The sequence below is a fragment of the Chinchilla lanigera genome, unplaced genomic scaffold (genome assembly GCF_000276665.1).
Source record: "Chinchilla lanigera isolate Chin_1 unplaced genomic scaffold, ChiLan1.0 scaffold00055, whole genome shotgun sequence".
Classification (NCBI taxonomy): domain Eukaryota; kingdom Metazoa; phylum Chordata; class Mammalia; order Rodentia; family Chinchillidae; genus Chinchilla; species Chinchilla lanigera.
In genome coordinates, this window is record NW_004955456.1 from 5,359,055 (window position 1) to 5,428,796 (window position 69,742).

The window sequence follows — 69,742 nt, forward strand, 5'->3', positions numbered from 1 at the left end:
CTGACTTCAACTCTGCGTGTGTCTGGAGACGAACTGGGCAGGTCTGGGGCTCAGCAAGGGACGGTGGCTTCAGGGTCCCTCTGCGAGCCACATTTCTGATTTTGCGAAGCCTCTCTCTGCAAGACAGGAGCGGGTGATGTTCATTCCTTGAAGAATGAGTCCTGGCGCGCTTGCCCTCTAGGGGCAGCCCTGCCGATCTGAGGATATGATCCTCAATTTGCTCCTCACTGATGTCAGGGAGCAGATCTCCAACAAAGAGAACTCTTCCAGCTCCCATCTCCTTGACGGAGGGGCCATTGGCTCCATCTTGGCTGAGCCTGGCCCTGTTTGCATGTGCTGAGGTGTGCAGAGCCGGCTGGGACTTTTCCTTATCCCCCAGCTGGCTTTGAGCAGTGCCAGTCAGTCGGGCCAAGGTGCCGATGTGCAGTCTTTGAAGCAAAGACAACAGGGCAGTGTTTCCCTGGGGCCCCCCAGCTCCCAGATAAACACGTGTGAGCCGGGTGGGATGCAGAGCCACGCTCCACGCTGTCAGCTGGGATTGAGCGTCGAGATAAGAGGCTATGACTTCCCAGTATAAAAGAGCAGAAGCACCGACCCCAAAACATTAGACACTATCTCAGTTGTGTCATGCAGATTACCCTCTCTGCAGATCCTTCTCTCTGCATTTGCAGAGGTGATCTCAGGCCTCCTACCTAGCCCAGCTCACAGCACTCACCTACGTCCCACAGTTCTCAGGTCACTCATCCTCGAGCCACTCCCTTCTCCATGAACGAATAAAGCCTGGATTTGGCCCTGGGTCAAGGCCTTTGTTCTGGACAGCCATCACCATAGCTGGACTCAGGACACCCTTGATTCGCCACCATTTGGACGTATTATTGTGTATTTATGCCATAGGTCGCACTGGGAGTGGTGCATTGGAACTAACTCGATAAATTCCAGTAACTTTTCCATGGGATCACAAATGTAAACCTCCTGGGCCGCAAAGAGGACTGAGAAGGGCTCTCTCTACTCCCTGTGTTCTACATGCAGAAATGTGTGTCTCTGGAACGTCTAGTAGATTGTCCCGCCAAGCCTTCCGCGTGCTTGCTCCTTCTGCCACGTCCTCCGCGACTTCAGGTCCACTGAGTGACCCAGTGTCGCTGTCTGGAGCATCCGCTCAGATGGCGCTGCAGCCCAGCCACAGTGACAGGGACCCCCGTCACCAGGGCACAGGTGCTTTGCATATGCGCCAGCCTGGCTCTGGGTGGCCTCGGGCACCACAGTTCACTGGCGTGTACTCACCTATAATACCTCAACAGCGAGGGCTTCTCCGCTTGGCCCCTGCGAGGGTGCAAGGAGTGAGCAGGGAAGGAGCCTTCTACAGTGGTCCCGTGTAGAAGGGACTTGGCATGCCACCAGCTTCTATTCCACTCCGGACCACTGAAAAGCATTTCTGCACATGTACACGAGAGGATGGAGGGCTCCTGTTCTCCGGGAGCCTGTCAGTCCTCAGAGATGGGCGGGTGAGTGGACTTTCCCAGGCTGCATGTCCTGCTCCCTGGGCCCTTAGCTCAGATCTGGGCTCTGCCTTTGGGCCCTGAGGCAGTGCAGGGGGCAGCCCTCCCCTCTGCGGCATCCGCAGCCCAGGCGGGGTCAGGAGGTGCATGAGGACACTGATTCCCTTCCAGGTTTTACGGGCTTCCCAGCCTGGGCCCAGAGATGTCACCTGGCTCATTTTAAACCACGTGGTTTGGCAAACAGGAGGCCCTGAGCTCTATACCTGGTACAAAAAAAAGAAAATAGTAAAAAAACAAAACAAAACAAAAAAAAAAACCACAATGGCGCAGGCCTGTAATCCCAGCGCTTGGGAGGCTGAGGCAGGTGGATCACCAGGAGCTGGAGGCCAGCCTGGGTTACATAGCAAGACCTTGTCACAGACAAACAAACACCACAATGTAAAACAGTGCAGCCACTGTGGAAAACAGTGCAGCAGTTGCTGGAGAACGTCTACATGGCATTACCGCGGAGGCTGGGAGCCAGGAATGTGCACGAAATCACGGACAGCAGCGCGGGAGCCAGGTCAGTGCGCCCCTGCGTCCCCAGCAGCCTCACCCCCACGGCCCGCAGGGGTACTGACCAAGCAAGGCCAACGGCCAGCGGGGGACACAGACCAGCTCTGCTCCCCTGCTGACCCGACGCGCTTTGTGCTGCACGAAGCCGCGGCCCCGCGCTGACTAAGGGACTCAGAGCAGCACCCAGCCCCAGGGCCGGAGTCAGCCAGCCGGGGCCAGGGCGCGGGCCCTCCCTTGGCCGCGGGAGGCCTGAGGCAGCTGCCCAGCGTCCCCCGGAGTCCTTTCCCAGCCGCTCTCTGGGTCGCGCGGGCGGGAGGGGCTTCTCCTGCTTCCCACAGCTGCGTCACTGCTCCCAGAAAACGGCGGGGACACCGCCCCAAGGCGGTGGGGGTTGGGAAGGAACCCGGGCCCCTACTGACAGCCAGGGCAACCCCGTGATCAAGCTGAGCACATCCAGCCCCGGGAGCCCCGGGCGTCGGCCCCTGCGTTTTCATTTCTTAGTTTATTTAAATTTACTGGTACAACCATGTATTACAGCAGCCATTGATATTTTCCTACTAATCTATCCATAACTGTGTAAAGTTTGTAATGTTCCTATCCTATTTCATAAATGGGTGTATGTTTATTATTATGTGTTTCCTACAACAACCACTGAGAATAGTTAATGATTTTTCAATAGGTCACTCATGTATAGCTCTATTTATTTTCTTTAGAAGCCACTTTGAAGATACCAAAGTATAGCACAACTCTTGATAATCTCCTACCTCTTTTGTCTGTAACTCACTATTATTTGTCTATTTGTTTTCCTGAGAAACTATTTTGTAGATAACAATATGTAAAACGATAACCATTGATAATTTCCTACCACTTTGTCTGTAATTTGCTAAGTCCCCCCATTATTATGTTATCCTTCTTTTACTCTTTAAAATAAAAAAATAAAATAAAATAAAATAAATTTACTGGTACAGTTTAGGTACACACAGTGACCACACTCTCTGTAGGGAACTTGTGTGTGTGCGTGGTCTCCGATTCCTCTTCTTTTCCCCATTCGCGTCCTCTCCTTTCAAACCCCCTTCCCCTCCCTGTTCACAAAGTTTTGTTTCCATTTTACCCTTCTTTCATTTTCCTCCTGCCCCGTCCCCTGCCCTGGTTCCCTTTCCCTCTGAACAATATGTATTGTACTTTTCTTCCTATTTCACAGTATGTATTGTACATTTGTTTTTATCTTTCTGAGACAGGGTCTCACTGCAGTTCAGGCTGGCCTTGAACTCCCTTTGTAGCCCAGGCTGGCCTTGGACTCATGGCAGTCCTCCTGCCTCTGCCTCCTAAGTGCTGGGACCGAAGGCATGCACCAGCAAGCATGGATGAGCTCAGGGCTGGCTGCACTGTGGGAGGTGGGGTCTGCTTGGGGCGGGCACGGGGCTGTGACCTGGAAGGGTGCCTCTCCCTCCCCGACTCCTCCCTTCTCTGTGCTTCCTGCTGCCTTGAGGACAGTAGCTTTGCTTCACCACACCCGCCCTTCCACCATGGCACCTCTGCCTCTGAGCCGGCCAGCCGTGGGCTGATCCCCTGAACCGTGGGCCAAACGAACGCTCTCCTTGAAGTTGTGAGGGTCGGGTGTTTTGTCCCAGCAACAGGAAAGCTAGTGCACTGCACGTCTGCCTGGCGGTCGCAGTTTTACCTCTTTCAGAAGTAGCGACGAATCGCTCTGCAGAAGAGGCTGGAGGGCGAGCTGGTCCCCAGCCCTGACTGTGGCAGAAGGACACAAAGGAGTGGAATTTGGAACAAACGCCTCCTTCCCCTGTGAAGTAGAGAGAGAGCTGAGTGCCAGCCTTCTGTTGGATGAGCTCGTGTATCTGTGTTTCCATGCTTGTGCCTATACATGCGTGGGTGTGGGTGTGTACATGTGTGGTATATGCATGCATATGTGCACACACGTCATGGGTGCACATATGTGTCTGCACACCTATGTACATACGCGCAGGTCTCACAGGTGTGTGTGCGTGTACATGTGCCCATACACACGTGTGTGTGCAAAGGGCACACAGGTGGTTGCCTGCGTGCACTCGCGTGTACAAAGAGCGCTCCACCTGGCTCAGCCTGCCCCGTGTGCAGCCCCGCAGCAAGCCTGGGCCAGTCCTTAGCTTCAGTGCCTGCCAGAAGCTGGGGAGAGGGTGAGGCAGGGTCACTAGGGAAGCTCCACACGGCAGCTGCTTGACAAGTGCTGGCTGTTAGTCATAAAGAGCTCACACCGCAGAGCCGGGCCTCCTGCGGGAGAGCTGGTCGGCTGGCTCCCCCTTTCCTGCGTTTGGCTCCTGACACAGCGTCTCTCAAGCAACGCCTTCTGAAACCGGCGCGGCTTCTTTACCCACCACGCACAGCCCACAGCCCCCCGTCGTGGTCCGTTAGCTGTTTCCTTCACACACTCACACTGAGGAGAACTGAAGTAGGACCGGCGCAAAGGAAACAAAAGTATGAAGTTGAATGAGGGAAAGAACACAGCCTTGCCGCCCCTTGCTGCTCCCGAAGCCGCCCCACCTCGGAGCACTTGCCCTGGTGTGGGTTTCCTCCTTGTCTAACCCTGGCAGGAGCATTCCTAAGCGAGACTGTTCCCGGTGCGGGCCTTTTCCGAACTGTGTGTCAGTGGGAAGGGACAGGGACGGGCGCGCCACGCTGCGGTTCGCATTTTCACCTACGGTCATATCTGCGAGATTGTTCTGCGCTGCCGGGAAAGCTGTCTGCCTCTGCTGTCACCACACGGCCCCCTCTGGGGACCCCAGCTGTGTGCACCCCTTGTCTGGCGCATGCCCTGGCACACGGATATTGTGGATCCCGGCTTGGGCAGCTGAGGGCTTTCCCGCTGCGGACATCCTCGCTGGCACCTCCTGAGTGGCAGGAGTGCTCTGGCAGCTGAGCGGCCAGCAGACCGGGGAGCAGGCAGGCACTGCAGGCTCTGAATCTGGGGTGGAGAAACGGGCTAGTGCTAGGACTTATGACAGAGGAGCGGGGACACACATTTAATCTCCTAAAATGTCTCGCTGTCTCTGTCGTTACTTACAAAAACAAGCCATGTGCCGTCCCTTTCGGGTGGGGTGGCATCGTTGCCCTGTGACAACCCTGGACAGGTGGAAGGGTCATCGGGGAACCGGGGCCAGGCAGGCATGAGGGGCTGACCTCTACAGCTCTCCATTAAATGGGGGTGCGCGGGTTTGGTGGGTAAACCCTGGCACAGCTCGCTAGAACCTCCCCGTCTGCTAGTTGGTGCCGTGCTCCGCAGGCAGTGGTGCGGCTTTCTGAGCTCTTTGCCAGGGGATGGCCCTGGAGCCAAACTGGTGTCCTTGTCCTGCAGGAAGGGGTCCTCATGCTAAGGTGAAGGAAGGCAGAGGGGGGCGTCTGTCCAGGTGTGGACGGACCTGGACGTGAGCTCAGCCCTTACCAAGTCTTTGGTGACCTCTGGAGGGATTCAGATGCCTTGTTTGTGGCTCTGCACCACAGACAGAGCAGTGACCAAAGGAAACCTTAGCCACGCACCTCTGAGGCGGAACTTCACCTTGGGACCCGAGGCGGGTGACATGCACTACCAGACATGACCAGCAGAGGGCAGGGCGGGGCCAGGCAAGCTAAGGAGGGCCCTTACCCTGTGCGGGCAGCGTCCTTTCTAGCGAGGGAAACCTGCTGTCAAAGTCACTCTGTCGCGCACCACCCGAGAGAGGAGGTGACTCGTCCTCCGTGACTCCTCAGCCCTCTAGTCCCAGCTAGTCCCCGCCCCCTCCTGCGTCTTCTGTCCTGTCCTCAGGACCTGTCCTCACCTCTGCTCCGGAAGGCGGTGGCAGGAGGGGCGGGGCGGACGTGGTCTCCACCTGCAGGGGCTGAGGCAGGATGAGGACTCGCCGTGAGGCCCCTGTGCCCCGTCTGCCCCCACAGCCCAGCCTGCCAAACACCCAGAGGACACGCAGCCGTCCCGGGGACGCGGACCCCAGCCCGGACGCGGCTGTGTGGGCGCTCCACCTGGAACCCGCGGGTCTGTGACCACAGGGCCATGGCGACGCCCAGCTGGATTCTGGGGCATCGAGGAATTTGAAGACGGCGCAGGAAAGGGTCCCTTGGGGACAGAGGGACAAATGTCCAGCTCCCGCCACGCGTCCTGGGGGCAGAGGCTGAGAGCCCCAAGCTGCAGCTGGACACACAAAGTCCAGGGCCCTGAGCCTCGGCCCCACAGAGCTGGTCCCCGTGGCAGCCCTGGGACTGGAGAAGTGGAAGAAAGCACTTGTTCGGGGCGAGGGACTCTCGCCATTAGTGTCTTACAGGTGCTGAATGGCCCTCGCTGGGACAGATCTCAGAATCTCAAGAGGAGCCTCTTCAGAGAGGGCACAGCCCACACCCACTCCCCGGTCCCCATGCCCTGCGTGTGCCCGCCAAACTGCTAGGCAGACCCTCTGAGTTGGACACGGACCTTGGTGCCCATCAGGACGCAAACCAGACTCAAGCTCGGAATGGGCCACCCGGGAGCCAGACGTGTCCCAACGCAAACTTCCCTGAGCTGGGGACCAGCCTGCTGCCTCCCTGAAGACAGAGAGCGTCCACCTCGGTCCCCGTCCATCTACCCTGAACCCCCCACACTGAAGCTGGAAGGAAGACCCTAAGGGCCAGCAGGAGGCCAGGAGCCCTGGACAGTACACTGGACACCCTGTCCTGACCCCAGCGGACTGTCTTGACCCCAGGGGCAGGGTCTCAATCCCCCTAAGGACCCCAAGCTGGAGAGCGGGAGGGGAATTTTAAAAGCCATTCAGGAAACAAGCTTGCTACCATGGTTATCAAATTACGTGTTTATTCACATGAATTGTATAGAACTTTAAAATCCTTAATTTTTCACTTACGTGTTTATTCACATGAATTGTATAGAACTTTAAAATCCTTAATTTTTCACTAACAAGAGTTCAAATATTCTACCGAAAGTTCTGGGGGAAAAAAAAACCTCCAAACCAAGATAAAGTCGTTGAAATGCACTTAGGAAGCTTTTACAGAGACGGCCCCCTTCTGGGTAACCTGATGCAGCCTCCCCTCCTCTGAACAGCAACCTGCTCCCCAGTTCCTCCCGAGCAGTGTGCTCCAGGGACACGAAGGGGACTCGGACAGCAGTTTCCCCGGCGGGGGCTCCGGTGGCCTGCCCCGGGATGTAGCGCCTCAGGCCCGCCCCAGGCTCTTCTTGATGAAGTGGCCCACCAGGCGCTGCGGCCGCTGCTGGTACTCAGCTAACACCTCGTGCGGGCTGCTGATCTGGTCCCCGCACAGCCGGTCCAGGAGGGTGACACACACCACGGCCGCTGCAGAGAGCAGAGCCACCACGTCACGCACGCACACACGTCCGGCTGGGTTCCGGGGGGGGCAGGGCGGGCTGGGGGCTGAGGGGTGCCCTGCCCTTCCCCTCCAGGCCCCAGGGCCTTCTGACACATGGGCGACAGGCTGGCGAGGGGGCGGGGACGGGAAGGGCGCTGGGCCCGAGAGTTGGGGAAGCTCCCGCCGCCCTGAAACTGGACCTCTGCCTCCTCCACCCAGTGTCTTGTTTGGTGACGTGAAATCTGACCACCACAGAATCTAAGTCTCAGAGTGCTCCAGGAGCTGCCCTGTCTCTTTTGCGCCTCTTTCCTGCTTCCAGAGTCCCCAGGCCACCGCGGGACCAAAGGTTCACTCAGAAATAGACTCTGGAGGGCCAGGGATGCGGCTCAGCAGTGTAAGCGCTTGCCTGGCAAGACTGAGGCCATGGGTGTGATTCCCGATACCAAAAAGAAAAAGGAAAAGAAATAGACCCTGGGACAAGGAGGAAGTGCAGGAGACACGGGCCCGACACGCCGCCCACCTCGGAGGCCGCAGGCACTGCACATGGCGGCGAAGACCGACGACTCCATCTCGATGTTGCGGATGCCCGCGGCGTGCGCCGCCCGCAGGTAGTCCTGCTTGTCCTTCTCCGTGTAGGAGCAGAGGGCGCCGTCCAGACGGCCCTGGCCTGCAGCACAGGGGCCGCGCGCACGCTGACCGGTGCATCCGGCCCCCTCCCCCCGCCCCCAACCGGCCACTGTCACCGCGGGAGCACCGCCGCGGCTGGGGCCGCGGGACAGACGGGCCCCGCCCCCTCACCCTCGTAGAAGTCCAGGGTGCACATGGTGTTGCCCACCACCGTGGCGAACTCGCTGAGGTCCCCCGCGCAGCGCAGCAGCTCCTGCACCAGCCCCTCGTCCAGGTCGGTGCTGCGGACCACCCGCTTGCCCAGGACGATCTGCTCGAACTCCGGCTTGAAGCAGGCGTCCACGGCCTGCCGCGTGATGACCACGGAGCCGGGCTCCAGACCTGGGGCGGGAGGAGCGGACGTCAGAGCTCCGCAGGGCGGACGGGGCAGCGTGGAGAGAAACCGGTGTAACCCACCACACCTTCCGGTGCCACAGCGGCTGCTGCCATGGGAAACCGCACCCGGGTCTGAGTCACCCAGATGGAACCGCGGGGCAGTGCGGGGGAGACACGCAGACAGTGCCGGGACCCCCACGCCCGGGGTGCAGTGACCTGCGGCTCCCAGATGCCCGTCTTTGTCACCCTCCCCTCTGCCACATAGGGGGCCCGGGTGTGCTGAGGTGATCCCACCTGCTCTGCTCGAGAGCACGTACCAAAAAGTAGGAAGTAACACAGAAACTCGACCTCCCAAAAACAGCCTGGGTGACCGCCGAGCCCGCCGCTGTCCTCACTGACATATCCCGGGACAGTTGTTAACCCGGCTCGTTTGGGCTACGCCTTAAGGAGTGTTTTCACTCAGTTGCACTCCTTACCCTTGTTTTATGACATTTACACGGCTGGACCTTTGCGATGGACTCAGGGTCTAGGTTCCACAGAGGCTGTATATATCAAAACCAAGGCTCGCGGGCCACACCTGTCACACCTCTGGGAGGCTGAGTCAGGAGGATCAAAGGTGCAAGCCCCACCTGGGCAACTGAGCAATTTAATCAGACCCTATCTCTAAATAAAAAAACGGCTGGGAATGCAACTCTGCAAAGGCGCTGGGTTCTTCCCCAGCACTTACAAAAAAAGAAAGAAAAGAAGTCATATGTCAAAACCCTAAATGTATGGCACTGATGGTAGCAGAAGGCAGGGCTTTTGCAAGATGCTCAGGTGCTGAGTACAGAGTCCTTGTGAACGGGACCAGTGCTCTCAGAGACTTCAGAGAGATGCCACGTCCCTCCCACCGCGTGATGACACAGCAGTGTGGGGACCAGGAAGCAGGACCCCCAACGAGAGCCTTGCTGGACCCTCGCCTTGACCTTCTGGCTCCGGGTCTGAGCAGCCTAGGAGGCCTCAGACTTCCGGCTTTGGCTCCCACAGCCCCAGGGGCTGAGCGCACCACACCCCTGGGGTGATGCACATTGCGACAGTGTCCCGTTGTAACAATGTCAAATTGCAACATTGTAGCATTGTAACATCCGCCAAGAAAGCACAAATGCACCAGGAAACCTTCCTACAGCCCTCACTTAGCTGTCTCCATGAAAGACCAAAAACATGACTGAAGCCAGGTGTGGTGGCCCACGCCTGTGATCTCAGTACTCTGGGAGGCTGAGCCAGGAAGATCACAGATTCCAGCCCGGCCCAGAGAACTCAGCGAGGCCCTGAGCAATGGAACTGAGGGAGAGCTGAGCAAGACCCTGTCTCAAAAAATGAAAATAAAGGGCTGGGAATGTAACTCAGTGTACACTGGGTTCAATCCCAGTACAAAAAAGAAAAAGGAGGAGTATGAGGAGGACAAGGAGGAGCAGAACCAGACAGGATGGTGTGTACCTGTGGTCCCAGCTTCTCTGGAAGCTGAAGCAGGAGGATCTCGTAAGCCCAAGAGATTGTGAGACTAACCTGGGGAACATAGCCAGATTCTATCTCAAAAAACTTTTAAAAATTTTAAAAAAATACTTAAAAATGTGGCCAGCCGGGCACGGTGGTACATACTTGTAATTCTAGCACCTGGGAGGCTGATGCAGGAGGATCGCCATGAGTTTGAGACCCGCCTGGGCTACATAGTGAGTTTAAGGCCCACGTGAAATACAAAGCAAGACCCAGTCTCAGAAAAACAAACAAAAACGTGGGGAAGGGACAAGACTCCCAGCCGGCCCACTGTCCATGTGTATCTGAACTTCCTCTTGCCCGGCTGCTCCCGTCCCTGCTGGCCAGGTCCCCAGGGCCAGTTCCCCCCTCCCCCGCAGCCCCTCCCAGTTCTGAGGCTCCAGGACCCCGATGGGCGAGCCCTCCAGTGTGAGCGGCTGCCCTCTGAAGCAGACCCGCTTCTCCTGGGGACCCTGGGGCCTGGGCTGCCTGGGGCTCCTCCGTGCTCAGGTCTGCAGACACCTGCAGGGCCACTCCCTCCCAAAACTGTGCCAGTGCCACCCACGTGCCCAGGCTCTGTCCCCATCTGTCGCTTTTAGGGAGTGGTAAGGGAGACTGGTCACATGTTGTCCGTGACATCCACCGACGGGTCTCTGCTCACTCTTTAGAACGTCCACTTTTATGGGGCTACTTAGGGAGTTTCAAAATCTACCCAGTTCCCCAGAAGTCTTTCGGTCATCAATTTCTTTCAGTGCTGGTGATTGAACTGAGGATTCTGCACCGAACTACACCCCCAGCTCTTTTATTTATTGATGAAGAGCCTCGCTAAATGTTTAAGTTCCCACGGTTGGGCTCAAACTTGGGATCCTTCCTGCCTCAGCCTTTTTCTTTTTCTTTTGTTTTTTTAGGTTTTCTCATAAGGTGCTTCAAATCTTTGCAGGAAGGGGTGGGGCCCTGAGGGAAGGAGCAGAAGGCAGAAGGGAAGCGGGGATTAGAAAATAAATGAGAGTGGGGGCTGGGGATTTAGCTCAGTGGCACAGCACCTGCCTGGCAAGCACAAGGTCGTGAGTTCAATTCCTGGTACCGGAAAAAAAACAAAAAAAAGAAAAGAAATGAGAACAAAAGAATACCCAAAGTGCGGAACAGCTGAAGGACGAGCTTTGTGCGGGCGCAGCTGGGAGAACAGTGCAGAAGACATTCAAGCAACAACCTCCTTCCTGTGAACCTTATCGCGCGCCCCCGACCCCAGCGAAGCACAGCAGGGACACTCGGGGGGCAGCCCCACCCCGCTGGGGGCTGCGCAAGCCTCCTGTTCCCGCGCCTCGCGGCCCAGGGCCCAGCCCTTACCTATCCCGCCGGAGGTGCCGATGCGGATGATGGTGACGTCGGCGCACCGGGCGTGGTACAGCAGCTTGATGAGCTCGTGCAGCATGATGGCGATTGAGGGGATCCCCATGCCGTGCTGGAGGCAGAGAGACAGCCAGGCTGGGGCCCGGGGCGAGCTCTGTGCACCCAGCAGCCCCGCCTCGGGACAGAGACCCACATTCACAGAGCTTCTAGCATGGCGTCCGGTTGCAATTGCTCTATTTTACTGCTAGCTATTGTTATCGAATTCGGCCTCATCTCCTCGTCAGACTGTGCCACAGCAGGTGCTCGTGGGAAGAGCCAGCGTACACACAGGGCTTCACGCTAGCTGCGGTGTCCAGCACCCACGGCAGTCCTGGGGTGCACCTGCTGCAGTTTCGGGGACTCCTGTGCCGCCCATCCACCTAAGGAGCTCCTCGTGGGGACAACGGAAGGCGAGCTTCAAAACAGTTCACAGCCCGCGAACACTCGGAGCTGGGAAGTGTGCACGCCGCGGTCCTGCTCGTGACCCCAGCTGGCGCACACGGACTGTCCACTTCCGGTAGGAAGGTAGTAAGCAGCTCCTGTTTGCCCCAAAGCCCAGCAAACGCCCACCCCACGGGCTTGGGAGGGGTTCCCCTCCTCACTTTTCTCCCCACATGCTCTGCTTCGCGGCCAGTCCTCTGAGTAAGTGGCCGGTCCCTCGGAGTCTATGCACCTCCTGTGCCTCGTCCTCCATCCCAGTCTCTGTGCAGCGCCCCCCCCCCCCGCACCTCCCAAGGAGCCTGCCGGGGACGTCGCTGTCAACGGGCACTTCCCCATGCCATTGCTGAGACACAGCCCTAGGGCAGAGGACTCTTCCTAATTGGTCTCAGCGCCCTCCTCCCCTGGGACATGCTTCCACACACTGTCTAACTCGGCGTTGCCTTTGGGCTCCCAGATGTGTTCATGACATCACCACTGGCCCCGGCCGACGAGCCAGGGATGCACATCTGGAGGAGAGCGCCGAGCCGGCTCACTCTGCCAATTTCCGTTCCCGTCGGCGCTGACAAAGGAAATCAAAGCCAGCATACAGAAGACCTCGCTGGTGGAATCCACCCAGTCAGGGACTTAACTCACACATGCGAGGTGGCCAAGGGGACGGGAGGCCGGGACACGGCTGCGGCTCTCCTCACAGCCCGCTCTGCCCCAGGCACCCGCTCCTGAGTCCCCGCACACTCGGCCGCTGGCTCCCTGACGGCCACCTGCGGGCTGTGTGGACAGCTGCGCCTGTTTGCATCTGGATTTGCGCATCTGCAGCCTCCCCAGGAGCCCAGGCCAAAGCGGAAGCCTGGGTCCCCGCCTCTCCGCCCCCCGGCTGTGGGGCCTCTCAGAGCAAACAGGAGATAAAGGCACAGCTGTGTGTGTGTGCAGAGGGGCAGGCGGGGCCGGCGGGGTCCCCGGGGCGGGTACTCACGCTCACGGACAGCACTGGCCCCACTTTGTACATGGCGTAGCGGTCGGTCCCCGAGCAGATGTTGGGGTACTCATCCCCAGGACGGCCGAGGCCCAGCTCTGTGGCCACGTATCTGACGAAGGTGAGCATCCTGGATGGGCTTCCCCCCACGCACACAAACTGCAGCAGAGCACAAGGGGGTCCTCAGAGCTGGGTCCACATCGGCAGCAGCGTCACCTAGCCACTCGCTAGAAATGCCAGCAAGCTGCAGTAAGGACCCCCGGTGACTGTCAGGAGTGCCGGCCTCAGCCCCACCTGCAGGGCCCGGAAGGCAGAGAAGGGGCCAGGGGAGCTGGGGTTCTGAGGACAGCCTGGCTCTGGACACACCCGGGGCCCCTCGCTGTCCTGCCTCCTCCTTGTCTGACCAGGGCCCCAGACCCATCTGTGAACGGGCTGGGATCACTTCCTCTTGACCACCCGGGGACCCAGGCGTCTCTGCACAGAAAGAATCCTGGGCCCCGTGGGGACGTGGAAGGTACAGCCATTCAGGGTGGGGTCTCACCCAGAACTGAAAACTGTAATTTGCAGAGCATCATGTAAGAAAAGATTTTGATTTGCAAAAAATTAAAAGGTAAATAAACCCTTTTTAATGAGTTTGAAGCTAACAGAATAGGCCGGGCATGGTGGCGCATGCCTGATCCCAGCACTCGGGAGGCTGAGGCAGGAGGAGGATCATTGCCAGTTTGAGGCCAGCCTGGGCTACAAAGTGAGCTCAAGGCCAGCCTGAACTGTATAGCCAGACCCTGTCTCAAAAAAAAAAAAAAAAAAAAAAAAAAATAAGATAACAGAAATAAATTATTAGGGAATGTAGCTCAGTGGCACAGTGCCTGCCTGTCAAGCACAAGGTCCTAAGTTCAATTACAGGTACAGAAAGAAAGAAAGAAAGAAAGAAAGAAAGAAAGAAAGAAAGAAGGAAAGAAAGAAAGAAAATTATTAGTTTTAAACATGAAAAGAAATTTCTAAAGCCTGGAATTTAAAAAATCACTATATACTAATCCAATAATAATAACAGTAATAATAATGCCTAAAAGAATGGCAATGGTAATTAAGCTTAATAGGATGAATGGAATTTTAGGGAATTAGAGGACATAAAAAGTGGTCCCACAGTTTGAAGCCAATATTCCCCAAACAACACTACCAGTAGCAGACGGGACACATCTCCACTGTTAGCCTACGAGCCCTGTGCCAACGCTGGAGTCTGTGGTTTGGTTCGTTTTGATTTTTCATTCCCCAGGGACTAGACATCGGAAAAGTCCTGTGTTAGCAGGAGGATAACGTAACTGTGGTAGACACCGAGTGGCTGTGTATTACAAAACAGGCAGCAGAGAAAGTTCCAAATGGTAAGTTTCTGCGTTACGGGTGCTCTACACCCTGAGCTGATCATTATTAGCCACTGCAGACCCCTATTAAAATATCGCACTACGTCCTACAAACATACCGCTACTATGTGTCAGTGACAAATATATTTAAGTTCCCTTTAAAGACTGTGTTTAGGATAATTCTCACTGGGGAATTTAAAATTCTGTAGATAAAACAGACTAAAGCTATATCCAGGAAAACTGGTCTTTAAAACAACTAAACAATATCAATATGAACCTGAAATTCCAAGCAGATACAAATTCTTTGTGTGTGTGTGTGTGTGTGTGTGTGTGTGTTTGTGTGTGTGTGTGTGTGTGTGTGCCTCTTTTTGAGATAGGGTCTTGCTGGACTTGAGCTCACTTTGCAGCCCAGGCTGTTCTCAAACTCACAACAATCCTCCTGCCTCAGCCTCCCGAGTGCTGAGATTACAGGTAGGTGCTACCACGTCCGGCTACAAATTCTATTTATTATGCTTGCATGCCTTGAAAACATTTATTTCCCTCTCCTCTCAGTGAAGTGTTGGTTCTATTTTATTTATTGAGACAGGGTCTTGCCATGTTGCCCAGGCTGGCTCCAAACTTGAGCTCAAGCCATCCTCCTGCCTCAGCCTCCCCAGTAGCTGGGATTACAGGCATGGGCAATCATTCCTGGCTCCTCCAGAAGTTTATCTTAGATACTGTTTCAATTACGTACTAAATTTGCACACACACTTAGGACTGTTTCCTGTCTTACCGGCTAGTTCACATGCTTGAAAAGACTCGAGATTCAGATCCATCCAGGGACCTGTCACCTGTCACCTCTCTGCCAGCAGTGAGGCAGAGGAGGGCCCAGGGCGTGTGACAGATGTGGAAGGAAGAGTGGCGCGTACCTTCACGTCCCCGAACATGGCCGGGAGGTCGTGCGTGCTGGTGCTCAGGCTGAAGTGGTAGAGCACGTCCTCCTGCATGGCCGCCACGTTGGGGTTGGAGAGTCGCACGAGGCGCTCCCTGGCGGAGAACAAGAAGCAGAGGGTTGGGGTGTGGTGCCCCGTGGGTGCCCCTGCCACAGATGCACCCCGAGTGGACACAGGGGCAGGATGGAAGGGGAAGGGGAAGCCCTGCGCCAGGGCAGCCCTTCCTGTCCCCCGCTCTGGATTCTTCACCCCAGCGCCCAAGTCCACAGGAGCACGAAGCATACAGTGTGAGCTCCGCCACACTTCCGGGCTCATTGTACTAGCCGCCCTGTACTCAGCACAGGAGGCTGGGACAGCAACCGCAGGGGCGGGGACACCCCGTCTGACTCCTGCACCCCCCGCTGAGCCTGCCAATCCCTACGCCTTGCTGTGTCTTGTAATAGCTGCCCCTTCTGCATGTCCGTATCCATCAGTGGTAGTGACATAGACAGCCCATCATTTCGCTGTTTTTCAGGTTATAAGACCATCTGCGTGTGGCTCATACATTTCTCGTGTGTGTGTGTGTGTGTGTGTAGTATTGGAGAGTGAATCCAGGGCCTTCACACTGAGCTATGTCTCCAGACCATGTATATATATATTTGGGGCTCTTTTGGGTCAAGATCTCTCTAAGTGCTACATTGCCTAAGTTTGGCTCAAACTTGCAATCCTCCTGCCTCAGCCACCCAGAGTTCTGGGATTCCAGCCCTGTGCTGTCATGCCTGGTTTCATATTATATTTCTTCTGGTTTTCTTTTTTTTTGCCAATCAGATTTCATTGGTATATTTTAGATATACATCATGACCACCTTCATCATAGAGAATTTGGGCTGGGGAGATAGCTCAGCAGCACAGCACTTGCCTGGCCAGTGAGAGGTCCTGAGTTCAATTCCTGGGACCAGAAAGAGAGAATTTGTACCTGTACATGATATAACTTATTTTTCGTACTACATTTCAAACTGGACAGTGCATTGCTGCTCTAGAATGGAGCTTAGCAAAATTTCTTTTCATAGAAGGCCGGTGGTAGCTGGGTGTGGTGGCCCGTAACTGTAATCCCAGCACTCTGAAGGCTGAAGCAGGAGGATCGCAAGTTCCAGACCAGCCAGGGCAACTTCATGATTAGTGAGGCCCCGTCTCAAAGCAAACAAACACAAAAGGCTGGGGATAACGCTTGGTGTGAAGGCCCCAAGCCCCTTCCCCGGCACTGGGGGAAAAAAGACCAACGTGGCTCTTGGGGCCACTGCGTTTCTGCACCCCTTTGCCAGCCACTGTCCCTGGAAAGCAGCGTGGACAGCACACAGGCGTGGCCGGATTCCACAATACCTCCCTGGCACACGGGGCCCGGGCCGGAGCCCACAGCCAGCCTTGCACACAGCCTCTCCGAGGCATCTGACTCCCCAGCCCGGTGAGGCCCCCTGGGCTCCTACACCCGGGCCGCCAGGGCCTCTGTCTTCCCTCCGAGCCTGGCTTTGTATCCAGGGCCAGCTGTGCAGGTTTGCTCCCCCACCGGCTCACGAGGCAGGAGAACAGATGCAGAGACGGGTGCCCGCTGCCGCAGGCAGGGAGTGGGGTGACCCTGGCCTCACAACGCTGCAGACGTGACCCGTGGCCCATGGGACTGCACTGTGAACGCGGGCCTCTCCCGGTCACAGCAGGGAGCACAGGCCGGCCATGCTGGGCAGGCCGGGCGTACGAGGCCCCGTGACACGTGACAGCCGGCAGTGTCTTCAGCAGCGATGTCAGTCGGGGCCCTCACACCAGCCGAGGGGCCCTCACCCGGCCCCCCTCCCCAGAGGGTGCTGCGAAGGCCGGCTCATCACAGCGATTTCCACGGCTAACCAGGTCGGCTGAACACAGGACGCTGTCAAAGGCCGCGCGCAGGACAGAGAAGCACAAGACTAGGAGACGGAGCTCCCTCAGGAGAGGGGTGGGGCTGCGTGGCCAGCCGGTGTGAGGAGATAGCAGCCAGCCTCGGGCCGGGGGTGACCGCTCCCCACCCGCACATGCCAGCCACACCTGGGCGCTGTGCCAACCGCACCGCAGGCAGCCGCTCGGGACGGGCAAGCTCGGCCCTGTGCCCGGGCGGCACTTCCCAGCCCAGCCTTGCTGGTTCTCGGCCTGTTTGACTTGGGCAGGGATGCTCGGGGGCCCAACCAGAAGTGCATGCGGCGAGGACGTCCCCGCTGCTCCCAGAAGCCTTTTAGACTTCCGGAGCCCCTGAAGCCCTGACCGCCACAAAGCCCTCCAGCGCTGAGCCTCGGTGCTGACAGTTGGGTTTATCCTGAGCACGGCGCGAACACAGCGTAAACATCAGGGCCCAGGCAGGGGTCAAAACAGCGCGGCGGGGTGGGGTGAAGACAGCCCAGCCGCAGGTTTCCACACAGAAGCCTTTCTTTACACTTCAGCTCAGGACGAGCTGGAGGAGGAAACGGCGCAACCGTGAGTCCAGCAATGATTTCAAAATGCGAAACCGTGAGATGTGGCGTATGAACCGGACATCCTCCAGCACTCCGTTCCGTTCCCCAGATTTTAAACTGCGGGGGGCCCTGGCCTTAGGAACTCGCTGGCTCCGGAGAGCTGGTTGTCACCCTCATTGACAGTGAAGGCTCGGGCTCCACCACGCAGCCTCAAAGTCTCTCCTGTACACAGAGACCTCAGCGTCCTTCCAGAGACATCGGCCCCGGATCTCTCAGCTCCCCCTAAACGGGAAAGGATGTGGTGATGCTCCCTCCAGAGCTTTCTAAGGGTGAGATCTTCATCTGAGACCGTCTGGAAGCATGAGCGGCCGGCATTTGGGTCGTAACTTGAGACTTTGGTTGTCAGTTAAGACAGAAATTCAGTCATAACCCAAGTTGTTCGAAAGCCAGGCCCTCGTAATTCCAGGGTCCGCTGTCACCCGCCAAGGAAACATCACCTGGGAAAGTATTTCTGCAGCTTGCATAGGACTGATTGCAAGGGGATGGATCTGGCTTCAGCCTGTCACATTATTTGCTGAACAAATACTGCTTGAGAACCTACCCTGGAAGCCAGGGAAGCCAGATGGGAGGCCACCCAGGGGACGCAGCAGAGCTGGCAGGAAGGAGGTGATGGGAATGAGGAAAGGCAGCAGACTGAAAGTCCACATACGCCAGGGATGACAGAGCACACCCGTAATCTCAGCACCCCGGAGGCTGAGGCAGAAGGATCACTGTAAGTTCAAGGCCAGCCTGAACTGCATAGTGAGATCCTTTCTCAAAAAACCAAAAGAGAAAGAAAGACAGACAGAAAAAAAGAAAAAAAGAAAGAAAAGAAAGGAAGGAAGGAAGGAAGAAAGAAAAGAAAGTCCATGGGGGTGTGGAAGGTCACAGATCAGAGGAGAGCTTGAGTTCACCACTCTCAAGGGCCCAGTTCCATCCCTGGCACCAAAGAAATAAATGCCATGGAGGAATCAGGTGAAAACAAGAAATGCTTGCTTTCTTAGTAATGACTGGACCTCAAAGGCAAGTCCTCAGAAACACACAATAGATTTAGGGCAGGGCTGGAGGCGTAGCTCAGTCGGTAAAGCCTCAGAGCGCAAAAGTAGAATTGTAACAAACTGCAAAGACAAGAGGAAAATATTTATGGTTGGGAAACAAAATACAAGTTCAGCATGGTGTCCCCCAGCTGTAATCTCAGCATGTGGGAGGCTGAGGCAGGACTGCTCCAAGTTTGAGGCCTGCCTGGGCTACGTAGTGAGACCCTGTTTCAAAAAACAACAACAAAAAGAAACAAGAGAGTGAAGGATGTTGTTGAACAAAAGTGGCCACACGTACAGGGGCAGCTCGGAGACAGATTTTCCTCCCGCGGCAGCAGCACAGGGAGCTCCAGCCCTCGGCATCTCCTCCCTCTGTTGACCTGCAAGTCCTCTGACAAAGGAGCAGCTCAAAGTTCACGGTAAACCCAGCCCCGCCCATCTTACCCATGATGGTTCTCCAGCTCCTTGGCTCCAGTGCCAGTGGCCGCCATTGCTGAGCCCGGGGCAGGACCCTAGAGGAAAAACTGTCCTCAGAACACAGCGGGCCTCGTGGCCCCATGGGCAGACGGACACGAGCCCACCACACCGATGTGCTGCAGATGATGCAGGTGTGTGAAGTGTGGGTACACACACGCGTGTGTATGGGGGGACAGTTACTTCACAGACAACGTGGCAAGCATGTTCCAGAAATCCACGGGTTCCGAGGAGAACTTGTCCCCCCCCTGGTTCCCCAGGCCCGCAGCAGGCCGCCGCCACTGACTACAACCCCAGCCCTGTTGCCCCTCAGAACCGGACTCCCCTCCTCCAAGGCTCCCGGACGGCAGGGAAAGGGAAGGGGCCGGTTCAGGGAGAACAAGCCCAAACTCCCTGAGAACAAGAGAGGTCTTTCGGTGGTGGAGGCTCACGGTGGTTAAACCCAGGGCCTTCGTACCGGGCTACATCCCCAGTCCTTTGTCGCTTTCTTATATTGAGACTGGGTCTTGCTAAATTGCCCAGGTTCTGTTCAACCTTGCCATCCTCCTGCCTCAGCCTCCCAGGGCACTGAGATTACAAATATGCGCCACCACGACCAGCCTAGGGCAAGAGAGGCCCCAGGGCTGGCGGGACTCGGGAGCAGCCAGCTCCCTACAAAGCGCTGGCGAGCAAAGCCCCCTACACACAGCTGAAGTCATTTTACTGGGGTTCAGGAAGCTAAGTCTCCCAAGCGACTTCTCCCCTGTGGGACAAACGAGCTCTGCCACAGCACCGTGGAGGTGAGGTTCACATTTCGAACTCGGCTCATAAAGCCCCGATGCCCTGCGCGCCTCCCCCAGTCTCCACCTCCAAGGTAAAGCCCAAAGGTGGCCGCGGGCGGTAGAAGGCTAACTCGGGACCATAACGTGCATTCCTGTGCATTTTGATCACCAGAGAAAATTACAGGAGCCGGATGTGAAGCAAAACCTTTTCTTACTCTCTGGAAAACCCAAGCCGCTGCTGTCCACCGAAGGGGTACAAAGGCAGGGATGAGTTTTGTCTCGGTGCTGGCACGGAACCCAGGGCACAGGCAGCGCCACTGCGCCACCCCAGCCCCACACGGCCCTCCCTCCTCCAGCCCCAGGCCACCTCTCCCAGCAGGAGAGGCAGGGCAGCCCCGCATGCCACGTGGTGATGCCAGATGCCCCGGCGCCCTCCGGGGAAGGACCCAGGTCAAGGCCCTCGATGGTCAAGTCAGGCCTCCTGCAGCATCCAGGAGAAAGGCCGTCAGCCCAGCTTCGGCAGAAACCTGGCTGTGGCTCAGAGGTCCAGCCCCGGCCTGTCTCTGGTCCCTCCCAGGCCTCTCTCCGTCACAGGCCTGGTCACTCATCCACAGAGAGGAAGTTGGCTCGGGTCATGCAGGGTCACGGCCCCAGGGCTGACCGGCAGAGAAGCCAGTTCCCTAGACCCTCTGGCTCCTTTCTGCTCTCGTCCTGGCCTCCCAGGACTGGTTTCTCTCCCCCAGCCGACCCTCGGGAGGCCCAGCCTGCCCAACTGCGCCAGGACAGCGAGCTGCAGACCTCTCAACAACGCTTTAGAGAGGTCCCCGCTGGAGCTCGGGGACCATGTACACAGCTTTCCTGGGTGTCAGGCTGCCCTGGAACTGCGGCTTTCTTAATCCGAGGCCCGCTGCACTAGGGAAGGACCCAGAAGATCAACCTCACCTGCCACCCACAGAAAGGTCAAAAGATGTGAGAGAAGAGATGCCAGCCCTCCCCGGTCAGCCAGAGCCTCAGAGGACAGGACAAGAGCCACACAGCCCTGTGGGCAGTCCCCAGACCACTGGGGAGCGGAGGGAAGGGGCCGTGTGCGGCACTAGAGTGTGCTGGGGTCAACTGAGATGCCAGGAAGAGATCCCTTAAGGGCTAGGAGGGGCGTGCCTTCTACAAGCTGATAGGACCTTTGAACTACTACTGCCCTGGGCGGTCTGACTTTCTGTCTCCTTTTAATCTAAGAGAAAACCTGTCTTGGCGCACGCCTGTAATCCCAGCACTCAGGAGGCTGAGGCAGGAGGATTGCTGGGAGTTAGAAGCCAGCCTAGGTTTCATATTGAAGTTCAAGGCCAGCCTGAACTACATAGTGAGATCCTGTCTCAAAAAAATAAATAAATAAATAAAACCTGGGAATGTTCACCCACTGAATGTTCATGGACATTTCTAATCATTGCTTTTAAATCACTTTGTTATAAGCAATTAAGTTAGATAGAAATGTTACAGGCAGTCAGGTAGGGCTAGACCCTCCAAGGAGCCAGTACAGAAGACAAGATACCTTGGACCTGTGGGGGAGACCTCAAGATAAATATAAAACAAATGCACCCACTGATATTCTACATAGGACTCTCTCACTTGAGAAAGCCAGGAAGAGCCACTAACCCAACCAGCTACAGGAAAGGCCCCTGTTCTGTATTCCTGCCTGTTTACCAAGTGACTTGCTTCCCTATTTGATCCCAATTTAATCAATTTTACCTGAGTAATTGTACACATAATCTTACTGGCTGACCATAGCATTGTCCCACCTCACACCCACCTTGTGAGTTCCCATTTTTCCCACCTTACACCCGCCTCACCTCGTGGATTTGCTCTATAAAATCCCCAGAAAAGGCAGGGTCCTGGGCAGCCCACTCGGGCCCCCTTCTGTATCCCTCTGACAGAAGCTTTCTTTCCCCCAGTAAATATATTCTGCTCATAACCTCTGCTGCTCCTAAAATTCATTCTTTGATTTTAGAGAACACGAACTCGGACTGACATCTAGTAGGCTGGGAGTTTCTTTCCTCTACATCAATTTTAGTGAACTGCAATTACTATGGATCCTGAACATTCTTCTTCCCTCTGTGCTTTAGCCGCTAAGGTGCTGGTTTGACTTCACAACTGACTTCCGAGCCCTCCCTTCCCCCGGCCCTCTGCAGCCTTCCGCCTCCCGCTCGCTGCTTGGCGGGGAATCCTCACTGACTCGGCTCCCACGGCCACTGCTGTCCACAGGAAAGGCGCCAGGGCCACTCACAAGCCCTCAGAACTCTGCACATTTCCCATGCAGCCCTCCCTGTGGGAGCAGGGGCGTGCTGCTCCTGAAGGTCAGCGGCTACCTAACACCTGCCGGGCTTTCTCCTTGCGCAGCTTGCAGCTTAAGAAATTCGAATGCCTTTGGAGGATCCATCAAAGTTGGAGGCCAGTCTGAATCACATAGGAAGACCCCGTCTCAGAAACAGGTGCATTGTCCTTCTCCTATTTAACCTTCACTGGTTTCTGACTGGGGACCGTGAGAAGTTCCTCTCCCCCAACAGTAGACGTTAATTACGCAGAGAAGCCGGGAGACCCAGCGCGGACCTGGGCTCCTGTGCAGAGCAAGCCCAGCGAGGCCGAGTTCTCCCCTGCACAGGCGGCCGAGCGCTGAGCCAGGGCAGCGGGCAAGCAGGGCGAGGTTTCCGTCCTTCATCCCTGAAGGAGCGAGTGGGGAGGGGCACGGAAACAGAGAGGTCCCAGGGGATGGGGGAAATCATAGGAAAAAGGAAAGCTGCCGCTGCAGGCTGTCTCCTCTCCCCAAACAGGATAAGCTGGGCCCTTCGCTTTCACCTGCAAAGCCGTCCCACTTCTCCCTTTTTATTTGCAAAGCGACTTCTTTTGTGTGTGAGTAGGTCGCCCCTTTTCACCTACACGCTGGCTGCCCCCTGTGACGGGGCCACATCCTCCCACCCACAAACTTCTGCCTGATAAACCTTTCCTGAGCCTCTTACCAAAGCGTGCGGAGAATTCCTCGAGGACTCTGGCGCAGGAGGTCACTCCCCGGAGAGCAGGGACTCAATCGGCCACGTCCTGCACGCACCGGACGCAGATTCCGGGACTTCCACCGACAATCTGTGATCTGGAACCGGGTTTTCAAGAACAGACATGAGCAGAAGAAACCAGGTCATCTGGTCAGAGCCGTCACAGCTCATCATGCCCGCAGGACGCCCCCCAGCCCCGCCCCGCCCGCAGACCTGAGCCCTTGCTGGGTAACCGTGAACACAGCCCATGGGAATTAGAGGTCAGGGGTGAAGCCCGGGCATCAGCAGTTTAGAGCAGGCAGGACTAAGACCTCAGGACCATCAAGGGAAGAAACCATAGGCAGCGTCCTGACCCCCCAGGGCACAGGCTTCAGTGGACAGCAGCCTTGGGACACTTGAGGGGAGGCCAGGCCGGGACCTGTCCGAGCCCTGGAGCAGTCCCTGGAGAGCTGCTCGATTTCCAAAGCTCCAGCCTGTTCCTGCAGGGGTGACCCTGGACCGTCGAGCTTCAGGAAGATGCCAGGCCTGGGATGGCGGAGGGCCGGGGTTTAGAAAGCTCTCTTCTAACCTGGGACCAGGAAGCTCACTCCACAGAGATCCAGGGAACCTCTCTTGCTTCCAGGCACTTTCTCCAGCCAGCCACACCCAGGGCAGTTGTCCACACAGCGGGACTGCCACTGCCACTTACCCTGCGGGGGCTACCCAATGCAGACAGCTAAGTTAGGTAGATGCAGACATAGACATAGATATAGATAGCTAAGTTAGGTGGAAATATTCTAGGCAGCCAGTAAGAGGGTGAGAACACATCAAAAACTGGCTGGAGGTGCGTGTGAAGATTAAAGTCACAATAGCCAGATTTACATACTTCCCCTAGGGAAGCTTGAGATCAGTGCCACCTTTCTGAGATTTCCCATATAGATAAGCCATGATCTCATTGGGGTGCGCCATCTTCTCCCACTGACTAAGACTGAGACTCTACCAAGACTAAAGACAAGATTATAATTACTAAGACCACAGATTATTGACCAAAATTCGTGATGTCATCCACACGCCCTTGCTACTGTTGGATCAATATTGTCTAAGTGGCTCTCCTTGGATCTCATCGGGCGACATTAATTGGACCCATGTTGTACCCACATCTCGTGACTTGGCTCTAGAAATCTTTCTCAAAGAAATGGGCTCTCTGGCCACCCATCCAGGCCCCTCCTGTCTCCCAGGAGCTATTCCTGTTCCCCCTTCCTACTCCACAGTGAACTTTCTCCTGTTAACCTCCGTTGTTCCTTAGAACCCATTCTTCACCTGCAGGGGACGCGAACTCGGGTGTCTGACATCGAGCAGGGTGCGGGGACACATCTGCCCCTGAACCTCCTCCCTCGGGAGCGCCTGCTCCCCGTTCCCGGGCCACACCCTACTTATTCCACCAGGTGGGCTTTTTAAAAAGTTTTAACCCATCAAGCTAAGACCGGCTGGCTCGGCTCCTTGTGTACATAGTGCAATGAACGTAAGACTCTTTGAACGACTCCGTGTGACAGAAACAGGAAGAGGTCAAAGGCCGCGGCCAGGGAGAATAAATGCCGGTTCATCCTTAAAGAGCAGGAAAACCCGCAAGTTTCACTTTCAATTATATAGCTGGTTTCTGTTTTTGTTCTTTTACAATGAAGTCCCATCGGTTTCACATTCGGTGAACACAGCCAAGGGCACTCTGAAAGCCAACTTAAAGCGAGAAACAAATGTGTTCTTTTCAGCTAACGCCTCAAAGCCCACGGTGTCCCACCTGCGGGATCCCAGATGAGGACTCGTGCCCAGGAAACCTGTGCCGACCTGGGGACACTGGAGGCCTCGCAGAGGGACGGAAGGTCCGTTTGGCCTCCGAAGAGAAGAAGGAAACAAGGGGAGCTTGGCGGAGAAGTGGGGAGGCCCGGGCCAAAACGCAGGCTCCACACAAAGTGCACAAACTGAAAGGCAGAGCAGACAAAGGCGGCCGGGGCGGGCGGCCGGGCACCCAGCGCAACACATTCTGTGTATTCAAGGGAGTGCCCAGGGTTTTCAAAGACCGAGTTACAGCAGATGAATGGACCAGTGTAAGTCAGCAGGGGGGACCGAGGCGCAAGAGGACAGGCGCCGGGACAGGCAGTGGGCAGATGGAGGAACGGAGCGAAGGCGCAGAGTGAGGTTCCCGGCCTGAGCGCCGCCTCCAGCCGGCGTGGAGATGCCCCTTCCCTTGCCTTTCCTTCCCGACAGTGTGTCTCTGCAACTCCCCCGGTGGCAGCTGCCCCGTGCGGAAGGAGCTCTGAATCGGCAGCAGGAAGCCGGCAGGGAGGCTGCCGCTGCGCTCCGGAGACCTGAGTCACCTCGCCGGCGCGGCAGGGAGAGGGGCAGATGCGTGACACGGGTCACCTCGCCAGGCCTGCGGGGAAAGACCGCGTCCGATCAGCGACAGCCAGCAGGGCTGCGGCTCCCCTCACCCCGGGGCCAAGAACAGGTTGCCGCTCAAAAGAACTGCGAAGGGAAGCGCTTCCCCGTGCAAACGAATGTGCGTTCTTCAGCACCGGTGGCTGTAACGCCGTTGCGTGCGGCAGCATTTTGCTTAGCACTGACTTGGTGCACCCCTGAATCTACGCGGGTTCCCGTAACACTCGGTCTAGAAAGTGAAACTGTATGCGTTCCCGCGCGAAAGGCAGCTGGGGACAAAACATCACTTGTCAGCGGACTTCACCCGGGCTTGGCGCGGCGCTGGGGGTCTGTGCGCTGCGGGCCCCGAACCCGCGACTCTGCGCCCCAAGGACCCTGGCTGGGAACCCCACGCTCAGCGACAGAGGGTGACGCCGAGAAGCGCACGTCCGCACACACCTCCCGCGCCTCCCGCCCGCGTCCCCGCGACCAGATTCATCGCAGCCTCCTCTGCGCGCAGCAGACCGCGGCCCGGACGAGGCAGGGTCCCCAGAGCCAACGCCGAGCTCAGAGCCCAGCGGCGCCCCACTCACCGCTACCCACGAGGATGGCGCGGCGACACCGACCACAAGGACCTGGCTCTGCGTGCCGAGCACGGGCAGCGCGCGGCCACTAAGCCCCGGGGCCGGGAGCGGGGTCCAATCCCAGCCGGCGCCCCTCCCCGCTGCGGTCACCGCCGCCCCGCCTGTCCCCAAGCCCTGGCCCGCCCCTCAGGACACGCCCTGCGCAGACCCAAAGTTGGCCCCGCACCCCCCGCCCAAGTGCTGCTTTTCCTGGGCTCGGGGTGTGGGACTCCCTAAGCCCCTCTTGCCCCAGCCGAGGTCCCACCTGTGTTGTGGCGTTGGGCACTTGCGTGGCAGAGGCTCTGGGACGGCCAAGGTCACTCTGTCTGGAGGTGTCCCCGCTGGCCTATAAGTACCAGTGTCACAGCCTCGGGCGGCGCGGCTGGTCAGGAAGGTGGGGCTGTGCATGGTGAGCGGTGTCACTGAGCTCCCTCTGCCAGCTTCCGTTTTTTTCTGGGACCTTCCTGATCCTGGGAGTCCCCGCGGAGCTTGGGAGAAAGCTAGAGAGCGCTGGCCGCGGGAGGGGAAGTGATTCAGACACAGCTGATCTAGCCAAACTGTAGCTAATTCCTGGCGACACTTGACACTCAGACACCAGCCGTGCCCAGGCCTCTTCCCTCCCCGTAGATCGCCTCTGTCTGCATCCCTAAGCGGCACCCAGGGACAGGAAGGCAGGGCAGAAGGCAGCCCAGAGGTCCAGCGGGGAAGCCTCCCCTGGCCTGTACCCCTCCTCCTGGGCAAACTGAGGACTTTTTCTGCCGTTTGCAAGAAGCTGTAAGCAAGCACAGAAATCAAATGAGCAGCAAAGGCTCATCTGTGACGTTAGCTTTGCAGATGGGACAGACTAGGGATAAAACCGTCCACCTTTCTAAGCCTCACCTGCAAACCCCGTGTCACCTGTGTCTGTCACCCGGCTCACCCCAGGCCACCTCAGCAGAGGCCAGGGAGGGACCAGGCACTGGCAGGCTGTGGGGCAGTGCATCCCAGCGCTGGGGACACTCTGTGAGCTGTGACACTGGCCCAGGGCTGAGGGCTGGGGCTTCCCACACCAGGGAAGGACACAGACCCAGGAGCAGCTCAAGCTCCTGGGATTCCTCCTAGCAGCCTGAGTGGCTTCTCCCCTATGCAGTCTCAGGAATTAGTCATCCCTAATTCCCGGTGCCAGGTGCCTCCTGTGGACCCCAGGGACTGTGTGGCTTTCTAGAGCCCCCCTTGGAGAGGCGAGAACCCGAGGAACAAGGTTTCCAGCACACCCCTCACAACGGGGAAACGAGAACACTACATCCCTTGGCTAGCTGGCCACAGCAGGTCATGAAGCTACAGTGCTGAGTCACAGCTGTGTCCTTATGGTTGATAGAAGCCAGGAGAGTGGGCAGCTCCGTCCACTTCGGAGGGGCACAGCGTCCCTCTCCGTGTCCCACACGGAGTCACTCAGACACACTCCCCTGGGACGCTGGCAAGTCTGCTCTATCACACAGGCTCTAACCCTGGAGGCCCGTGGCCCACCAGCGTGGCCTGGAATTCTCTGACCACCTGTCCCCACCAGTGTCACCTGTCACCCTGTGGTGGAATCAGGGGAAATGGAGGAGTCCTGAGATTAGCACTGTGCATTTGAACTTGCAGGAGAAGGGAACAGGAGTGGTCAGCATCTCATTATTGCAGATAGCTGTCAAGTACAGATTGCTAGGCGGCGAAACCAGGCCCAAGATAGTCAGATTGGAGATAAAGTGACCAGGACTATGGTGGATGAGCTGATCAAACCAGGGCCCAAGGTGCAAACAGGATGGCTAGGCCTGCACATCCCCAGAGATAAATATCAGTCCCAAGCTGTTCTGCAGCTGGCCTCCTCTAGCCTAGCAGCTTGACCATGTAGAAACAATGTAACAAACACCCAGAAACAATGTAACAAATACCTAGGAACAATGTAACAAACATGCCCAAACAATGGAAAGCGCCACAGAAACAATGTGACAAACATGTAGATTAAGACCAGAACACTTTGCCCCTCCTTCTAACCCCTTCCAGAAACGCCTTTGTTCCACCCCCCCATACCCTCTTGTTGTATATCCCATGCCTTGGTTACTTTTTTCTCGCTGCTGGGACAAAATACCTGATGCCCAAAATTAAGGAAGGAAAGGTTTATTTCGCTTATAGTTTGTGGAAGTTTTAATCCGTACTTGGCACATTATAAGGCAGAGTGGCACGTGGCAGAGGGCTGCATCTCAGGATGGCAGCCACAGCTAAGCAACAACTAACTTACACGGGGCGGAATGGGGGAGGAATGCCCCAAGCACTCTTTTCCTGTCCCTTACATATGCAAACTATCCACTCCGGGTGCAGGTCTCACACCCATATTCAAACTCTAATAGCCTGCCCCAGGGCCGCAGGAGGCTTGGGGGGGACACACAGACATAAACCATAACACCCTGTATTTCTATTAGATCAGTGTTAGCTAAGTGACTGTTCTTGGCATCCTACAGGTTGACTATAATTTGACGCAAGGTGACCTGTGATGTTGATACTATGATGATCTATGTGACAGGGGTGATATCAGAAACTCCAAACATGACATTAGGGAAATATTACACTCCCAACCTATTAGATTTCTGATACACAAAATCTGCATTCTCTAAAAAAAGAAAAATCAAGGAATGAATTCTAGGAACAAGAGAGGTTAAGAGTTGAAATATTAAATGTTGACATCTTATACTCTGGGTCACTAACTTAAGCAATAAACTGACCATTGTTACCCACCTATTATCTTGGTTTGAAATTTTATTTTTTCTCTCTTTAAAATAAAATTTTGAAAAAAGAGTAGGAAATATTTATTGAGAGGGAGAGACATACTCCTGAGAGGCAGCAGGGGACCCAAATGGGTTGCCTGAAGATTCCACTTTTTAGGGGGGCTTTATACAGCGATACCCATGTGGGTACTGTGGAGGACCACCTAGGTGACTCTCTTTGAAAGAGGAGCAATTTCCTCCATTTTGGCTGAGCCTGACCTTATTTCCATGTATTGATATTCCAGTTTGTAGCAAGATTACGAGAGGCTATAAATAAGCAGATTTCTCACAACGTTGTGGCTAAAATGCTCATTTACAGAGCTGGCTACTTTCCTTATCCCTTCAGTTGGCTTTAAGCAATGCATATCAGTCCAGCCAGCCGAGGTGCTGGTGGTAGTCTTTGTAGACAGCAGGCATGTTTCCCCGGACCCTCGTGGTTCCGAGTGAGGAGTGAGCCCATGTGAGGCAGGATGTGTGAGCCAATGCTCCACGCTGTCAGCTGGGATCGAGCCTCTGGATAGAGACTATGACTTCCTTACGCATCATTACACGTCACAGCTGAAGCACAGACCCCAGAACATTAGATACTACCTCAAACTGTTGTGCAGATTACTCTTCCTGCATATCCTCCTCTCTGCATATGACAGAGGTGATTTCAGGCCTCCTACCTAGCCCAGCTCACGGCACTCACCTACTTCCTGGCACTCTCAGTCACTCAACCTCAAGCCACTCCTTCTTCAAAAATGAATAAAATCTGGGGTTGACCCTGGGTATAGGCCTTTGTTCTGGATGACCATCATTGTGGCTGGACTTAGTTATTTTGTTTGTTTGTCTTTTTGAGACAGGGTCTCACTATGCAGTTCAGGCTGGCTTTGAGCTCACTTTGTAGCCCAGGCTGGCCTCAAACTCACAAGGATCCTCCTGCCTCAGCCTCCCAAGTGCTGGGATTACAGGCGTGCTCCACCGTGCCCAGCTTGTGGCTAGACTTAGGACCCCTTGGCTCCCCATAACTACAAATATGCCTTAGTGTCTTTATTCTCACCATGGGTTGCACTGGAAGTGGTAGATTGGAAGTAACTCACTAGAATTCCAATAACTTTTCATGGGATCCCAAATATAAACTCCCTAGGCTGTGATGAGGACTGGGAAAGGTTCTCTATAGGTAGTAGGTTAAATAACCCTTAGTTATTGCAGGCTCATCAGGCCCGGCATCTCCCAAGCGAGTGCACAGCGAAGCAAAGTCTTAAATAAATGAGACAATGGAAGTGATTTCAGGGCTCCAGGAGGGACTAACTCTCTTACAGCTGCAGTATTCTCTGAGTTTAGCCAAAGACTTCACTGAGTGGCCCGTATTTATTTGGTTTACAAACGAAGGGGGAGGAAACTCAAGAAAAGGCAGGAATCTGGGCAGGACTTTTTCAAGTAATATATTATGTTAATTTAGGAGAACTGTGTTACCTCCAGGAAGGCCTTCATAGCAAGAGTGAGACGCCTGCAGCTGCAGTCTCCTGGTAGTTAACTGGGGTTGGAGCCAGACATCCTCAGCTGTGGCCTTATCTTGTCCTCTGAGGTGAGCTTCACAGGCCTCAGGGTGACCAGCGACTCACAGAGGTTCACTTACTATGAGTCCACTGCCCATCCCCAGACAAAGTGCCTAAACTTCAGACAACTCACAAGTGAACACGGAAAGCCAATTGGTTAATATTTAATCCAGCTCAGAGCCACTTTGTAGTGGTCTCCAGCACACAGGTACAATGTGTGTTACAGCTATGATTAGCCAATGAGGACACAGATATTATCACTTAGGTAATGGTGATCCAGTGGAGAAATAAGTCATGTACCAAGGGTGCATGGAAAGAGCAAAGAACTTCTTCTAGCAAATGATGGGTCCAGAACCTTGGTCCCCCTTTGGGGTGACTAGTCCCTGTCTAGGCTTCAGTAGGCCCAGTGTCTGTCCTTGGAGGAGATCTGCAAGCCTGGTCATTTCATCTTTAGCGTGAGGCCTAGTCTCCAGCCACAGCTGAGATGCGTTTCACCTTCATCATGACTGTCTTGAGGGCTTGCCCTATCTGACTGCCTATGTTTCTACCTAGCTTAGCTGTCTAAAATACTGCCTCCTCTGAAGAGGTTTCCCTAACTGCCCCGAGGGCGTAAGGGGAATGACCATTCTGGCTTCTTCAGGCTGAAAGGGGTTGTAGCTGTGATTGGCAGTTACACTTTCCAGAGGGTCTATCTAACTACCCTTGAGAAGACAAGGGCACATCTGAAATCCCAGCACTTGGGAGGCTGAGGCAGGAGGATCACTGTGAGTTTGAGGCCAGACTGGACTACACAATGAGTTCGAGGCCAGTCTGAACTACTCAGGAAGACCTTGTCTCAAAAAGCCAGAAAAATAAAAATAAATAAAAGGCCTTCTATAGACATCAGGTGTCTTTGTTTTTGGTTGGCATATAGCTTGTAAGTCTGAAGGAGACCAGGTCAAAGAAACAGTTAAGTATATATGGGCCACACAATAAGATCAGCAAGACTATTATGGATATAACCACTGATATCAAAATATCAAATGGCTCTTTTTTAACATGTAACGGTGGAACATCTTCTGGTACTTAAGAATACATTCCACAAAATAAGAGACTTTGACACTCAGTTTCTCATTCCTGAAATACAAGAGAAAATTAGGCATCCCCTTTTTTTGTTTGTTTGTTTGTTTTTTCCGATACCAGGAATTGAACTCATGACCTTGCACTTGCCAGGTAGGTGCTGTGCAGCTGAGCTAAATCCCCAGCCCTAGGCATCCCTTTAATTTTTACTTGAATTCTTATACTCTTGGAGCATCCCTTGAGTTCATTCCACTCTAGAGCAGGTGGGAGCCATCCGGGCAGAGACCAGAAGATAAAATTCCACCAGCCTCTCCACCCTCATACTGGTGCATAATTTTATATCTTTTGGGAACTCAAATTTTATTCCAGCAGCTGCTTTTTACAAGCACAAGATAGAATTGATCTCAGCTGTAACAACTATGTTTAAAGAAGGAAGCATTGCTTAGCATCAAACCACTGTTTTCTAGGGTTTTTTAAAAGAGAGTGAGGCACACAGATCACAAAGCAGCACGTTTTATCCTTGAAAGGGATCACCTTTAGAGATAGACAGAAGCACAGTTGATTGGAGGAACTTTGCCCTGGGCCCTAGATCAGAGAAGTCTCCAAGATACTTGTGTTATCTATCTAATCACCTAGGCAACCCTCTTAGCAGCGAGACAAAGCTGCACATCGTTTAAAGTCCATTTTACTCTTTAAGGATCTGAAGCTCACAGGTTAAGCTTATATTTGTCACCTAGCAACCATGATTTATAAATCAGTAAAGGCACATCTATCAGTTTTGGCTAAAAACTCTAGTTTGCTCTCAGAATACGTAAAGCATGAATATAAATTGCTTTTCCTGATAGCTGCTTTTTGGAGAAAGGCAAACAGATGTTGCGAGTTACCCCAGCTTAGGCTCCTGGAGGGAAGCAAAGTCTCTAATCAAGGAGTTTTAAAGTTATCTCCTGGACAGTTGGAGAGAAACTGGGGTTTCTAACTTATAAGTAGAGAGAGGAAAGTCCAGACCTGTAGCTCAACTCTTAACAGGGGCTTGAGAAAGGGCTCTCACAGCGTCATGTCAGGTCACTCAGAAAGAATCACTGACACTCACGGAAGGGTTACCTTTCACCTCACTGAAGGAGTGCCTGTAGATATGACAGGTAGGTGGAGGTTCTCTGCTGATTACACACCCGGGGATGAAGGGAGCTTGCTTCCACGGAGGGACCTTTGGGCTCCTGCTGAAGAACTACCCCAGACATGACCCCTCTTGGCCCTTCAGTTTTCTCTGGTTCCACACAATCAGAGATCTGTCTCCAGAAAGGAATCCTGTTACCTGTCTGGTCAACATTCCATTGGCCATTGGTGTCAGTGGGAACAGGGATTCACCAGGGGTACCGGTGAAACTTGTCTTCTGCTTTGAGAGTGGCTGCTGGCCTAAAGGCAATTACTAGCTGGCAGAGTAAACACTGTTTGGTTTATTGTTCTATAAAGGACAGAGAAAAGCCTGAGCTAAAGATGGATGAGATTTCATAAAGACCCATTTTACAGAATTTTACATCCAAATCCACTGGATGGTGCTCTAACATAATGTCTCCTTAACACTGTCTAAAATAAGATTAAAAACCACAGCAGTCACAAGTCAAACAGGTCAAGCAACTGTAAACACAACATATATAAAACAGGAATATAAGACCTTATCCACAAAAGTAAAACACTCCTTTAAAGAAACATTAGTCATCCTAACAAAAGGATCTAAGCTAAACGCACAAAGCATTTTACGAAAGCCACAAATAGTGCAAAGAATGACAATTATGATTACATAATATAATTCAGTCATCAAGAAATAAAAGCAAACTCTTACCTCTTGTTAACTATTTCTTATCTCACTGGAGCCTCCAAGTATGTTACAGGAAAGGTATTTAAAACTTCAAATGTGGTATAAGGGAAATAGTACAACTCCCAACTCTTAGATGTCTGATACGCTGAGCTCATGTACTCGAAAAATCAAAGAATGAATTCTAGGAACAACAGAGGTTAAGTGTAGCAAATATTTATTGAGAGATAGAACGTTCCTCTCAGAAGGGCCTGCATAGGTTGCCTGAGGACCCCATTTTTTTAGGGAAGTTTTATAAAGCAATACACACATGGGTACACCATGGGTTACAGCTATGATTAACCAATAAGGATGCCGGTATAGTCACTTAGGTAATACTGATCCAACGGAGAAACAAAGTCATGTACCAAGGGTGCATGGAAAGAACAAAGACTTTTTCTAGGAACTGATAGGTCCAGACATTTTTTTTCTTTTTCCTCCTTTTTTGTTTTCCTTTGCAGTACTGATGATTGAGCCTAGGACCTTTGCACTGAGCTACATTCCCAGACCTATTTATTTATTGACTGATTGATTGATTGATTGATTGATTTATATTTTGAGGCATGGTCTTGCTAAGTCCTACCTTTGTCTAGACTTAGCTCAAACTTGCAGTCCTCCTGACTCAGCCTCTCAGAATGCTGGGATTACAGCATATATACGCCTACATGACTATTTTTTCATTTTAAGTAGACTCTTTAGAACAGCTGTAAGCCCACAGCAAAGTTGAACAGAAAGCACAGGAAGTCCACACGCATCCCCAGCGCCGCCTCCAGATAAATACACAGCCTCTCCTATGTCGGCATCTGGGCCAGAGTGGTAAACTCCTCACAGAGGATGAGCCTACCTGACACATCATCATTGCTCAGATGTCACAGTCCATCCTGGGTGTTGCACATCCTACAAGTTTGGACAAGTTGGATCGTGTATCCACAACTGTAGAAAGGTAGAGAATCAGGTCCCCTCTCTGTTTACTCTGATCCCCTAATCCCTGGGCCTCAGAGATTATTTTTTTAAAGAGAAGAACAACCAACAGCACAGAATTTCAAAGCAAGATAAGAAGAGATTAACAATGGTTAATATACTGCATATTGTTATCTTCAGAGTAGTTGCTCAGATTACAAGATATAGGCATGCAAAATTGATCAAACTGTATAAGCACAAACTGTTTCTTTCAGTGAACTGAAACAAATCAGCAATATAACTATCTTTTGTATATATTTTTCTTCTTTTCCCTTCTTTCTTTTCTCCTTTCACCCATCCCCGTTGTTCTTTCTTTTTAACCTGTTTCCTTCCCTTTTACAATATCTATTATAGATTTTGGGTCTTATTTACCTTTTCAGTTTCTTACACTAGGGAGACAATATGATGTTAACCCATGGAAGTTTGATTTATTTCACTTATGAGTATGGTTCCCAGTTGCATCCATTTACCTACAGAAGCCTTGAGTTTATCTTTCTTTATAGTTAATACTCCATTACATAGAAATACATCTTAATCCATTCCTCCATTGATGGGCATTTGGGTTGTTTCCAAGATTTAGCTATGACAAATTGTGCTTTTACAAACATGGGTGCACATATATCCGTGTGGTATGATGTGTTTAATTCTTTTGGGAAAATACCCAGAGGGGGAATAGCTGGGTCAAATGGGACCTCTAATCCTAGTTCTTTGAGGTATCTCCATACTGATTTCCACCAATCAGTCTGTGTTTCCTAGCAGGTCATGTAGTCAAAGGGACACAGAATACTGTCCTTCACATTGGCCTCTTTTGCTTAGGACTCTGAATATAAGGTTCCTTCATGGTCATCCATGGCTTGATAGTTCATTTTCTTTTTCATTTCTTTATACTATTCCATTGTTTAGATATGCCACAGTTTATTTATCCATTCACCTACTGAAGGACACCTTGGTCACTTCTGAGTTTTGGTAAGGATGCGTAAAGCTGCTGTAAACCCCCACATGCAGGTTTTCGAGTGGATATAAATTTTCGGCTGCGTTGGGTAAACACCAAGAAACACAGCTGTTAGACTGTGTGATAACTACGTTTAGAAGGAAGCGCTGAAGCACCTTCCATTATGCCCTTCTGCCAGCAGTGAAGGAAGCACCTGTTGCTCCACACCTGTTGCCATCGGTACGCTGGGCTTTGCTTGGTGTTGGCAGGTAGCATTTGACTGTATCTCACTGTTGTTTCAATTCACCTCTCTCTGACGACGTATAATGTGATCTTTTCATATCTGTACCTCCCCTCTGAACATCTCCTGTGCTGAGGAATCTATGAAGGCCATTTTTATATTGGATTGTTTACTTTCTTCTGTTGAATTTTAAAATCTTTTCATGTATTTTGGACATCACTCCTTTCTTCAACTTTTCTTTTGGAAATATTTCCTCCTACTTTGTAGCTTGTCTTTTCATGCTCCTGAGAATGTCTTTAACGGAGCAGAAGCGTGTGATTTCTGTGAAGCTCAGCTGATCAATTCTATCTCTCATGGATCACGTCTTTGAGTTGGGCCTAAAATGTCATCACCAAACTCAAGATTCCCTGGATTTTCTTCTGTCTGATCTTCAGGGAGTGGTGTAGTTTTACATTTTATGGTGATCCTTTTTAGAGTAAATTGTTGTGAATAAATGCTTGTGTCAATTTTTTTTTTTTTTTTTTGCTCGTCAATGTTGATTATTCCAGCACAATTGTTAGAAAGACCATTTCCTCTTCTTTTCGGCATCGATTGTCTGTATTTACATGCATCCGTTTCCGGGCACTCTATCATACCGCATTGACTGTTCTATTTTCATTTACCAATAACACAAAGTCACACTGGCTGCAGCATCACAGTCAGTCTCAGAGTTGGGCAGTGTGAGTCCCTCATAGAAAGCCCTTCTAGAACTCATTGAGGTCCAGAAAAATCCACACTTGTAATCCCATGGCAAAGTCATTGGAATTCTAGTGCGTTAATTCCAATCTTCCACTTCCAGTGCAACCCATGGTGAGAATAAAGACAGTAAGGCATATTTGCAGTTGTGGGGAGCCAAGGGGTCCTCAGCCCAGCTACAATGATGGCTAACCGGAACAAAGCCCTCAACCCAGGGTGTGGCCTGGGTTTTTTTAATTCTGGAAGAGGGCAGTGGCTCAGGGAGGAGGGACTATGAGAAAGGTGGGAAGTAGGTGAGTGCTGTAAGCTGGGCTAGGAAGGAGGCCCAAAATCACCTCTGCAAATGCAGAGGGAGAAAAAGAGAGATGCAGAAAGAGTAATCTGCATAACACTATTCAAGGCAGTATCTAGTTTTGTGGGGTCGGTGCTTCCATTCTGATGTGTCATTTTTTACACCATGAGGAGTCATAGCCTCTTATCTTGAGGTTCCGTCCCAGCCCACAGAGTGGCTACCCAGGGCCTCACTCACACATATTACTTAAGAGCTGTAGGCGGGGCCTCACTGCCCTGTCATCTTGCTGTAAAGACCACACATCAGCACCCTGGCTGGACCCACTTGCATTGTTAAAGCCAACCGAGGGGATAAGGAAAAGTCCTAGCCAGCTCTGCACACATCCATACACGGAATCAGGGCTAGGTTTAGCCAAAATGGAGACAATCATTCTTTCAAGGAGAGTCATCCAGATCATCCCCCACAGGCCCCCTCCCTCTGGTTTTCTCCTTTCATTTCATTTGCCTGTTCAGAACCATTTGTCTCAGCCAGGCAAGGTGGCACACACCTATAATCCCAGCCCTTGGGAGGCTGAGGCAGGAGGATTACTGTGTGTTCAAGGCCAGCCTGAACTGTGTAGCAAAACTCTGTCTCAAAAGCACATACCCAAACCACATTGAAGATATCAATATGTAACACAACAAGCATTGTTCATTTCCTACCACTTTATCTGCAACTCTGTATTGTTTGTATGTTCTTTTGCTATTTTGTAAATGGTTGTCTGTTTGTTAATGTATTATCCTTCTTTTATTTTTAAAATAAATTTTTAGAAAAGTACATCCCCCCAAAAAACAACCAAACAAACAAACAGAACTATTTATCTCTCATTAGTCACTTTGTCAATATCCACAAAACTTGCTGGGATACTGAGATTGCACTGGATCTATAGATCAAATTAAGAAAAGCTGGCATCGTGACCCTATTTTCTATAACATTTCTTCTCTATGAACATGGAATATCTGTCTTTCCATTTCTTTAGTTCTAGTTCGGTTTCTTTCATCAAAGTATTGTAGTTTTCCTCATATGGCCCTGTACATATTTTGTTAGACTTATACCTCAGTATTTCATTTTTAGGCGGCCATTGTAGATGGTCTCATGGTTAAATTCTAAATCCTACTTGTTCATTTTTTAGTATATAGGAAAGTATTTTAGCTTTGTATTCTGCAACCTTATTAGTTTGGAATGTATACAAACACATTATATATTAGCTTTATATTAGCTTTGTATTTTTGTGTATTAGCGTTGTGTTCTGCAACCTTGCTACAGTTGTTCACTAGTTCTAAGAGCTTTGTTTCTCTGTCAATTGATTTTCTACATAGATCATCATGTGCCCTGGGGATGATGATAGTTTTACTTCTTCTTTCCTATCGATTTTAATTCCGTATACTGGGTAGCTCACAGACACCCATAGTTTATTTCTTCAGTTCTAAGGTGTAGAAAGTTCCAGGCACAGGTCCTGGTTCGTAGGTGGAGCCTCCTGGCCGAGTTCTCCTGTGCTGGGAGAAATGAGCAGGCTCCGGGGCTGGGGATTTAGCTTGGCGGCAAAAGCGCCTGCCTGGCAAGCGCAAGGTCGGGAGTTCGGTTCCCGGTACCGGAGAAAAACCAAAAAAAAAAAAAAAAAAAGAAATGAGCAGGCTCCTTGGGTGCTCTCTCTCTCTCTCTCTGACTCTCTCTGTCTTTTTGAGACAGGTTCTCACTGTACAGTTCAGGCTGGCATTGAACTCACCATGTAGCCAGGCTGCCCTGGAAATCACAGGGATCCTCCTGCCTCAGCCTAGTGCCATACATGGACTCAGCTTCCATAGATGGATCCTGGGTGACTGACGGACATTCCCACGTCACACTTCCCAGTCTCCTTACCTTTTATTTCTTATCCTATTCCATCAGTTAGGACTCCCACACACTGCTGAAAAGCGGTGATAAAAGCAGACTGGTACAGGGGAAAGGAACTCCCAAACTGCGAGATATCTGGGATGAGTTCATGTTCTCTAAAATTGAAAAATGAATTTTAGGAACAACAGAGCTTACGAGCAGAGTGTATTTGTTGAGGATACAAAAGCTTCTGTCAGAGGGAGACAGAAGGGGGCCCGAGTGGGCTGCCCAGGACCCTGCCTTTTCTAGGGATTTTGTAGAGCAAATCCACGAGGTGTGGCAGGTCTGAGGTAGAGAAAAATGGGAACTCACAAGGTGGACAAAACTATGGTCAGCCAGTAAGATTACAAGCAGGATTGCTCAAGTAAAATTGATTAAACTGGGACCAAATGGGGAGGCGAGTCACGTAGCAAGCGGGCATGAATACAGAACAGAGGTCTCCGGCAGGGGGCGGGGTAATGGTTCTTCCTGGCTTTTTCAAGGCGATTGATACCTGTTCAGAATATCAATCCCTGAGGTCCATCCCTAGGGAGGTATGTGGGTGCCTTTGTTTCATCTTTTGTCTTGAGGTCTGGCCCACGGCAGACAGTTGCAAGGTATCTTGTCTCCATACCGGCTCCTTCAAGGGCCCTGCCCTGTCTGCTGCCTGTAATATTTCTAGCTCAGCTGCCTACAACAGGGAAACCTTGCGTCGCCCCCACCTTAGCAGGGGACCTTCGATTCTCATCACTGGATATTACGTCGGCTTGAAAAGAAAACATTTTCGGTTCAGTACCCTTCTCTTCTTGTAATGTCTATGTCCAGTTTCTGCATTAGGCCTCTGGAGTAAGCTGGGAGTCACTCCCCCTGCTTCCGCCTCCGAAAGCAATCCTGGAACTGGCGTTTCTCCCTAAGCGCCCCGGGGAAGTCACTGGTGGGACCTATGGCGCTTTTCCATGCTTTTCAGTACAGTGAGGACGAGCTTTGAAGACCCGGGAACGGAGTGCCGGGGAGCAGAGAACTCACCCCGCTCCGCACAGCTGCTTTTTTTTGGTACCGGGAATCAAACTCATGCACAGCTGCTTCTGCTGTGCCCTGGGTTTGCTTTCTTTCCTGTTGGCATTAGGGCTCCCTTGGGCTCGGCTGAGCGTCTCCCCTCGAACGCACTCCCGCAGCTCCCCTCTCTGCCAGCGCCGCTGCTGCCCTGCTCCCCACACAGCCTCTGGGCGTCTCCTCTCCCTTTCTACAGGAAATGAGATTCAGGATAGACAGATGCTGCTCCTGTCTTTGAACCAAGCTAACTCAGGGGCGAGCTGAGCTAAGGGGGCTATGCTTTCCACAGAAATGTCAGGCTCCGTGAAGGGGTGAGTGTGTGTGTGTGTGTGTGTGTGTGTGTGTGTGTGTGTGTGTGTGTGAGAGAGAGAGAGAGAGAGAGAGAAAGAAAGAGATAGAGAGAGAGAGAGAGAAAGAGAGACACCCATGAAAACGTCCCTGCGAATGCACAAAATCTGTAGAGTTCATTTTCTAAAATATGCTGCTTTAAAAAAAAGTGCTGCTTTTAACAGATGATTTATATTTACTATGATCGTGCACTGTTCTTACTTTTTAGAATTGTTACTTATTTAAAAAAAAAGAAAAAAAGAAACCTGGATGGCAGTGTAAGTTTTCTGCTTTCACAATGCTGGCTGCATTTTACCAACCAGGAAGCTAACAACAGAATGAATTTTTTTCAATAACAGACCCTGGCTACCTGAGGTGAGGCCAAGATTTGATCACTGATTCTTACTACAAACTGTGTCCCCTCTCCCCATAAGCCACAAGTTTCTTTGAATGTAACAACCTAAAAAAAAAAGAAAAAAAGAAAAAAAAAACAAGAAGAGTGCTACACTATCGTACACATTGCTCATGAATTTTTCATGAAGACGGGATTGTTGGCCGATGAGGTAGGAACTGAGCAGAAGAAAAGCAGGAGAATGGAGGAAAGAGAGGAAACATGCCAGGCATGGTGGCGCACGCCTGTAATCCCAGCACTCCAGAGGCTGAGGCAGGAGAATCGTTGCAAGTTCAAGGCCAGCCTGGGTTACAAAGTGAGCTCAAGATCAGCCTGAACTGCATAGCGAGATCCTGTCTGAAAAAGACAAAAAGAAAAGAAAAAAAAGGAAAGAGAGGAAAAGACTTACTGTGTAGGTATATTGCTTTTATTCAATACAGATAGCCATTCAAATTACACATTGCATTCATCCTCCCATCATAAGTGTAATTAAACAATGTACGTATAAGTGCTCAGTTCAGTATCTCAGTTAATGAACTAGTTTGAAACTTAAATTTTAGTTGAGTGCATGCATGATAAATTGATTCTGTGAAGGAAGCTAAAATCTCTGTCTTCCTAAAAGCTTCCTTGTTAAAAATTATTTTATTAATGACTTAAACATACAAAATGTAAAACTATGTGGAAGGCAAAGTAGTTATATAGAAACTATGATAAACTTTATAAAAGACCAGTCTGATTATTAAAAACTTTTTTTGAGAATCCTACTAAATTAAATGTATTTTTACTGAAAGGATACAAAATGAATGTTTAACAGTCTGGACTTTAGAAAGTATTAGCAAAAAATTTAAAACTAGCAAATGTTACAATGTTTTATTGTGTACTAAATGTTTAAAACTCCAAGTCATAATAAAATCCTTTTAAATATAAATGGTATCACCATATTCTAAAATTCATCGCTTTTTGTAAGAGAAAAATGATTTCTACGAAGATTGTAGGACCAAGAGATGGGAAGGGCTTGAAGCTCTCTCTGAGTTTCTTCCTGTTCAGGATCTGAGACCAACGCTGCCCCAGCCCCATGCGGGAGGGATGCTAGTGGGAAGCAGGAAGGAAGTAACTGGGTCCCCAGGGGAGGGGACGTCGCCAGCCCTGCCAGCCAAAGGACAGCAGGACCGCAGTTGCACTTGTTGAGCGGTGGGTGACGTCTCAGAGAGAAATGCAAGAAAGAGAGGCCAGCCCTGTCGCCGCCTACGCCATAGTGATATCAAATCTGCTGCAGGACACGCTGTTGCATAACAATCTCTATTCATCAATGCCACAGGACCTGTGGGAATGCAGCCACCTCGCAGCTGGCTCCCGGGAAAGTGATCCCGAATGTTACACCGGGTTTACTCCGGCTCTGCTGGCGTCGGCGCCGGTGGAGGTGTTTCTGGACCTGCAATGCACAATAAATACATGGTAGACAGGTAAAGGCAGCATTCCTTTAAAAATCACAAAGTGGACCCCTTCGCCTCAAGTAAAAAAAAGCACATATTTCTGCTCCTGTTCTTAGGTTTAAACCTAACATCTACCTAAAAATTGAGGATCCACCTGGGTGTGGTGGTACACGCCTGTAATCCCAGCGCTTGGGGAAGCTGAGGCAGGAGGACTGCAAGTTTGAGGACAGCCTGGGTAAATTAGTGACTTGGTGAGACCCTGTATCAAAGCTAAAAATAATAGTAATTTTTAAAAAAGAGAACAGAGGATGCAGCTCGGTGCAGAAGCCCTAAGTTTAATCTCCAGTACTGAGAATAAAAGAAAAGAAGCCTCCAGTTGAGCTCCCAGCACACATCCTCTGTGAGAGGCCATGCCCAGGCCACCCTAGGAGGAGGAAAGCATATGGGACACTCATGTCCCCGAGCCATGCTGTCCTCGGGACGAGGTTCTGCAGCAAGGACACCGAGGCGAGCTAGGCAGCAGAAGCACTGCCTGGGGGCTGTGATTTTGCCTCCGTCAGGAGCCCTCCCAGCCAAATGGGACCCTGGGTGCCTCTGTCCCCGCGCCCCAGGTCCCACACCATGCGTCCCTGGGGGCCTCAGTCAAGTATAACACAGAAGCCGTGACCTAAAAGCCTGCATCTGGCTCGCCCACGTAGGAGACCTGCAGGGAGCAGCAGTGAAATGACCACAGTCCTGCTCTCCTGGAAGGAAAGATGCTAACAAGAAAGCTTCACGCCAGAAAGTCCCAGAGGCAGCTCCAAGGGGAGGTTCCACCTTGGCCGGGAAAGGCGCCTTCTGGCTTGGCCTCTGCAGTTTACAAAGTTTAAAACCCATGCAGAGAAGAAAACAGGAACAGAGAGGGAAGGAAGACCTGGCCTGTGTGCAGGCGTAGCCCAAACATGGTAGCAAGGAACTGTGCGTCAAGAGCCAAGCAGACCTGTGTGCTCTTTCTCACACACACACACACACACACCCAACATACATGCACATACACGCACACACATGTACACGTGCACACATGCACATACAACATACATGTACACACAAGCACACACAGCCATATCAAGCACTTCAGCTGTCTGAGGACACTTGATGCCTTCTTTCCCTTAATCACAGGAAGGAGCCCCGAGATGAAAATAGTTTGCCCAGAGGCAGCCAATCAACAATTAATGGAGCTATGGCAACTAAAGACAGTATTCACTCAGCTATCAAATGGATATATCCCCCAAAAATGAGAATAATTCTCTCCGTGACTGTCAAAAATAAAAACCAATGTAGTAATTGGAACATCTAATTACAGAGAAAGCTCTAAATAATTCAACATTTTAAAAAATGTAGATAATGGAGCAGTTGCAAGTTTGAATGTTGAGTTCTTTGCAAAAAAAAAAAAAGTCAAACTTGAGGGATTTTATGAAGGAGCCTCGCCAAGCCCGCCTCGTGGAGTCAGGGCTCTGTGGATCCGAGACCAAAGCTGCTGTCCCTTGGAGCACAGGGAGCCCCCCCCCCCAGCCCATGAACACTGGAGGCTCGAACCTGCAACGGTGCACAGCTTAAAATGTGCAGGTGTACTGCGTGCGACTTGCCTTGTCGGATTATGAGTGAATCTGACTTAACCTCGTTCGTACATCGGAGACTCACTGTGTGTTAGGGTTTGTGTCTAGATGCCCCCAAAAGCCTTCGCAGGCATGAGGCAGGCTTTTAGGGTTTATGATCATGGTCCATTGCTGGGATTATGGGTGTGAGTGCTGCACCCACCCTGGGGCAGGCGGCCTGCATACAGTATAGGGGAGGGAAAGGCTTGTTCGTGCTGCTCTGCTCCTCCCCTTTTGCTCTTGCTGCTTTTCCTGTTTTCTGCCTCCATGAACTGTTGCCCCTGTCATGTGCCACTCTGCCTTGGAGCCAGCCGAGTATGGACTGAAACCTCCACAAACTCTGAGCTAAATAAACCTTTCCTTCCTTAATTTTGGGCGGCAGGTATTTTGCCTCAGTAACAAGAGAAAAGAAACCAAGACACTGTGTTCAGTGCTCATCATATCAAATGGAGAATCAACATTTTGACAAACAAAGCCCCAGAGATCAAGCAGAAAACGAAGAATACATTATCTTCATAGTTACCTGTGACCTTAATACTTCTGTGGTTTTTCTAACAAAATTTTTTTCCTGTCCTAGGGATTAAAGCCAAGGCTATCACACTAAGCTACATCCCTAGCCCTTTAAAAAAAATTACTTGTTTTGAGACAGGTCTTGCTAAGCTGCACAGGCAGTACTTGAATATGCCATCCTCCTGCCTCAGCCTCCCAGAGTGCTGGGATTGTAGGTGTGCGCCACCACGCCCACCTGGGCATTTCTCATCGTGAGATACACGGAGGCATAAGAACGTCGCCTGCTGCCATCATAATGAACTAGAACCACAGGACAGGGACGCAGGAATTGCGGGGTGCACCTGACCTTCAGCTTTCTCGGAGACTTCCGGAGCTTGTGTGTCCTGTGGTGACTCTGTGTCCTGGGGTCCCTTGGGGTCCTGCGTGGACTGGGATGACACCAACGCCCTGGACATCTTTCCGGTCTTCTTATCAGCATCTGCTCGCTGCTGCTGTTGCTGCTGCTGCTGCTGCTGTAACCACTCGTCCTTATAACCGTTGCTGATGAGTTTGGAGAAGTTTGTTGGGGAACTAGTTTTCTGACCAGGCCTCAGAGAGAGAAAAATGAATTCTAAACTTAGGTACAAAAGTCAGCGAGGAACCAGAAGCGTGCTCGGGGTGGAGTACCCCATAAGGACATTGCTCTCTCTTTTGTTCTGGGGGTTGAAGCAGGGTCTCCACAACAAGCTACATCCCAGCCCTATTTACTTTTTATTTCAAGATGGAGTCTTGTTAAGTTGCCCAAGATAACCCTTCCGTGCTTCAGCCGGCTACCGTGCTGGGATTACAGACTTCCTATGTTTCAATTTCCTATCCCCTTCTGGCCTCAGGTTTCTGACTTGTTATGCCTGATGTCTTGTTTTTGTTTGTTTTTGTTTTTGAGACAGGGTTTCACTCTATAGCCCAGGCTCTTGAACGTGCTCCGATCCGCCTGCCTCAGTTTCCCGAGTGCTGGGATTACCTGGACACGCCGTAAGGTACACCTCATGGTTGTCCCTCTGTCTCCTCTCCCTCCCTCCAGTCTGAGCTGAGACTGTGGCGGCATCTTTGATGTGACTGCTCTCCCCCACCCCCTTGCATGAGAAATTATCTGAAGGGTTAGTCAGCAAGATAAGGACATTTATTCTAGCACCCAGCAGGAATTCTGGAAAAGTCAGGAGACACAAGAGGGCCTCAAGGATTTCACCCAGGCTGAGGAGCTGCAAATGTTAGTGCACCTGACGTCCCGACGTCCCCTCCATCCGAGTGCGGACACAAGGCACAAACCCAGCTTTGGGGCTAGTGACAGAAAACGCCAGGACTAGGCAGCAGGACTATGCCGGACGAGTGGCCGCAAAGCAGAAAGCTGCATGGCACAGAGGACACCGAAGGCGAAACACAAACACATGCTCAAATGGCAAAGCCACAGCCCGGAGGGAACAGGTCTGGCTGGGCGTGGTGGTGCAGCCTGTGATCTGGGCATTCAGGGAGGCTGAGGCAGGAGAATCGAAAGTTCTAGCCCAGCCCGGGCAACTTAGCGAGACTTTGTCTCAAAATTAAAAATTGAAGAGCTGAGGTGTAGCTCAAGGTGAAGCCCTGGGTTCAACCTCCAGTCCCACGGCCACGGAAATGAAACCCAGAAGACCAGCCCCAAACCTAGCCAGACGGCAGCCGCGTGGCCCAAGCACTTACATGGGAGGGAAGGAGAGCCTGCTTCCTGCGGGGTCTCTGGGACCCACCGGCGTCCCCACTTTGCTGGATTGCTTTGAGTTAATGGCCGGCAGCCTCACCTGCGTGAAAACACACAAACCCGGGTCAGAGCAGCACAGGTATGGATGTGCAGGACAGGCGCTCAGTGTGCCCGTGATTTCACTGACTGGGTCAGAAACAGTTCAGCAGCAAGCCTGTCCCACAAAGTGGCTTCGTAAGAGGGCAGCGAGTGGCTCCAAAGAGTCACTGCGTTCACGTGAAGATGCCTCTACTCAAGCCTGTTGTCATGGCGCGCAGCTACAATCCAGAGCTCCAGAGGCTGAGGCAGGAAATTCACCATGAGTTGGAGGCCAGCCTGGGTTACATAGTGAGACCCTGTCTCAAGAAAAAAGGTGCATTTACTCAGTAGGAAAAGGATGAAAAACTATCAGTGCAAGAAATTAAAGGGTCCTAGGACTACATGAATGGAAACGTGTCTGCACAAAACCTGCATGCTGAGGCCCCTGCAGCTTCGGTAAGAACCACTGATAGCTGTACTAACCCCTAACAAAGTCCATCTGCAGTGACCCGGCAAATGACCCAAAACCAGGATCACAGCCGGAGAGAACTCGCAGGCGGCCCAGGGCAGCCAGCAGATGCTTCTCCCTATGTCCAAAGGTAAACTGAGGTCCCTTCACACCAGCGTGGCGGTGAGAAGCCAGGCCTGGGATGCGGCCATGTCCTCACTACGCAAGTGAAAGCAGCGCTCCGCGTCAAACTGACATCGGGACTTTCAATACACATTTTATCACTTCATTCACAAATCCGATGTCCCTGCCACCAAGACGCACGTCAGACCTGGAGCTGGCAGCTAACTGCGGTCCCAGGAGACCCCACGTTCACACCAGAGGATGCGAAGGGCTTCCAATCAGGAGCTCCCCAAATCCCACCCACCAATCAAGACTGAGTGCAACAACCCATCCACCAATCAGAGTTGAGCCCGACAACCCACCCACCAATCAGGATTGCTCGCCAGCTTCCCTGCTCTTTAAAAACGCAAGACCCCTAAGAAGGCTTCCCTTGTGGCCCAGTCCTCCTTCGCGGTCAAATATTCCTCCTCCAGACTGTGCAGAGGAAAAGACTTCCTCTTCCTTTATGAGCAGGAGGGAGCACTCCAGGGAGATCGCAACAGAAAGACTTAAATGACATAGAAATGTTTGAAACCAAGACGGTGAATAAATATAAAATGTCCTTCTGTGTACCAGACGAGAAGCACCGATTTCCCCCAGACCAGCACCGACTGACTCAGAACCACTGAGGAGAAAGTACGGTTACCCGTAAAGTCAATATTCGTAGGAAAAACGGGGATGGCAAACGCGCTGAGCACGCGGGGTGCGACCCCAGGGCAGCCGACCCGCGCCCCCCAGGGGAAGCGCGGCACACGCAGCTGCCACCATCCACAGCGGTCACCTTCTTTCTGTCCTCGAGCTCTTCGGCCTCCCTCTGCCAAACCGTTTTCACGTCGAAGTCGAAGGGCCCCCTTCTGGATTCGTAGCTCCCGTTGGCCTGGCTGGGGTGGAACTCCTCGTACACCATGTAGTCTGGCATGGACACCACGGGCACCCTGCGGGCACGGGGGTCACACCTCGCACCACTGCCTCTCTCCCTCCGCCCTCTCTTACATAAATGCCATCGGCTCCCTGGACCGCATGGGCGGGGGTGTGGCCTCAGACACCCCAGCCCTCCTCCCCTTGGCGCAGGGGTCCCAGTGAGAGTGTGGAGGGGGTGTGGTAAAACAAGGATTTACAAAGTGGAGAGCTCTTCCGTTACTTCTTTTAAGTTAGCATCTGCTCACTTGGCCCCTTTCAGAGAGACAGACAGCTCTAAATGGTTACCACTTAGCATGCTCATTTCAAATAATGACCGGCTTGGTTTTCTGTGAAATGGTTCTAGGTGATGTGGGTATCTCAGCTTCCAGCTGGTTTTCCCATATGAACCATGTACCCAGGGGAAGGCCACTTCTAGGCACCCCCCATACTCTTTCCGGAGGGTCTCTTTTGTTCTGCCCCAACCCTTTTCTCCACTTAGCACTAAGTATTCTGGGTGTACACGTGTGACAGCACGTGTGTGTAGCTGTGTGTGTGCAGTGCCCAGGGCCTTTGCACATGTCAGGCAAAGAAACTATTCACTGGAAGAGGGCACTAACCCTTGGGAAAAGACTCAAGTCCCCCCAGCCTTAGCTATGTATTACATTTTGCGTGTTTTTCCTGTTAAAAACAAAAAGCTGGGGGAAGCAGAATCCTAAAGACAAAAACCACAGTGTCACCGTGCAAGGCGGGACAGTCCCGTGCATGGCCACAGACAGGAAATCCTAGACACCAAAGCCTGGGGGGGACCCTGGCTCTCCGCAGCTCCGTATCCACACAGAGCTCCAGGGTGCCTGTCTTTCCAGCTGGGACTCCTGCCCTTCATCCTAATGAGAACGCTTGGGGACCCGCTGCTGTTGCTATGGCCGTATCCCGGGGGACGGAGACTCCCCAGGCTGCTCACTGACAAGCAGCCCAGGGGCCACACCCCACGGTAGGCACAGCGTGTGCCACGGTCCCCGCTCTGGCTCAGCCACAGCTGTGTCACCTCCCCCGAGGAGCTGTTCGGGTACAGCAGCGCCTGGACCTGTCACATCGCGCACTCTGCGACCAGTGTTAGACACCTGGATCGTTCCAATCCACCCTGGGGTGTTAGCCTGGGGGGAACGTAACCGAAGCACGCGTGCTTCCAGGTACTCACGGGCGCTGGCTGGCGGTGGGCGGCTTGCTGTGGTGGATGTACCAGTCCGGCAGGGCGTAGGCCACCGGGGAGCCCTTCCTGCTCCCAGGAGCAAGGTGCTTCAGCAAATCTCCAGGGAAGAGACACAGAGGTGCTGGGTGTGCTCCAGCCACCGGGCAGGAAGCCCAAGGAGGGGAGGCAGCTGGGCCGCACTCCTGGGCTGCCTGCGGGTGGCTGTCACCTGCCTCACAGGCATCCACATCTGCCCCCACCTTGCTGTTATGGAGCTGGACAAGCCCCAGTCTTGGTCTCCGCATAGTGACATCATCACTTCCTGTGCAGGGCTCAGTACCCCCCCAGGTCCTCAGGCCTCCGCCTAGCCAGACCCTTCCCCCAGGCTGCAGTGGTGGATCCTCCCCCTCCTCCTCCTCCTCTTCTGCGAGGGGCTGTGCCTGACCCATAGCTGTTTCCAGGACAACCTGCCCATCAAAATTTCCAGGGAAAGTCACCCGGGAGGTCTACTAGTCACTTTGCAGCCAGTTTGAGGAGCACATAGCCCGGGCTCATTCTATGAGACCCACCTGCTCCCAGCTCACCTGCGCTGTCTACCTGCATCCCTCCATCCCCTCCCCTCGTGCCAAGAGGGAGCAGAAGAACTGATTTGCAGTAGAATGGGGGCAATAATAGCCTCGCTGAAGCAACAGAAAGCTTCCACTGATATATTGCTTGCAGGAAGAAATGTTTAACTTTCCATTTTTAAACTATTTATTTATTTGAGACAGGGTCTCACTATGCAGTTCAGGCTGGCCTTGAGTTCACTATGTAGCCCAGGCTGGCCTCAAACTTGTGGCAATCCTCCTGCCTCAGCCTCCCAAGTGTTAGGATTACAGGCATGCACCACCATGCCCAGGTCACTGATTGATTGACTGATGGATTAACTTTGTAATCCTGGAGCCTGAAGCCTTTGGACTGAGCTACAACCCCAGCCTTTTTTAAAAATCTGAGATAGGGCCTACCTAAATTGCTAAATCGCCCAGGCTGGGCTTCAACTTTCAATTCTCCTGCCTCAGCCTCCAAGAGTGCTGGGGCTACAGGTGTGCGCTCCCAGGCCCAGCTAATGATTGTTATTGTTACTAGAACAATAATGGGCAGCAGGTTGCAGACAGGAAATCTTTTTTGCTTCTCTGTGTCAGCACCAGTTTCCAGAGGTGACCCAAATCAGGGACCACTGCATGGTGACCCCATCTGGAAAGTGGTTTTCCGCAATGCTTAGATCTGATTCACAGACCGCATGCAGCTGTTGCCAGGCGTCCTGCAGTGGACACCGCAAAACAGAACTTTCAAAGTTAAACTTGTTTAGAGATAAGCGACTTCTCCAAGCTGCTTCCTCCTCAGAAGCTACAACCCACCTCTCCTCAGTCCCCAAAAGGGACACAATGTGCAGACGCTGGCCCTGAGGCAGGAGCTCAGCTTCCTTTCATGAGAAAGAGGACAGAGAGCTGAAGACGCCAGGAGAGCCCAGCACCGGGAGCTCCGCGCGCTCTCTCTGGGCCCCTCCCCTTGTTCCTTGCTACAAAGGACCTTTGCCCACCTGCACCCGGGAGGTGGCATTCCGAGGCAAACGGGGCCCTCCGTCTCCCCGGAGCGAGCTTTGAGGAAGTCCTTTTTGCCAAAACAAGTGGCCTCTGTCCATGTGGCCAGCAGTGAGAAAACGTGACAACCGCACTGTTCTTTCAACCAACAGGAGGTTGAGATAGACAGAAAAAAGTACTCAACCCGATCTACCTGCTTCCTGCCGGGTCGGTCCAACGCTGTGGTCCAGAATCTCAAGGTCATTTGGCTCCTCACAGCCCCCGTAGGGGTGAAGGCAGCCAGAGGGGATGGAAGAAAAGTCCAGTAGCTGTCAATGTCCCTTACCCCAAAGCTGGCTCACTGTGAGATGTTTCAGCCTTTCCCCCTCTGAACAATGAATTCTATCACACTCAGTATGCCACAGTCTCAGCCTAATTTCTCAATGAAATCTTCTGAGTCTAAGAGTTAATTTTCATCATCACCACCACGGAAACACACTGGTGGGTTCCATTATTTAAAATACATTCCAACAGCGCACAGTGGCGCAGGCCTGTCGTCCCAGCACTCTGGGAGGCTGAGCCAGGGACGCGGGAAGTTCACGCCCAGCCTGGGCAACGGAGCAAGCTAGGGAGACCCTGTCTCAAAATGAAAAATAATTTTTTTTTAAAAAAGAGCTGGAGGTGTAGCTCAGTGGGAAGGCCCTGGTTCAATCTCCACTACCACTGAAATATTCCTACTATGGACCAGGAACGGTGAGGACAACCAGCAAGGAGCAAAAGGAAAACTGCCTCAATGGCAATGGGATGGGCAAGCAGGGACATTAAAACGCAGGCAGATTCCCGCCTGGACTCAACAGCTCCCTGGGAGCCTCTTTGCAATAAAGAAGGCAGCAAAGGCACAGCTCCGCCGTCCTGTCCCTTGTGGCTATAGAGATGTGTGTGTGTGTCTGTGCAAGGGTCACTCGGGCTTACCGGGTCTGCCGCCCTGCTTGGCGAGCTTCACGTACTCGGAGTCTGTCTCCTTGATCCAGTACCTCCTGGCCCCGAGCGCGTTCCGGTCCTGTGAGTCGCCCAGGTTGCTGAGCCCTGGGATCTGGGACGTCGGCGGGGCACCCACGGCCCTCTCGGAGCGCTTGGCCGGGAGGTGGTAGTACCAATCTAGATGGGAGACAGCCGTGCCGCGTCACCGTGGGTCCAGGAGGCTGCGTGGGGAGGGCGGGCGGAGTGCCCTCGGGTCTGTCTCCCTGCAGACAGGGTGCTGCAAGGGGCACAGGCGCAGGAAGGACCTTCCTCCTCAGGGCCTGCCACGTCACACCCTGACGCTAAGCAGTGGGCGCTCCCACCTGCAGAGCCCACCGGGACACCAGCTGCCCGTGCCACAGAGGAACCCCTGGCCTGGCCTCCTGCCCTGGCCTCTTTACTGGTATCCCAGCTTTCCAGAGAAGTAGGGTCCAAGGCCCCGTATACCTGACTACCTCTCTGTCTGTCTCTCTCCATAGAGGTGAGATTTACCTGTCTCTCCAGCCATGCTAGGGAATGGGGCAGTCTGAAGAATCCCGACTCACTTAGAACACCATGGGTAAATCTTGGAAGTGGCCCTTACATCCATCAGCAGACGAATGGATAAAGAAAATGTGGTGTTTACATGCAAAGGCGCACTATTCTGCCGCAGAGCAAGATAAACACGGTCTCCCACCTTGAGACCATCATGTTAAGGGAAATAAATCAGACACACAAGATTAAATGTCACATAGTTTCTCTTATATGAGAAACCCAAAGTATAAACAAAGAGCAGAATAAAAGGCAGATGGTGGGAATCAGGGAGACAGATCTTCCGCAAAGGGGAAGGGGCTGAGAGGTGGAGGGAGGGTGGGGGAGGGGAGGAAAAGAGGGTCAGAAAATAACTAAGATGCGTTATGTCCAGGCACCAACTCTCCCATGAGAGATGTAATCATTATGTACTGCAGACACGCATTAATCAAAAATAAAAATTGAAAAAGCATGTATAAAACAGTGGGCTACAGGGGATGTGAGCAAATGCTGCCCAAGACTTGTTTTATTTTTTGAGACAGGGTCTTACTATGTAGTTCAGGCTGGCCTTGAATTTGCAGTTACTCTCCTGCCTCAGCCTCCTGAGTGCTGGGATGGCAGGCGGGCTCCACCATGCCCAGCCTAACCCTGCCCAAATTTACACACACTCAGCGTGTTAAAAGACAGACCTAAATTCTGGCACAGAAACAACAGCTCGACTGCACAGGCTTTCCAGCTGTGCCAGGCAGGGTGGGGCAGGCCAGGGTGCGCCCAGGTGCTGTGCTGATGCCACTGCCCAGCTGCCCACGGGCCTGCCACCACCCGGCCAGCAACAGTGAAACCTGGCCTGGAGCCCACACCACCCCCATGACGTGAGGCCCTGGGCTGGCTTCACAGTGCTGGGGGCCAGTGGGGCTTTGCCGGAGGCCCATGTGTCCCTAAAGAGAGAGGGTCAGCAAGGGGCCCCTTTACCAGAAGGAAACCTCCCCAGACGCCACTTTCCCTTGGGGAGACTGAGGTGAAGCCCCGAGAGAGTCTGTCCTGCAGGGGCAGCCAGGTGCACTGAGCTGGGGGCTGGGGGCTGCTGTCCAGGGTCAGCGGGCAGGCAGGGCTCCTGGGCCGGGGCTCTTTACCACTTCTGCAGCATCCTCAGATGGAAAGGATCTGGGGCATTCTGACTGTACTTGTTTTAGGCAAATCTTTGCATCAGAAAGTGATTAACCAGATGGCCAAGGAGAAGAGAAAACCTCACAGGCAATTAGAAACAAAATCCAGGCAAACTGTGAAACACAAAAGATGCAATTCACGTGGCACAGCGGGGGCATTTAACGGCAGTTGTCAGAATGTAACTGTCACAAACGCAGGATGTTCAGGGTCTGACACAAGCCCCAGCTCATGGTAGATGTGGTGGCAAAAACCATGTGTCAGTTTGGTGGGCCACGGTACCCAGACATCGGTCAGGCAATATTCTAGATGCTTCTGTGGAGGTGTTTTATTGGATGAGAATAACACTTAAATCAATGGACTTTGGGTAAATTGGACGACCCTTCCTAATATGGGTGAGCTCATCCAATCAGCTCCCAGGCTTACGAAAAGAGACGGCAGAGGGAATTCTACGTCCAGATGGATTTTGAACTTGAACGGCAACATCAGCTGGTCTCCAATGTAAGGTCACCCCGAATGCAAGGTCATCCCTCAGCTCCAGCCTGCACTCTGGACAGCCCCATATTCCCATGAGGCAGTTCCTTAAAATAAATCTTTCTTGATAGATGATAGATAGATAGACAGACAGATAGATGATAGATAGATGGTAGATAGATAGATAGATAGATAGCCTGCTGGTTTGTTGGTTATGCTACCCAGTGCCCAGGTAAATAGTACAGAATAAATCAACTCACATAAGCACACAGGAATAAGAAGTCATCATTATCTAAGACTAAAAGCCTAAACATCCAGTTTGTACTTAAACTCTAGCTTGGTTCACTGTATAAAAGTGAAGAACACTTAACATGGAAAATTTTTTTAGGTACCTAGGAAAAATTTTAGGTCCCTAAGAAAATGTTTTTAGGTACCTAGGAAAATTTTTTTGAATACCTCAGGGACATTAATTAGCTAAATCAACACCATGAGATTTTGAAAAGAAAAAAACTTGGTAGAGGTTTAAGGAATTCCACAAAAGATCACAGAGTACCAATTTAAGAATTTTAAGAATAAGAGTTTAGTAGCTTTGTATTCTGGTCATTCCGCTCAAAGACTGCCTCTTTTAGACAGAGGGCATTTGATTCTTGCTTATTTTTCCTCTCCGTGTTTTGATTACTAATTAATCCTCAGAGAACAGCACATCTTCTACCTGCTCATTACTGGAAGCTTTGGACAGGCACTGAACTCTAATCCCTTTAAAAATGAGAGCTAAGGAACAGCGGAGAGAGCTAGGACTAAACTGCTAAGAACCAGTCGTCACCACCTCCCGGCTAAAGGGGCAAAGAGTTACCCTTCTTTTGTGCCTGTGGTACTGGGGCCTTCCCACTGAGCTACAGCCCGCACCCCTTTTTTGAGACGGGATCTTGCTGCACCAGTCAATCCTCCTGGATCAGCCTCCCAGAGTACTGTGTTTATAGCTTTTATCACTCAAAAACTGTTACTATCTGTACGGCGCTGGGTCATACACGATCCTATTGGCTTTCTCTCTCTCCTTTCCTGCTTTCTCACAGACTACATGTAGGAAGTTTTTTTTTCCTTTGTTTTATTAATGAGGAAACAAGTGACTGTGAGCAGAAGCGAGGACGGCGCGGCTCTTCTGCTCTTGAACCACAGGCCCCATTGCATACACGCGCAAGCCCACGGGACACAGGCCCCGGTCGTTAGCGCCCCAGCTCACCGTTAATATTGAGGGCTGTGAGCTACCCGGGGCCCGTGTGGGCTCGGACAACTTACTCCGAGCTCCACACGCCTCCGCTTCCTGGTCCGTCCAGCGGGGTGCTGGTGCCCGGGAGGGTTGGTAGGGTCTCACTGTCAGCGCATAGGCAGGGCCGGGTCCCCGGGGCTTGTCAGATCTATGAGCGGTGCGCATGCACCCGAGGCCACTTCCTAAGGCGTCCTGGGGTCCTTCCCTTCATTCTGCACCCCTCAGGTCCCCAGGAAGCTGCCCTGTCACCAGCAGCGGTCACAGTCAGAGCCAGGGACTAGAAGTGCGCGTGGGAATGTGGAAGGGCCACGTTTCGCTCCTGTCCTGTGCAGCCGTACAGGGCTTCACCTGGGCCCCACCACGCAGCGCCCGGGCTCCTCGCTACCCGTCTCCAGCCCATCGCAAGACGCAGAGAGGAGAACACCAAGGCAGAGTCTCACGACTTCTCCCTCCCCTCCTCAGCTTCCAACCCTGGTGCGTAAAAAACCGCGACACCGCCCCCCCCCCGCCCCCGCGTTCTCCGTTCCCGCATCCATCCAGCCCCCTAGAGCAGGAAACAGACTTGACTCGGCGGCGGTCTAAACGGGGAGTCAATGAAACACCTTGGGGTGCCGCCCGGAAAGAAAGGCCCTTAATTAACATGCAGGAAAACAGCAGGAGGGTTAATAGTTGAACTACCGCCAAGAAAAAGTCAAAGGGCCCCGTGTGCACTTCCCACCGCCCGCGCCCCGGCCCCGCTCACCGCAGGGGGCGTAGCGGTGCCCGGCGCCCGGCGCTTCCTTGTTGGTGTTCCTCATGACTGCGCGCCGCGGGGAGACGCGGCCCGGGCCTGCGGCTGGCACGCCCACAGCACGCGTAGACGGGGTCTGCAGCCGGCGATCAAGCGCCGCAGGACAGGACGGTCCCTGCCGCCCGGCTCACCCGCTCGCCAGGGGTCTCGGTGGCTCACGTTTGTATGGCGCGGGCTGGCAATCGGGGGCCAACCCGCAGCTCCCGGAGCGAGGCGGAACCACAACAACCCGCGTCGCCACGGTAACGGCCGGACAGCCAATAAGCAAGGGCGGCGAGAGTGTAGGCAGCCAATAGGATCGACCGCTGGAGTGCCGGTGGACCAATCAGAGCCAGGGAAGAACGCAGGCGCCCCCTGTCAACCGCCCAGAGCCAGGGGCTAGAGGACACAGTGGGCGGGGCCACGCCTGGTGTGAAGCCGCGCCCCCACCACGAGAAACCGGGAAAATTAGGACTATTCACCCTCAAGTTCTCCAAGCAGGGGTGAGCGTCTCACTTCTAAGAAACAGCACCAGTAGATAAAAATATAATCTAAGCAAATGCAGGAGTTTCACGTAACAAAAGGATGCTTAATTTTAGAAAGAAATTGGACTCTAAATCTCTCGATTATTTACTGCATTGAAAAGAGAGTAAGTACTTGGTAAAATTCAGCAAATAGACATTTCTGCCAACTGTATACTAATAGTAGAATTGCCATGTAAACGTTTCCTGTATCTTGGTTTTGAGGAGTATTTCTGTTTTGTGGCTTGAGAGGCCCTTTTATAAAGCTCTTAGCCATACTTCTACCATATAGGGTTTAGAGTTCCAAACCCTTAGCCTAAATGAGGGGTGTTTGGCCTCGCTAAATTTGAGAACTGGAAAGACAGAGAGAAACGGAGACAGAAAGACAGTGAGAGCGGGGGGGAGAGAGAGACGGCGACGGGGAGGATAATATAAATTGCGCTGCTTCAGAAGAATAGAAATTATTTGGCCCAACCGTGGTGAATCCAAAGCAAGGACACAGCTTTGGCACGGGTCAGTAGGAGACACTGCTCACCCAGACAGTGTCACGTGACATTGTCCAAGTAGTGGAGATAAGTACCCATGGTTGACCCCTATGTAAAGTTAGACAAGGATCAACCAGCTGCTAGAATCTGAAAAGAGCCTGCTGTTCCACCAGCAGGGGCATCTGTAAATAGCTTTGACTTTTCTCTTGTTGAAAAAACTTTTTCTTCTTGAGAAAGGGTCTTATCATGTAGCACAAGTTGGCCTCAAATTCACAGTGATCCTTCTGCCTTAGCCTCCCGAGGGCTGGGATTACAGGCGTGCACCGCCACATCCACCTTTAATTATTTTTTAAATCCAGACTTTTGGCTTGGTGGCTGTGTAGCACATTGAGCTAAAGAAGGTGCTGCCTCTGTTACAGCAGTACAGCTTTACACATCTAGGAGAAGCCAGGGAGCACGGGAACTGGGTAAAGAGAAGAAATCTTGTGTGCTTGGGACAAGCCTTAGCTAGTTGATTTATCCAGCTCTAATAGTACTGTGATGAATGTGCAGAATCTCCAGCCAGCCGGTCCTGTAGTTAATCAAGACTTCATACCTCACTGACATGTTTGTTCACTATATATAGAGGCTCTTCGGTTATCACCAGGCGTAACAAGTGCTGCCGCTTGTGTAAGTCACAACTTCAGTCAGGGGGCTGTAGGACCAACAGAGCTTATTCATTAAAACAACTGATTACAGGACGCTGGGGATTTAGCTCAGCGGCACAGCGCCTGCCTGGCAAGCTCAAGGTCGTGAGTTTGATTCCCGGTACCGGGGGAAAGAAAAACCAAACTGATCACAGTACCTGCAGCTATCATGACCTGAGAATATCTGCAGCTCTCAGTTGGGTTAATGAAAGCGTGGAGTTTTTATTGTAGCTGAAATGGTTGTGAAGAATGATCATTGCTCAGGAGGAAGGTTTGCTTTGGAGTGTCATTGAAATCCCAGATGCCTGTACATGGCAAATCAAATGAAGACATAACACAAGAACGATCTATTTGTAATGAGCGTACCTCCATGCCTTTGTTTCCTGAACTTTTCCTGGCCCTCAGAATTTAAAAGGATGGAACGTCATCTCACACATAATCTCACTTCAAGGGAATTTTATGCATCTATATTCCTAGATATATGTAGATATCTCCTGTTTATGAGCATTTTGAGAAAGGGAAAAAGGTATCTAAGTACTAATCCAGTTTTTCAATCTCAGCCCTTCCCTGCTGGCCTCTTGTTTTCCCATGTTGTTGACTGCAGCTGGTTTATTCGCACTCCTGGGAGGTGTCTTTATTTGGCGCTTTTCCATCTCTCTCCTGCCGCCCGTCCTTCCTCATCCTAAGCAGTTGAAAGACCCTGGTCCATTCTCCTGCCCGCCCCTCACCCTGTGGCCTCTGTCTCTCTCTAGATTATGCAGCATGTGGTAACATCAGTTTTTCACAAGCTATAGGGAGTTTTAAATTGTGTATTTCCTTTTTGGTGATAATTTAAGCAATGTAAAGATAGCCTCTCCAGGTGGACGTGTATTTATGTACTTCCATGTCATGGGGCAGTTTGAGTTGTCCACCGAGTCAGAAGAACAAGAACCCTCATCTCTGTGAGCGCTAGGGTAGGCGAGACCTCTTTAAGTCACTGTAAGCACCAGACCCTACGGAGTCCTGTGTTAGAGGCACAGAGCCCTTTGGCCCTTTGGCCCTTTCTCTTTGGTAGAATTTCTTAACAAGAAGAATGGCCTATTTTAACTCTTTCCAACTTTAATCAAGTATAAGTGATACTAGAAAGTTTACATATTTGAGTTGTACGATGTAATAATTCAGTATACACATACAGTGTGAAGTGCTTGCTGCAGTCAAGCTAGTGAACATGTCCACCTCCGCACGTAACTGTCTTCTTCAGCCTGTGTGGTGGAACACGAAAGATCTCCCTCTCAGGACGTTGCTAGTATACCACGCAGCGCTGTCCTCTGCAGTCACCGTGCTGGGCAGTGGTTCCTCAGAATCTATCCGTTTGTAACCACAACCTTGGACCATTTGACAACTGCCTCCCCTTTCTCACTTTCACCTGCCCCTCCTCCGCTGGCAGCCTCCGCTCCACTCTCCAATTCTATGTATTTGAGCATTTTAAGTTCTACATATAAGTGAGCTCGCACAGTAATATCTGTGTCTGGTTCATTTAACTCAGAAAATTGTTCACCAGGTTCATTCTGTTGTCAGAAATGATACGATCTGCTACTTTTTTAGGGATGGGTGGATGTGCGTGTGTGTGTGTGTGTGTGTGTGTGTGTGTAAATTTCATTTTCTATACCCATTCAACCATCGATGGGCACCTCGTTTGATTCCACATCTTGGCCTTTACAACAGTGCTTCAGCGAACAGAGTCGTGCTGGTGTCTGTTTGACATATGACTTTATTTCCTTCGGGTATGTATCTAGATACGGGATTACTGGATCATATAATAGTTCTACTTTTCACTTTTGGAGGAAATTTCATACTGTTTTTTTACAAGATTGTATCAGTTTACATTTTCACCATCAGTGCGCAAGGTTGCCTTTCTCTCCGACGTCTTTGCCAGCACCTGTCCATTCTTGCGCTTTCAATGGCGTCCTAGTGGGTATGAAGTGGTGCGCGTACTTGTAGTTTCTGTTTGCATTTCCCTGACGGTTGGTGATGTTGAGCCTATTTTCAGATGACTGCTGGCCATCTGTCTTTCTTCTTTGGGAAAATGTCTATGCAGGATTGTAGCCTATTTTTTAAATAAATTGTGACCCTTAACCCTGATATGTTGTGGAGGAGAGGGGCCCGTAGAGGTAATTTTGCAGGTGAGATCCCCAGGGAAAAGAATGCACGTGAGGCAGACATCAGTACAAAAGGCAGGCAGGAGAAAGAAAGAGCAGCTCATCTGATCGTTTATTGTTATATATGCTGTTATCACCTATTTACATTCTTGTCTGCTGGGGCTAACCAGCGCATGCGCGGTTTGCTATAGCTAAGTCATGGTTATATAAATATACACCAATCTGCGCCTGCGCTAAACAGCAGGTTCACATCCTTTACATGTCCTCAGACAACCCTCGACCCGAGCTCTGAAGCCACCGCTTCATACTGAATCCAACTTCACTGGATTAAGAAACATCTAGCAGGTTAGTAAAGCACGCTGCTGGTTGTGTCTGGGTGGGTCGTGGAACCATGGCCCTGGGGTCTGTGTCAGGTCCCTCGCCCCTTCCTCTCTGGCAGTGTTCTCCTGGTCTGCTTCCCAAAACTGAGCAGCTTTGCTGCAGCACACACTTCCACCGTGATGTTGCTGACTTGAAGCCAGTGCACCATGGACTGAATTCCTTGAAACTATGAAGCAAATTAAACTTCTCTTCCTTCAAGTTGTGGGTATCTGTGTCTAAAGTTAAGAAAGCTGACTATAGTAGTACTGAAGTTATTTGGACTTTTGGATTTTTTCTTTCACAATTCAGGAGATCAACTCAGGGACTTGCACATGCTAGGCAAGGCCCTGCCCCTGAGCCTCACCCCAATCCTGCAGTACCCTTCCAAGTCATGCATTGTGGTGCCTCCAGGTTTGCTCCCTCTTTTTAAGACTGTTTGGCTATGCAGGATTTTAGCCTATTTTTAAAATAAGTTATAACCATTAATCCTGATGTGTCACCTTCACTAGATTAAGAAATGCCTAGCAGATTTGTAAAGCTGTCGGGCTATCTGGAGTCTCTTGTGGTTTCATGTGAATTTTAGGGTTTTTCTATTGCTGAGGAAAATGGCACTGACATTGGTATGGAAAATACTCAATCTGTGGATTGCTTTGAGCAGTACGGACATTTCAACAATATTAATTCTTCCCGTGAGTGAACACGGTCTTCCCAACTACTTGCACCTTCTTTGGTTTCTTTTATCAGTGTCTTATGTTTTCCTTATGCAGGTCTTTCACTTCTCTAGTTAAATTTGTTCCAGGTCTCCTAGAGTTTGGGCCTAGAATGTCTTCCAATGGCCGTGTGTTAAAGGCTTAGTCCTCGTGTATGCAAGGTGGTAGAACCTTTAAGAGACGCGGTCTAGTGGAAGGTACTATATCACTGGGGCGTGACCTGAAGTACTGTGGGATGCTGGTGTTTTCTCTTTCTGCTTTCCCGTCACAGTGTGGTAAGCAGCTTGTTCTACCATGCACCCCTCACTGTGATGATCTGTGGTGCCACAGGCTCAAAAGCATCAACCACGAACCTAACCACGAACTGACACCTCTGCAACAATGAACCAAATAAACCATTCCACTTTTCAAGTTATTATCTTAGGTATTTTGTTATAATAATGGAAAGTTGACTGATACATGAATATTTTAATTTTTTGATACTGCTGAAAACAGAATTATTAAGCCAGCTGTGATGGCTCATGCCTGTGATCCAGCACTTGGGAGGCTGAGACAGGAGGATTGCTGTGAGTTTGAGGCTAGTGTGGGCAACATAATGAGCCCAAGACCAACCTGAACTATATAGCAAAACCCTGTCTAAAAAAAAAAAAAAAAAAAAAAAACCCAAAATAAAATTATTTTCTTAACTTCGTCTTTAGATATTAGTATGAGAATACTACCTATGTGTGTCTGTTAATTTTGTGTACAAAAACTTCACTAAATTATTTTACAGTTGTTTTGGTGAAGTATTTAAACTTTTCTACACCGGGCATGGTGGCACATGCCTGTAATCCCAGCACTCGGGAGGCTGAGGCAGGAGGATCCTTGCGATTTCAAGACCAACCTGGGCTACAAAGTGAGCGCAAGACCAGCCGGAACTGCACAGTGAGACCGTGTCTCAGAAAGACAGAAAAAAGTTTTCTATATATAAGATCATGTTGTTACCAGAGACAATTGACTTCCTTTCCAATTTGAATTACTTTTATTTATATTTCTTGTCTAATTGCTCTGGCTAAAGGTTCTAGTGTTAGGTTGAGTAGAAGGAGGGAGAGTGGGAACCCTTGTTTTCTTCCAAATAGAAGAAAGGGTTCCAGTTTTTCACCACTGAGTACAGTACCAATTAAGGTGCATTCCTTTTGTTTCTAACTTGCTGGAAGTTTTTATCATGAAAGTGTGTGGAATTCTGTCCAATGCTTTTTCTGAGTCTATTGAGCTGATCATGTTTTTTGTCTTTCTGTTGCTGTGGTGTACCCATTTATTGATTTGTATATACTGAACCATCTTGCATCCCAGGGACAAATCCCACTTGATCATGGTATGTGGTCCTTTTAATGTGATACTGAATTTTTGACTAGTATTTTGTTGAGAATTTTTGCTTTTCTGTTCATCTGTTATATTGGTCTGAAATTTTCTTTTCTTGTTGTATCCTTATCTAACTTTGACAAGAGGTAATACTGGCCTTACAAAATGAGTTTGGAAATGTTCCTTCTGCAATATTTTGGAAGAATTTCAGAAGAACTGGAATTGTTCTTTACATGGTTAGCAGAATTCATCATGGAAGGCATCAGATCTTGGACTTTTTGTCATGAGAGATTTTTTATTACTGATTCAGTGTCCTCAGTCAATATTGACTTGTTTTGATTTCCTATTTCTGTATTATTCAGTTGTATATTTTTAAGCATTTATCAATTTCTTCTTGATTATCCATCCAATTTTTTGGCATAGAATTACTCATAGTAGTCTGTTTAGATCTTGCATTTTTGTAATAACCATAATATTTCCTTTTAAATTTCTGATTTATTTGAGTTTTTCTTTTTTTTCTTAGACTACTAAAATCTGTCAATTATATCTCTAAAAAAATCTTAGTTTTTTTATATTTCCCATTTTTCCCTAGTCTCTATTGCATTTATTCCCATTTGGTCTTTGTTATTTCCTTTCTGTTACATACAAAAATACTTTCACCTTTCTTCCTCACATCTTTCTACATTAATGTCACACTTTATATCTTTTCGTATCATGTATACATTAGTGAATTGTTGTCACTATCATTTTAGCTTTTTTATCTTCTAATTTGTATACTATAGTTAAAAGTGGCTTACCACCATGTTTACAATTACTGTACTCTGAATTTGACTATGCATTTACCTTTTACATTTACGTGTTAGCTTTACATTTTCATGTTGTAACTTAGCTACCTTTTATGTTAACTTGAATTCTCCCTGTTGAGTTCCTGTAAAACAAGTCTTACAAGACATCCTGATGGTGATGACATCTTCAGCTTTTATTTGTCAAAGAATGTGTTTATCTCATCTTTTTCTGAAGGACAGCTTTTCCAGGCAGTATTGTTATGTGACAGTTTTGTTTTGTTCAAATGCTTTTTCTTTTGCTACTTAGAGTATATTATCTCATTTTATCCAAATCTGCAAGGCTTCTCCTGAGAAATCTGCTATGATTTTCATGGTGGTCCCTCATATGTGACAAGTAACTTGGTTCTTTCACAATTGCCTCTTTATCTCTGACTTTTGATCATTTGACTGTGATGTGTCTCTGAGTAATTGCCTTTGGGTTGATCTCACTTGGCAATATTTCAGTTTCATGAATCTAGATGTTTGTATCACTTCCAAGGTGGGATTTTTTTCTTTCGTGGTTCCTCACCTTACTCTCTTCTCCTCTGCAACTCCGATAATGCGTGTCTTCATGCACTGTGGTGTCCCTTCGGTCCTGAACTCTTTCATCACTCTTTTTCATCCCCTGCTGCTACATGACTCATCTCCAATGACCTGATTTTCAGTTCACTGTTTCTTCTGCATCACTGAGTCCATCTACGGAGTGTGTCAGCCTATCATTGTGTTCTTTTGCCCCAGGATTTTTGATCGCTTCTTTTTTATTCGTATCTACTTTTAAACTTCCTTTGCTCATGCATCACTTTCCTGATTTTGCGTAATTATCTGTATGTGTCCTCTTACATTTCATTGAGCTTCCTTAAAATTACTATTTTGAATTCTTCATTAGCAAAGTTGTAGATCTCTATTTCTTTGAGGCCAGTTACAGGGACGTTATTAGTTTCTTTTGATGGTGTCATGCTTGCTTGATTCTTTATGATCCATGTAGAGTTGAATAGTTATCTGTATCTTGAAAATAGCAAGCCCCTTCTCCAGCCTTTTCAGGCTGATTTCAGCAGGCCAGGATCTTATACTGCTGGGCCCCCAGCCTGGGAGAAATGTATACATATTGCAGCTGAGCAGGTTGGAGTCAAATAAGATGAGTGTTAGTGTGTCTTCGGTTGTCAGACCTGTTATGAGGGGCTCAGGTGTGCCTGGCTCCGAGGCAGAGCAGAATGCCTCTGGACCATGGTAAATAGGGTTGGCTCTGGGACAAGGATCCACTTTAAGGTCCACAGTCCAGCCTGCAGATGTCAGGCTTACTAGGTGCGTAGGTGGATGTGACCCTTCTGGGTGTCTGGGAGGGAGGAATTACGCCGGTTCACTGGGCAGGTCCCTAAGCAGGCAGGGCTGTCCCTGAGCCATGCCTGAGAGGACTGAAGCCAAGTCACAGAACTGCTTTAGGCCCCGAGGCTGACACTGAGGACAGCAAGCGGCCCTCTGGGTGTACAGAGGGGTTTATCCCCCAGTGAGTCCCTGGGTGGATGTGGTTGCTGTCACACCTCAGCTGAGAGGGGCTGGAGCAGAGTCACAGGCCTGTGTCAGTGTCTTCCATGGGTCCAAGGTCACTGACCCTGCCTCTGGGACATGGATGGCCATGTCTCTCTCTGGACGTTTTGATGACCTCGATGGCTCCCAGATCATGGCTGAGGAGTCCAGAGCCGGGATGCAGAAATGCCTGGGGACTGCAGGTGGATGACTGGCATCCCTGCCGCGGTCCCTGTGGGAACATTCCCAGACTGTGGCTGGGAGCGGCTATGGCCAGGGCATAGGCCACTGTAGTGTTTACACGGGGGACTGTGCTCACTAGGCCTGGAACCCGAGGCACAGTGGGCAGGACTCCTGCCAGGCAGATTGCTCAGGTACAGTACTAGGACCAAGGGCGTGCTGCAAGTCCATGGAGGAAGGGCTTTTTCTGGGTCTTTAGGTGGGATCATGGCAAGAGATCCTCCCAGCTGGCCTGGGCCTGGCCTCTCAGAACGGCCCTGCTCAGCCTGGGGCTCCACTGGGGTTTCATAGCCTGTCACCTGGACCCCAAGTCCCCCACAGAGGTACTCTCCCCGTGGTGTCTACGGGGTTATTGGGGGTTACTAGGGGAACATGAACATGAACAAGGTACTCCTCCTCTGCCATCCTGCTGGTGTCACTCCAAAATTTCATATTTTAAAATAGGTACAAGTGAGATGTCAGTAAGTGCTGAAAGCAAAATAACTATCCCTCCAGAACCGCATTCCCCCAACAAAGTAGCTCCTTCTTCCACCCAGAAATCCCATCCCTAGTTGCACACCTAGAAAAACCTGTGATGTCCATACAAGAGCGAGCACAGAGCACAATTGGTATTGCTGAAAAATAGCCCAAGTACACATCTATGGGAAAACGGGCAAATGAATTACGATGCATGTGTAGTAAAATACTAAGGGGCAGGTAAAATTAGCAAACTGGGTTAATTTACCTCAAGGTGGATATTGTTAGCTGGGCGTGACAACACACACCTGTAATCCTAGCCCTCTGAGCGGCTGAGGCAGGAGGAACCAGTTTGAGCCCATCCCAGGCAATTTACCAGCTTAGCAAGACCCTGTCTCAGAAGAAAAAGTGAAAAAGGGCTGGGGATGTAGCTCGGTACAAGAGCCCTGGGTTCAGTCCCCAGTGCCTCAAAAAAACAGACAAAAAGATATTGTTGGGGAAAAGCAAGAGTACCGTGTCACCTATTCCAATTTTAAAACATGAAAGATGTATTATTTATGGAATAGATGTGTTAAAAATACATAGGAATGGCTGGAGTATTTCAATTTTCTGGTAGCTGTTCTTTGCAGCGGCGGGGAGAACAGTGTGAGAATGGGGAATATCTTGGTTTCTTCCACTGTTTATCTCATCTATTTCTGATATTTTATATATTTTTCAAAACATCCAGCTGTGCCATAGTGCAGGGGCCTGTACAGCACGCAGCAGGTTTAAGCCAGCAAACCAGCTGCACAGCCTTGGGGCAGAGGGGCAAGTGTGGCAGCCCTGCACGGGTGTGGTGGCAGCCCGCATTATGAGATGTCACAGAAGGCGACCTAATAAAGGAGCCCCGCCTCTTCAGAATGTGCTCACTCAGAGCTCCCCCTTGAAAGAGAACACCCGTGAAGTAAGGCGGCGGAAAACAAACCAGTATACACAGCTCCGAGTTCCCCATAAACGAGGAAGGGCAGAGGGGATGGCGTCCGGCCTTCCATGAGCTCTTGCTGCCCAGTGGGGGCGATGAGTGGGAAAGGGAAGCTGAGGCGGGCTGCACGTTCCTTCCCAGGTCACTCTGAAGATCCCAGCAGCAGTGCCAGCAGCGCCAGCATCCCTATCTTGCTACCGGAACATCAGAACGCTGACGCAAATGGGTACGTGACTCTGTGGACCGGTTTCTGTGAGGTCTCGTATTGACCGTACTATGCGTCATCAGGCCCTGTGTATCTGGAAACCAACCAAGCGGTGTTTTCCTGCGCGGTGCTTCCCGTCGAATCCTGACTGGCTGTGCCAGTAGTAGTGAATTCCTCACAGTGGGTGGGACAAGAGCAGTCAAAGAGGAGCCGCACCCCACGGATGACTCACTTCCCCACCAGAGGGCTGGCTGTCCAGGGTCGGTGCCTGCCGAGCTCAGGGGTGGCCTTAGGACTCCAGATACAGAGTGGCATCTGGGACACCCTTGGGTGACAGTGGGCCCACAGCCTGAGAGTGGACACACGTTTAAGTGGACAACTGCACTTCCTCTAGGAAGAGCATACTACCTATCACCTGGACCGAGATGGCAGGCAAGCTCTGTCCTCTTGGACGGTCCAAATATGCTGCCTGCTAGGAGAATAAACTCTGAGAATAATGAGGCAGCCATCCAGGGAACGACAAGGAAACATTTTCCCAGAAACAAAACTGTCAAAAAAAAAAAAAATTAGAGGATTACTGTAGAGTCCCCCCACCCCCCGCCATAAGAGCAGCATTTGAAAATCACAGTCAGTAGTAGTAAAGCATGACCACCTTCAACGGCAAAACCCACAGGCTCCATGAAGGCATAGAATGAGTTCTGGTTTGCAAAGCAGAGCCTGGCAGCTAGGATTTGAAGGTTTAAAAAAAAAAAAAACTTAATGTTTGGTAAATATGATAATTTTCACTTAATGCGCCCCCGCAAGGGAGCTGTAACTAACCTTAGAATAACTTACCTTCCGCCACCCCCAACTGCTCAATTATATTTAAAAGGTGGTGAGTTCAAGGGCACACTTCCCTGGAGGAACACAGGGTGATTCAAAAATATGGTGCATGTTTAAATTCAAGAATTTATTTCAGGAAAAGGCACACTGCTATTAACCCTCCTCAAAATACTCCCCTTGCTTTGAACACACTTATTCTATTATTGTTCATGCCATTTTCTGAAGCATGAGGGCTCCATTATGTATCGCCAACATGGACTAGTAAAAATAAAAATAAAAAATAAAATCGGGATCTCTTGCCCTGCAATAAAAAACAAGAATCAATAGGCCTGTTGGCCTGGGTGTAGCGGGTGGCATAAAGCCCAAGTTAAAGGTGAACAGTAATGGATTACTTGGTTAGAGACTTTTTTATTGTCTTTATTCTTTTTAGGTTAACTCGGCTGTGGAAGATCATCCTAAGTATAATATTTATACTGACTTTTCTTCTCGTTGGTAAGTCTGACCAGTAATGCTTCTCAAAGCTGCTTCACAGGATATTTTTGCATGGTGTGGAGGAGCTCAGTAGCAGGGTTCATATTTGTTAAATAAGTGCCACAGAAAATAGCAGAGTAAGTGACATGTTTTTGAGGGTTTTTTTTAAAAAATTCATTTGTCTTTGTCTCAAACTATAAAGGTAATGCAAGATCTTTATCAAAAAATTTAGAAAGTGCTTTTTTTTCCTCTTAGAATTGTATTTTAAAAACCACAGAACTTGATTTAAAGTTAAGAATCCTTAATATACGTATTGTAAACCCATCTTACATTTTACCTTTTCTAAATTTGGGTAACTCCTCTTGCAAGATTTTGACCACAAAACTCTTGCCAATGACTTGGGTCCCAGAGAAGTTACTCCTCCACGTGAAGCTCCTCCTCTCTGACTGGGCCAGGATCACACATCACGACCCCTGTAGGGGGGAAATGTCTCTTGAAAATGTTGTTACTTTGAGGCGCAGAGTTCCCATGACAACCAAGGTTCCCATCTGGCTGCTGTCCTGATGTGGTATCTTACACGATGGCAGCGTTCGGGAGCCGCTTCTCCATGACTGCACCCACAGCCCCTACTGCACAGCTGCCCCAGCCCGACCCTGTGCCGGTTCCTGGTCAGGGCTGCTGGAACACCCGTCCCGGCGCAGCACCCTCTGGAGCACACCCTGAGTGCTCTGGTTTCTAGCAAGAGCCATGCGCCTCTTGACTTGTTCTGTTTCCTTATAGAGAGCCCTTTCCAGACCTCCTCACAGCCCAGGAAGTTTCTACTTGTGATCCCATGGAAAAATGATGGAATTCTAGTGAGTTAATTGCAGTCTACCACTCCCAGTGCAACCCACGGCGAGAATAAAGACATAAGGCATATTTATAGTTATAGGGACCCAAGGGGTCCTAAGTCCAGCTACGATGATGGCCATCCAGAACAAAAGCCTCGATTCAGGGCCGAACCTGGGTTTTATTAATTCATGAAGAAGGGAGTGGCTTGAGGAAGAGAGACTGCGAGAATGGTGAGAATTAGCTGAGTGCTATGGTCTGGGCTAGGTAGGAAGCCTGAAATCACCTCTGCCATATGCAGAGAGAGAGAGATGCAGAAAGTGTGATCTGTATAACACAGCTGAGGTAGTTTGTGTTGTTTTGGGGTCAGTGCTTCAGCTCTGATGTGAATCTTTTAAGCCCTGGGAAGTCATCACCTCTTATCACAGTGTTCAACACCAGCCAACACCAGCATGGAGCCTGGCCCTCCATCCCGCCCAGCTCACATCTTATTTGGGAGCTAGCGGAGTAGGGAAACACTGCCCTGTCGCCTTGCTTCAAAGACTACACATCAGCACCTCAGCTGGTCCTATTTGCATTGCTTAAAGCCAACTGGGGGATAAGGAAAAGTCCCAGCCAGCTCTGCACACATCAGTACATGGAAATAGGGCCAGGGTTAGCCAAAATGGAGACAACTGCTCTTCTTTCAAGAAGCGTTGTCCAGATGGTCCTCCACATTTCCTGGCTATGGTTTCTTCATCTCTGTTGACCTGGGGGTTGGTACATCTAGCTGGCCTTTCCCACCTTGCTGCTGCCAGGACTCTGGCCCTCCACGCGGCCAAAACATTCTCACTGCAGTGCCCTAGGCCAGTGTGTAGTGAGGCTAGCCTGCCCTTCCTAGTGTCCACCCCAGGGCCTGGGCCAGGGCACATAGCATAGGCCTCAGAACTACTTGTGTTCAAGGTGTTTCTCATTCTGGCATCTGTGTTAGTCAGCTTTACATTACTGTGACAAACTACGTGAGATTGTCAGCTAACCCAGGTTAAGAAGTTTCAGTTCACAGTCACTGGTCCATCGATTTGCAGCCTGTGACAGTATCTCATGGTGGAGCATGTGGCTGAGGATGGCAGAAAGAGAGACAAGAAGAGCCTGGGCCCCATTCCACGGTGCACCCCAAGTGATCTAACTTCCTCCAGCTAGGCAACCCCTGCTCGAGGGTCCAAGGCCTTGCAGTAGTGCCAGACTGGGGACCAAGCCACTACTCCTGGGCCCTGGGGGATCCTTCCCTGATCCCTGGTGTCATCTTGTAGGATTCACTAACGTAAGGAGCAAAGTGGAAGAGACGATAGGAAACAGGACGGGAGACATTTTCAGAGGGGAAGGCTATCTAGGGACGGAAAGAGAGGAGAGCCCGGGAGGAGGTGGGAAGTAGAAAGAACTAAGACGTAGTGTGTGCGTTACCAGCTCCCCATGGTGAACGTGCTCATCGTAGTTCACAAATGCACGAATGAAAATCTGTAAGGAGTTATACCTTTGTGTCATTACACGGGATACAAACTGTGTCTTTATCTTTCTTAATTTTGAGCTGGCAACAAACGTGCCCGATCCATTGTAGACACCACGGGAGGCATAAAACACGCTTTCAGTGGAGGGAAGGAAGCAGGACACTGATACTTTTGTTCTTCACCAAGTTGAAATTCACACAATAGGAAATGAACCTTGCACAGGCCCACAAATCAGTAGCCTGTCGTGTGCTCACAGCGCCACATAACCATTTCCTCTCTAGAGCTCCAAAATAGTTTCCATCGCCCCCAAAGGAAGCACCTTGTACCCGGCAGGCACTTGCTTCCTGCTTGCACTCTCCGCAGACCCTGGCAACCGCCAGTCGGTGCCCTGTCTCTTTGCACGTACCCACTGGAGACCGTCCTTGTCCGGCTGGCTTTGAGTAGCTCTGTGTTTTGAAGGTTGATCTGTGTTGTACGGTGTATCATTCATTCATCTCTTGACTGAAGAATATTCTAATGTGTGCACATACTGGATTTTGTTTCTGTATTTATCCACTGATGGACACTTGGGTCACTCCCACCTTTTGGTTTTTGTGGAGAGCAATGCTAAGGGCTTGTGCACGAGCGTTTGTTTGAATTCCTGCCGCTTGGCTTCCTCTTAGTACAGATGTAGTAATGGAGTTTCAGGAAGGAATGGCCAAACTGGTCTCCCCAGTGGCTGCACTACTGTACATTCCCATCAGCAGTTTCCCCACCTCTCTGTGGGTTTGACTTGCTGTCCTTGGACACTCACGGTACCAGACACTGTTTCACAGGTTTATTGTCCCTCTGTACCCGTTCCTAGGGGAAATAGCTACTATTTGTCTCTTGTTCATTTTCTGATTGTGTGGTTTTTTCTTTTGCTGTTAAGTTGTAAGAGGCTTCTCAGACATAGGATTTGAAAATATTTTGTTTCATTCTGTACATTGTTCTTCCTTTTTCTCTTAACATCCTTTGATA

General features: G+C 51.1%; 3 protein-coding genes and 1 long non-coding RNA gene across 6 annotated transcripts in view; 2 read left to right on the forward strand and 2 right to left on the reverse strand.

The window, feature by feature from the left end:
• Positions 1-576, forward strand: part of LOC106149873 — a 6,491-nt gene extending 5,915 nt beyond the window's left edge. Inside the window, exon 3 of the long non-coding RNA XR_001236324.1 lies at positions 1-576. This exon is cut by the window's left edge and continues 17 nt beyond it. This is a non-coding gene — a long non-coding RNA (uncharacterized LOC106149873).
• Positions 577-6,857: 6,281 nt separating this feature from the next.
• On the reverse strand, positions 6,858-26,282 carry Upp1 (uridine phosphorylase 1). 3 transcript variants are annotated; one of them, XM_005396628.2, is made up of 9 exons: positions 26,073-26,282; positions 22,764-22,891; positions 18,965-19,032; positions 14,969-15,086; positions 12,703-12,861; positions 11,250-11,364; positions 8,187-8,396; positions 7,909-8,055; positions 6,858-7,375 (listed from the first exon to the last, which is right to left on the reverse strand). In XM_005396628.2, the coding sequence occupies exons 3-9, from the start codon at positions 19,009-19,011 to the stop codon at positions 7,236-7,238; spliced, it is 936 nt and encodes a 311-aa protein (XP_005396685.1). In that variant the 5' UTR covers positions 19,012-19,032; positions 22,764-22,891; positions 26,073-26,282; the 3' UTR covers positions 6,858-7,235. The 3 variants fall into 3 exon arrangements, with proteins under 3 accessions (XP_005396685.1, XP_005396684.1, XP_013376016.1); XM_005396627.2 differs by lacking the exon at positions 26,073-26,282 and adding an exon at positions 25,778-25,907; XM_013520562.1 differs by lacking the exons at positions 12,703-12,861; positions 14,969-15,086; positions 18,965-19,032; positions 22,764-22,891; positions 26,073-26,282 and adding an exon at positions 11,446-12,696.
• A 13,989-nt stretch (positions 26,283-40,271) lies between these two features.
• LOC102007302 (chromosome unknown open reading frame, human C7orf57) lies at positions 40,272-54,948 on the reverse strand. Its single transcript, XM_005396629.2, has 7 exons — positions 54,661-54,948; positions 50,456-50,641; positions 47,934-48,042; positions 46,617-46,770; positions 45,150-45,247; positions 43,786-44,027; positions 40,272-41,294 (listed from the first exon to the last, which is right to left on the reverse strand). Exons 1-7 carry the CDS (start codon positions 54,713-54,715, stop codon positions 41,248-41,250), a joined length of 891 nt encoding a protein of 296 aa, XP_005396686.1. The 5' UTR covers positions 54,716-54,948; the 3' UTR covers positions 40,272-41,247.
• A 9,917-nt stretch (positions 54,949-64,865) lies between these two features.
• Positions 64,866-69,742, forward strand: part of Sun3 (Sad1 and UNC84 domain containing 3) — a gene marked incomplete in the record, with an annotated part of 21,822 nt that continues 16,945 nt past the window's right edge. The window contains 2 exon segments of the mRNA XM_013520563.1: positions 64,866-65,159; positions 66,391-66,452. Coding sequence (XP_013376017.1) covers positions 65,002-65,159; positions 66,391-66,452 — 220 coding nt within the window.

Coding starts and splice junctions, on each gene's coding strand:
- Upp1 (XM_005396628.2), bottom strand. CDS start 19,011: ATGGCGGCCACTGGCACTGGAGCCAAGGAGCTGGAGAACCATCATGG. Junction 11,365..12,702: donor GGCCAGTGCTGTCCGTGAGC/GTGAGTACCCGC, acceptor CTCTGCCTCCAG/CACGGCATGGGGATCCCCTC. Junction 8,056..8,186: donor CACCCTGGACTTCTACGAGG/GTGAGGGGGCGG, acceptor CCTGTGCTGCAG/GCCAGGGCCGTCTGGACGGC.
- LOC102007302 (XM_005396629.2), bottom strand. CDS start 54,715: ATGAGGAACACCAACAAGGAAGCGCCGGGCGCCGGGCACCGCTACGCC. Junction 46,771..47,933: donor CCCACCGCCAGCCAGCGCCC/GTGAGTACCTGG, acceptor CCGTGCCCGCAG/GGTGCCCGTGGTGTCCATGC. Junction 45,248..46,616: donor AGCTCGAGGACAGAAAGAAG/GTGACCGCTGTG, acceptor GTTTTCACGCAG/GTGAGGCTGCCGGCCATTAA.